Source organism: Coptis chinensis, chromosome 6 (assembly GCF_015680905.1).
Source record: "Coptis chinensis isolate HL-2020 chromosome 6, ASM1568090v1, whole genome shotgun sequence".
NCBI classification, from domain to species: domain Eukaryota; kingdom Viridiplantae; phylum Streptophyta; class Magnoliopsida; order Ranunculales; family Ranunculaceae; genus Coptis; species Coptis chinensis.
The window spans coordinates 80,543,887-80,615,975 of record NC_141461.1 but is presented as its reverse complement, the minus strand read 5'-3'; the positions used below and the strand labels follow the sequence as shown (position 1 = coordinate 80,615,975).

At 36.9% G+C, this 72,089-nt stretch overlaps 4 protein-coding genes across 12 annotated transcripts; 2 read left to right on the top strand and 2 right to left on the bottom strand.

Moving 5' to 3' along the window:
* Window positions 1–16,634: 16,634 nt before the first annotated feature.
* LOC147494741 (YCF49-like protein) lies at window positions 16,635–23,200 on the bottom strand. Of its 6 annotated transcripts, none has more exons than XM_086569237.1 (5): window positions 22,811–23,200; window positions 22,637–22,715; window positions 19,255–19,323; window positions 17,330–17,447; window positions 16,635–17,219 (listed from the first exon to the last, which is right to left on the bottom strand). In XM_086569237.1, exons 1-4 carry the CDS (start codon window positions 23,113–23,115, stop codon window positions 17,340–17,342), a joined length of 561 nt encoding a protein of 186 aa, XP_086425363.1. In that variant the 5' UTR covers window positions 23,116–23,200; the 3' UTR covers window positions 16,635–17,219; window positions 17,330–17,339. The 6 variants fall into 6 exon arrangements, with proteins under 6 accessions (XP_086425363.1, XP_086425364.1, XP_086425365.1 ...); XM_086569238.1 differs by having other exon boundaries at window positions 17,325–17,447; window positions 22,811–23,174; XM_086569239.1 differs by having other exon boundaries at window positions 16,635–17,222; window positions 22,811–23,174.
* A 131-nt stretch (window positions 23,201–23,331) lies between these two features.
* On the bottom strand, window positions 23,332–27,503 carry LOC147494740 (methylsterol monooxygenase 1-2-like). Of its 4 annotated transcripts, none has more exons than XR_015200180.1 (7): window positions 27,133–27,503; window positions 26,378–26,700; window positions 26,140–26,287; window positions 26,023–26,055; window positions 25,174–25,858; window positions 24,925–25,057; window positions 23,332–24,760 (listed from the first exon to the last, which is right to left on the bottom strand). XR_015200180.1 is itself a non-coding variant. In XM_086569236.1 (5 exons), the coding sequence occupies exons 1-5, from the start codon at window positions 27,454–27,456 to the stop codon at window positions 25,796–25,798; spliced, it is 891 nt and encodes a 296-aa protein (XP_086425362.1). In that variant the 5' UTR covers window positions 27,457–27,503; the 3' UTR covers window positions 23,332–25,795. The 4 variants fall into 4 exon arrangements, 1 of the variants encoding a protein (XP_086425362.1); XR_015200181.1 differs by having other exon boundaries at window positions 25,011–25,057; XR_015200179.1 differs by having other exon boundaries at window positions 23,332–25,057.
* A 9,102-nt stretch (window positions 27,504–36,605) lies between these two features.
* LOC147494739 (protein FAR1-RELATED SEQUENCE 5-like) lies at window positions 36,606–37,496 on the top strand. Its single transcript, XM_086568231.1, has one exon. It carries the CDS (start codon window positions 36,606–36,608, stop codon window positions 37,494–37,496), a length of 891 nt encoding a protein of 296 aa, XP_086424357.1.
* A 7,263-nt stretch (window positions 37,497–44,759) lies between these two features.
* Window positions 44,760–45,848, top strand: LOC147494738 (protein SPIRAL1-like 1). The gene is made up of 2 exons (XM_086566260.1): window positions 44,760–45,050; window positions 45,554–45,848. Exons 1-2 carry the CDS (start codon window positions 44,790–44,792, stop codon window positions 45,635–45,637), a joined length of 345 nt encoding a protein of 114 aa, XP_086422386.1. The 5' UTR covers window positions 44,760–44,789; the 3' UTR covers window positions 45,638–45,848.
* The last annotated feature ends 26,241 nt before the right edge of the window (window positions 45,849–72,089 follow it).

Here is a 72,089-nt window from a genome sequence, read left to right as displayed (position 1 = left end):
TCACAACCCACACTACACCTAACTTCCATCTCTCACCTTTCACTCCCACGTTTCCCGTTGTTCTTCACCATTTTCACAAATCAAGACCTCGGGCGCACGGCTGCTTCGCGAGGGAGCGCACTTCATGCTTAAGCCAAGGCGACTTCGGGCTCAAACTCTGGAATTCAAAATCAACAGGCGCGACTTCGGCGGTGAGGTGGCGCACCGCTTCAAACACTCTGTAACTCCAAAACCTCGAGCGACCAGCGCCTGCCTTCGCGGAACACGGAAAATTCTAGTTTTTCATGAAGTTGTTCCCGGTGATTTGCAGCTGTTCTAGAGCATAGTTTTGAGATGACATCTCCTACAATAATACCGAAACAGTCTTTGAAGATTTGTTTCAAAGCACTACTTATGGTGCTTGGTTTCACGAGGTGATCACACACGAGGCCGGGAACCGCTTATGGTTCTTGCTAGCATTTGTTCTTGGACTTGCCATGCCCGCTGAAATACAAGACCCATGATGCTATTGGGTAGATAATATGCATGTCTACACTTATGACTTTTGCATGAGGCTTATGGGGCAGGCATTTTTCGTATCGAGGACCAAGGCTTAATATAACGTCGCCTTTGGTAGTATCCATGAACATAAGGCTGTTATGTTTTGGATCATGCTAAACATTTTAGGGGAATGGCGATTTTTTTCTTCGTGAATGATGCCACTTGCGTCTTCCTTGCTTTTGCCACGGGACGTATGTGCCATGACCTTCCCAGAACCTTGATGTCTAGTTTGGCACGAGCCCATAGCATGAGGCATAAGTATCTTCTTATGCCTGTTTTTAGTTTGCCGTGATTATGCTATGTTTCTTCCCTATTTTTGTGCCCGTTTCACGGATTGGGTTGGGGGTCGAAATTGTGAGACCCACCAATTGTATTATCCGATCTTTTCCGTGCAATGACTTGGCAAGGGTGGAGGATACAACCTCATCAAGGTTGCACCTTACACCCCATCCGACCAAGTGGCGCTTAACGTGTTAGCATCCGTAGATGATAAATGGCGGCAAGCTTGGCAAATTATAATGGCATGGCGGGATGCTAAGGAACCTCACTTATTTATAGAAGAGGAGGATGACGAAAACGCTGGAGTGGAGGTAAGTTTTAGTTTTTAGGTTAAGTAATGCGCTTATGTCCCAAGCAATTTAATTCGTTAACCCCATAATGGGTGGAACTCTTATAGAGTTGCGTCGCTTTTTTTATTTCCTATATTAGTATGTTCTAACCTTGTTTTGCAGATGTTCCAGAATTTCACTCGTTTTCATGGTATTTTTCTACCCTCTTTATTTAAATGCTTTGAGGACAAAGTATGCTTCTTTGTTTTGGGGGCATAGAAACACGTGTAATTAAGGCATCTGTTATGATATAGATATGTATAATATGCATATTGTTTTCAAGTTAAAATTTTCAAAAATATAAATAAATAAGTTTATGCTATACACTTAGGAATATTGGTATTGTTTTCTTTCTATGCTCTTAACAATCTAGAAGTCTCCGCGTAGCTTTTTTGCATCGGAATAATTGTTAGAAACTTAGGTTAATATGTAGGTAATAATCTTTGCATCTATCTATAAATATATTACATGAGTATCTATGATTGTTAGCGATAAGTTTAGAAATCTAGGCTAGAGTACTTATTCTACAAAATCTGTGAGAATATAGCCTAAAAAGCCTTATATGAGCTTTTGAAATATTTGAGAAATGACACAAGGGAGAAGTAAAATCCGGATAGAGAAATCACACGTCCACTTGCTTGATCACTATGCCATATCTAAGCGAGAATTTTAGGCCCCTCTTTGGATCGATATAGCCATAAATTCAAACCTATGAATTATTTTCTACTACTATTAAGCCCCTCGAGCCTTTCTTTTAGCCTTCCATAAACCACAATTCCTTTACCACATTCGCTACAAAAACAAAACAAAATAAAAATTCAACTTACCCAATCTAGAATAAGTCTCGAGAATAGAATGAGTGAAGAAAAGAAGAAGAGAAAACCCGTGTAAACAAAAACAAAAGTTAGTTAGTTGCTTAAAAAAAAAAAGAAGTTTCCATCCAAGGAAAAGAAAAAAAATATATATAGAAATAAATAAAAACTCCAAAAAATAGAATAAAAGGGAGTCAAAAAAAGCCAAAGAAAAGAAAAAGAAAAATATGGCTAAGGATGGAAACAAAGTATAGAAGCAAAAAAAAATAATAAGGTTTTTCTAAGTTACATAATATGAAGACTTCTATTATCTAGGACTTGTCCTTTTGAATATCCATTTCCTTCCTTCTTAAACCATCTCTAATCCCATGACACCTAATAAAGACCTCAGCTCAATTAGGAATAGGTTAGTGTGATAGTAAGTGGCAGATGTGTTTGATCGACTCCGCTTCCTTGTTTGTCATTACAATCTCAATGTTGTAATTGAGCTAGAGGTCTTTATTAGGTCTTTATTAGGTGTTGCCGGAGTCGATCAAACACATATGCCACTTACTATCACACTAACCTATTCCTAATTGAGCTAGAGGTCTTTATTAGGTGTTGCGGGTATTAGGAGATGGTTTAAGAAGGAAGGAAATGGATATTCAAAAGGACAAGTCTGAGACAATAGAGTCTTCATATTATGTAACTTAGAGAAAACCTTGTTATTTTATTTTGCTGCTATACTTTGTTTCCATCCTTAGCCATATTTTTCTTTTTCTTTTCTTTGGATTTTGACTCCCTTTTATTCTATTTTTGGAGTTTTTATTTATTTTTATATTTTTTTTTTCTTTTCTGAAGCAACTAACTAATTTTTGTTTACACAGGTTTTTCTCTTCTTCTTTCTTCACTCATTCTATTCTCAGACTTATTCTAAATTGGGTAGGTTGATTTATTTTTTATTTTCTATTTTGTTTTTTGTTTTTGTAACAGGGTAAAGGAATTGTGGTTTATGGAAGGCTAAAGAAAGGCTCGAGGGGCTTATTAGCGGAAAATAATTCATAGGTTTGAATTTCGGCTATATCGATCCAAAGAGGGCCTAAATTCTCGCTTAGGATATGGCATAGTGATCAAGCAAGTGGACGATATGATATCTCGTCCGGATTTTACTTCTTCCTTGTGTCATTTCTCAAATGTTTCGCTCATATAAGGCTTTTAGGCTATATTCTCACAGGATTTGTAGAATAAGTACTCTAGCCTAGATTTTAGAAACTTACTGCTAACAATCATAGATACTCATGTAATATATTTATAAATAGATGCAAAGATTATTACCTATATATTAACCTAAGTTTCTAACAATTATTCTGATGCAAAAGCTACGTGAGACTTCTAGATTGTTAAGAGCATGGAGAAAGAAAACAATACCAATATTCCTAAGTGTATAGCATAACTTATTTATTTATATTTTTGAAATTTTTTTTTAAAAATATTTTAACTAGAAAACAAATGCATATTATACATATCTATATCCTAACAGATGCCTCAATTACACGTGTTTCTATGCCCCCCCCCCCCAAACAAGAATCATGCTTTGTCCTCAAAGTATTGTAAATAAAGAGGGTAGGAAAAATACCATTGAAGCGTGTGAAATTCAGGAAAATCTGCAAACAAAATTAGAACGTTACTACTATAGGAAATAAACCGACGAACTCTATACGAAGTTCCACCCATTATGGGGTTAACAAAAATGAAATTGCTTGGGACATAAGTAGACACCAAAAAAAAAAAACTAAAACTTACCTTATCTCCCTCTTAAGCATCCTCCTCCTCATTAAAGATATGAGGTTCATTAAGATCCCGGTCCATTATAACTTGCCAAGCTTGCCGCCATTTATCATCTACTAATGCTAACTTTGTTAAGTGTTATTATGTCCGATGGGATGTGCGGGCGACCAAATGAGGCTGTGACCGCCATCCCAGCCAAGTCATTATTCGCGAATGAGCTTAACCACCCTATTGGTGGGTCTCATGACTTCAACCCTTTTCCAATCTGTGAATTGTGCACGAATACGTAAACAACTATGCATGATCGCGCTTTACCAACACGGGCATAAGAAGATACTTTACGCCTCATGGTTTGGGCTCTCTTAAGACTAGTGACCAAAACTTCGGGGAATGTCATAGTGGCGACGCCCCCGCCTAAAGCGAGGAAAATGTCACCAAAGAAGATCGCTTTGCGTAGTGAACCGCCATTCCCCAAAATATTCATCGGGATAAATAACATGGTGGTGCCTACGTTTAAGGAAAGGCTACCAAGGGCAATGCTATATCGCCCTCGGTCCATTACTTTCAAATACCCTCCCCATAATAATCATGGAAATATGTATAATCATAAAGATATGCATTATCAGTCATATATGCCCATGTGTGAACAGGATCGTATTGGTATTCCTAAAACTAAAGGCGACCAAATTTTTATTGAATCCATGTGTCGCGGTCATCGACATCACGACGGAGAATTCTTGATCTCCATCCCGATTACAATAGAATTTAACGTGGTCATAGAAATAAGCGGTAAGTTGTGGTGAATATGACTCGTCATCACTTACCGATAGATGATGCCATCCTAATCGCAGGATCCCGTGGCCGGAACCGGTGTCCATAGGTCTCGGTGCCCAACACATCTTCGAAAGACGTTCAGGTATGACTATAGGAGATGTCATCACAATAACTCTTTGAACAGTTCCACAAAATCCTGGAATGACCATCTGAAAATTGGAAATTTCTGCGTTCACGAAACTGGCCAGACTGCGTGTAAGGCGCGGTAAGGCGCTCTTTGTGTAAATGCGACATACGGTGTTATGCGGGTCGCTTTGGTATGAGGGCTGGTCGCTCTAGGTCCAAGAGCTGAGGGCGGTCGCTTCGGTATGAGGGCGGTCGTGCTCTGAAAAAAAATTTCAAAAAGTAAAAAGCAGCGCTTCGACGCTCGCGCAAAGCCAGAAGTTACTAAACCGGAGTTTAGATGAAAAAGAAAGTAAAACTTGGAGTGGATGGTGCGGGATGATGGTGGAATGTATTGTGGTTTGTTAGTGTAGAAAGAAGGGAGTTTAAATAGGTTATGAGCTTCCAAAACGAATCGGGAAGTTCCCTATTTGTTTGAAGGCAATTTTCGGAAATAGGAAAATTCCCAAAACCGAAAACGGAAACAAGCCATTTTCATGATTTCCTAAAAATTCTGGTATCTTTCATACTGGATTTAGAATAGTAACTTCTAAACTCTCCTAGATTTCATGCTACCACCACACAAGTCATTGATATGCCGATATCGACCAAATTATCAACCTTTCCTCCAAGACAACTTAACATATATATGATCATATAACGACTTATGCTCGGTCTAAATATTTCCACCCCCAAACAAGTCGGGATGGTGGGATAAATGATAAAACAAGCAGTACTCGAAAATAACCAATTATATTAAAAATAAAATAAAATATAAATCCAAACAACATTAAATAAACACATTACTATTTAAATTTAATCCATTGAATTAAAATCCTTCTAATAAAACGAAATTATGAAATAACAAATAACTCTAACCGGGGTGAACACCTAGTTTTGTGATGATGATGGACCCCGAGATGGAGATTGGCTTGAACCCTCGTCTTTTGGCGACGACGCCATGCTGTCGGACTTCGGCTGAAACAGAGTCCTCCACGGGTGGCATGCGTCAGAAGCATCTCTATTCGAACAAGCGTTGGGCTTCCATCTCACCCATCGAAAATCGTGATAATCGGGTTTGTTGTTCCTGGTGGATAGTCTCTATGTTATACAAGATATCGTCCAGAACCCCTCCGAGCATTTCAAATTTCCTCTGAAGGTTCCCTTGCTTCTTTTGAACTACTATCTGTCTATTTTGGATATCTCCACAAATACCATAAACGCACCGCAAGGCAGTTTTGCAACACTTGCATCGTTCTACATTAGAATTACACTTCTCTAATGCATCTTCATCCATCCATGTCATATCTTCCCTTTCATCCTCCGACTCATCCATTTTTCTTCGCACAACGGCCAAGTCTCTTGGATGCAATCCAGATAGATACTTGCATTAGAATGCAATTTGATCTTAATAGGAGCAGATCTTGCGACAGCTCTAAAGGAGAGCATGATCTTAGTGATCAATACGGGAAGAGGCGTTAAACTCTTCCCCACTCCTCGAATCACATTAAACATTAAATCAAGGATGCAGAAATTATACTTTTTTGTTTGCAAAATCTAGAGAACGTCGCGCACATTGCGGGACGATATCATCGACTTTGTCTTTCCCGAGGGCGTTCCTACCAATCCACCGAGCTACAGCTGACGGTTGGTTGGTTCGTGGTGATGGGCGGACGAATGGGATGTCGGATTGTATTCACCCTCCACGACAATAATATTCATCAAAGCAGGGAACTCCAAGATAACTTGGGGTTCCCGAATTGTCGTTACTAGGTTGCTTTCAAAGCGTAATTCCTAACAGTTCAGACTAACAACTGTAACGCCGCGTTACTTCTCTCCGCGTTCCTCCTAACTTTATGAAAATCCTATCCCCTTCCAATTCTCGGTTTTTATAAAACTGTTCTACCAAATCATAGTGATAGAATTCCTTAGTTGAGTACCACAGTCCGTTCCAATGTCTCTTGAACATCTCCGCGTCATAAAATGGCGCGAAACTGTCGGAAGCAAACTACTAAAACGGCGTTGGTGGTGGTGGTGGAAACTATAATTGGTGGGTGTTTTTCGAAGTTGGGTTGGTGGTGATGATTGTTTAGAGAAGATTTAAGGTGGATTTGATTTCCTTGTTGTAGGTGTAGTTAGGTTTTCTTCCCTCTCTCTATATTTATTTATTTATTTATTTATTTATTTTGGTTTCCAAACTTGTAACCGGCGGTTTGGGATTGAAGTGGAAACACTGTGCGTGTGGGTTGGGAAGGAAGGAGACGCGCAACGTGCATGCGGTTTGGGCCCAAGCCCAGTTTGAATTGCGAAATTTTCCGATTTTTGGCGCAATTTCAAACTCAATTTGCCGCTTCGTTACTGGCCCGATTTTGGCGAATGAGTTATGGAAATGATCAGTAGAGAATTTTCAATCCAATGATCCATAAAACACTCAATTCCAACCATGGGTGACGTATAATAGGGTGGAAGAACGCCTCGAAGTGCGTGTGTGACGTAAGTTATGCTTAACGAAGGAAATCTAAGTTTAGATTACGCCAACCCAATTGAACTAATGGGCCTAAACAAAACCAATGGAAAGTTCGAGCAATCGATGGAAAGATCGATCGCCCCTCCCAAACAAATTTTAAACACAAAATTTGTTTACAACGGGTCGCGTTTTAAAGTCGATTCCCAAGACTTGTTGGATTGCTATTTCTATGATTTTAAGAATTTTAATTTTATTTTTATTTATTTATTATAAGAAACACGAAAAACAATAAATACATAATTCACTCCATAGAGGAACATGACTCAAAACCGAGAAAACATGCAAAAGTGGAAAACGTGAATTATGTGAACTGTGGACTTAGGATCCGTACTTTACAGCCACACACTCCATAGGGAGGGCCGGTTACTGAATGGTGTACTTATCAAGATATGGAAATGAAAGTAAGTACACCAAATGACAAGGGGGTCCTCAGATGTGGTCCTGTAAAAGACTTCCTCTACATCGGGGGAAGTTTCGTGAAAATGTTTTAACCGTTGACCATTAACTTGAAAGGTCTTGTTGTCATTTGGATTTACCAAGGTGATTGCCCCGTAAAGGGTGACTTCAAGAATAACTAGAAAAGGGCCGCAATTCAACGGGTTTTAGTTTGCCCGGGAAAACATGTAGGCGGAGTTGTAAAGCAAAACCTTTTGACCGACCACAAACTCTTTGCGCAAGATATGCTTATCATGAACACGTTTCATGTTAGCTTTATAATCCTTCGCGAGATCGTACGATTCGCTACGGATTTCTTCAAGCTCATTCAATTGTAACTTGCATTTGACACCTGCCTCATCAATATTGAAATTAAGGCTTTTTATAGCCCACAGAGCACGGTGCTCTAATTCAACGGGCAAATGACATGGTTTCCCAAATACAAGTCTAAAGGGAGACATACCTATAGGAGTTTTGAAAGCAGTTCTATACGCCCATAAAGCATCCGATAGACGCTTTGCCCAGTCTTTCCTATCAGGGTTTACAGTTGTTTCTAAAATCTTTTTGATTTCTCTATTAGAAACTTTTACTTGTCCGCTAGTTTGTGGATGATAAGGAGTTGCTACTTTGTGTGTAACTCCATACTTTTTCACTAGGGATGCAACAACTCTGTTGCAAAAATGTGTTCCACCATCACTAATGATGGCTTTCGGAATGCCAAACCGACAGAAAATATATTCTTTAATAAAAAATACAATGGTGTTATGGTCATTGCTACGGCAAGCTAGGGCCTCTATCCATTTTGACACGTAGTCCACGGCAACTAGAATATAAATGAAACCGTGGGAAACCGGGAAAGACCCATGAAATCAATGCCCCAAACGTCGAAAATTTCAACTATCAAGATTGGATTTAATGGCATCATATTACGCTTCGTGATTCGCCCAAGTTGTTGGCAACGAATACACGTCTTGCAATGCACTTGGGCATCCTTAAAAAGGGTAGGCCAATAAAATCCACATTGCAGAACTTTAGCGGCTGTTTTCATCCCACTAAAATGTCCACCACACTCTTTGTCATGGCAGAACGATAGAACTTCATTATATTCCCACTGGGGAATACAACGACGAATAATCGATCCGACAATACTTAAAAGGTAGGGCTCATCCCAAAGAGTATAACTTAACTCGGCCAAAACTTTTACGTTCATTCCTTGACCAATTATAAGGCATAACATCAGCCGCTAGATAATTTACAATGTCAAAGATACCATGGTCTTCAAAAAAAATGGCATACGATGCTCATCGGGAAAAGAGTCCGGTATGGACTCGAATCGATCGATCGTCGTTTTGTGAGTCTAGATAAGTGGTCGGCAACGTTTTCGACCCCTCTTTTTGTCCTTTATTTCTAATGTGAACTCTTGCGGAGAAGGATCCATCGGATTAATCTCGCTTAGCATCCTTCTTTGCAAGAAGGTACTTAAGGGCTGCATGGTCCGTGTAAACTAAAGTTTTAGAACCAACCAAATAAGGGCCTAAACTTATCTAAAGCATAAATGACGGCTAAGAATTCTTTTTTCTGTAGTTGAATAATTTCGTTGAGCATCGTTTAATGTTTTACTAGCATAATAAATGACAGTGGACTTATTATCTAGTTTTTGTCCCAAGATCGCACCAACTGCATACTCACTAGCATCACACATGAGTTGAAAGGTTTAGACCAATCGGAGGTCAGATAATTGGTGCGAGAGGTTAGGAAGCAGCTTTTAAAGTTTCAAAAGCACGCTTACAGTTAAAATTAAAATCAAAGATTGCATCTTTCAAAAGCAAATTAGTTAAAGGCCTAGCTATTTTTCGAGAAGTCTTTAATAAATCGCCTATAAAACTGCATGGCCTAGAAAGGCTCTAATATCATGGGACGGTCCGTGGTTTAGGTAGAGTCGCTATCTTATCTAGTTTGGCCTTATCTACTTCGATGCCATCACTAGATACAATGTGACCTAGTACTATGCCCTTTTTCACCATGAAATGACACTTTTCCCAGTTTTAAGCTCAACATAGTTTTTCAAACTAGATAGTTAGACCTAATATCAAACTGGTAAAATTACACAAATCAAGCCATTTGATAAACGCTAAAATTGATAGTCTCTCTACGAAATGAACGATGAACTCTAAACGCAGGTAAAACTATACTTGATCTTTTGGGTCTATGTTATCAAAGATTCTACTCTCAAGTCTATGAGATATAGTGGAGTAGAGTGATTCGCTCCACTCCTAGTCCTTCCAAGATGCTATGTTCTCAAGTGTAAGTACTCTAAACTTAAAGTCTAATGAGAGATTTACGAAAAGGCAACTAGACTACGATGCAACTACCCACCTAAAATGCAACTAGTCGTGACAAATGGGAATAACTAAGGGAATGCTACGTTGATTCTATGATAAGGAGTTAGAGGGGATTGATTCCACCTTAACTTCGACTCAATCCTATTAATCCATTTAATCATCGTAATCCGAATTGAACTGCTTCGCAAGAGAACAATTGGTTCTTCCTAATCCCTAATTACACATGGCATTCCTACCAATTCATAACTAGCATGTGAACGATTAAACCCATTCTCATGGTGAACTAATCGTTTCTAGAGTGGAAAGGAAATTACGACGATTCTACGATATTCGGAATCAAGCTTTCATCAAGGCTTCTCAACCCCCTCTAATGGAGGTTTAGCCGATAATCATTACGCAATCATTTCCGATTACATTTAAACTAAACATGATATAAAGAATTGAAATTTACTTAATTAAACAATAATGAAATCTAATTTAATGACTCAAATGAAATAAGGACAGGAATTGAAATTAGATCTAGAAATGGGAATGACAAAATCGAAATTGATAAAAATACTACTTTATTGATCTAATCAAAATGAAGAACAAGATTCAAAGGTTTAATGTAATACAATAATTGAAATGGAACTAAACTTAATTAATCTATATGAAAAACTAGATCTAGAATTCATTAATGGAGGCTAACTAATCTAAATCTAATCTAGGTCTAACTATCTACCATTAACAAAGGGCTAAGCTTTTGTTTTTATACATTCAGATCCAAAAATCGTGCATGGGCTTGGAGCCATGTTTTGGGCCAGAGAATCAGGCCCAAACCCAATTCTTTCAGTCCAAAAAGGCCTCTTCAGCTGCAGTTGGCTTCAACAGACTTTTCGTCCACTTCTGTTCCTCTGATTGGATCAAGGCTTAGACCATTGGAAAGCTCTTTCCGAGCCGGTCGTTTTGACATAAGGTAGGCCCCATTCTGAGATCTGAGTCCAAAGATATGGCCTTCGGAAGTTCAAGCGACTTTGTGTCTTTATTTTACGCGTCGACTTTTCGACTTTTGACGGGCTTTTGGAAAGGCTTTGTCTTCTAGAAACTTGGCCTTTAATCACGGAACTCCTTAGTAACCGACCTCGCTTCTTTATCTCGCTAAAGTGGTACATTTCGCACATAATGGACTTTGAAGCCCGAAATGCATAAAACACGAATCGGTGTTAACTCTTAATTATTACTCACATAATTGGTCTAAAGGTATATGCATTCTGGGGGTTAAAACTGCAGTTTTGGGCTCTTATCAAACCACCCCAAACAGCATTTTGCTTGTCCTCAAGCAAATATGAGAAATTAGCATAAGTGACCAAAAATGGAGTCCTAACTACTCGTTTATTTGAGTGCGATTGCATTGACCATATGCAACAAGGCCTTAAACCACTAGGAATTCCCTAGTGGGGCCGAGTTATAGCCTCGTGAGCGGAGAGTTTTCCGTGAAGGTACTCACAAACTTCATCTATACTACAACGACTAAGAAATAAAACTATTGTTTCCTTATTCATGCTCCAAACTATCTATACATCTCACTAGCTATGAACATGAATAACCAAGTCAAAAACCTAAACTAATATATGCATAATAATCAATCATCTATAATAAACATATATACAATGAGTAATACTATGAAATGTCTAGCAGGTCCGTTTGAAACTTCGGACGAAAGTCTGAGAGGTGGTAAGGTGGAGAATAAAGGGCTTCTTACGTGGGTGGATCTATAAGTATGATTGATACCCTACACTACCAAACTTGGTGCTCTTCTTGATATAAAAATGAGTAATTATATCGCAGAGTTGGATTTTAGGGGATTGAGTTTCATTATAATGGTTTGCGGCATACATGACACGCCAAAAATTGCTTATGCCTTGGCAGGGTGGAATATTGAAATGGTTGCACACCTCGACATCTAGAAGGGTTAAAGGAAAGCGCAAGCCTGCCGCTATCTGACCTACAGTAGCGATGAGACAACCAGGCCGAGGTTTTACCAGATGTGGAAAATGGGTGACGCCGGGCACATGCTCTAGGACCAAGTCACGGGGATGCCATAAGCGCCTTGATGGCATCGAGGTTAGGTCTGATGGTATGATGGTGGGGGTGGAAGAGTAGTCTTCCTTCCGAGGTAGAGGTTCCGGCGTAATTAGAAGAATTAGGGTTCGAGGATTCAGATTGGTTCGCGGTATGTCCGCTAGATCACGGACACCGAACCGTCGGATCAGTGGGCGAGGTATCCGCCGATTCAGATGCCGACATGTCGGACTAAAATAAAGAAGGAAGGGGAAGCAACAATGGTGGGAACGAAAGTGATAAAGGGTAGAGTGAGAACGGTGAGGCAAGTGAATGCGACAAAATTAACAAGAGAATGGAATGGAAAAGGAGGAGACAAACCCGAATTGGTAGGTAAGAACCAACGGAGCGACTCTAAAGAAATCCGATCGAGACTTGGAGATCTCACGAAAAGTGAGAAAAACAACAAGAAGAAGTTGGAGAGGGCTGGAAGGAAGACGCAAGGTTGAAGTGATGGATTTGGGGGTAGAGAGGGGTTTAAGCGGAGTCTAAGCGGTGGGGTAAAAAGAGGTAATATCGGCCAAGGGACCATGGGAAGGAAGACACGTGGAGCCTCGAAATGGTAAAGGTCGAGCAAATCTTGGCGCGCACGGGACAAATTTGGATGCAATGATGGACCCCGGCCAATAAGGAATGGGAAGGTGGCGAAACCAACACAAGCGCGTAATACCGCCGAAGTGAAGAGGATTGAGGGGAGGTTCTCGGTCCCATTGGCTGTCCGCTGATCACCACAGGGTTCACACGACGGCAAAGGAACCGAGAGGGGCATCTGTAGAGGCCATATTCCAGATATAGAAGGTTATAGGTGGCAAGTGGATCGAAAGTAAGTTAGGATGGAGGAGACCTGATGCTGTTGATCAGGTCTGCGGAATGCCAACCGCTGGGAACTGCTAGAAACTGCCGCGACAGGTGGGAGGACAGATGACGCAGGATCAAGGAGGGATCAACGAAGGATAAGAGGCAGTTGAGAAGAGACATAATTCCAACTGCTCGAAACTGCCCCGACAGGTGGAGGGACCGAGGACACTGGATGGAGGAGAGATGAACGATGGACATGAGGCAGTTGGGAGAGGGGGGGAGTGAAGGATAAAAAGGAAGAGAAGAGGAAAGGAAAGGGAGGGATTTGATTAGAGAGAGAAGACATTAGAGAGAGAGAACACATTAGATTAGAGAGAACACATTGAATTAGAGAGAACACATTTTATTTGATAACACAATCTGTTTGGAGGGCTGGGTGGTTTTAATTAGTTTTTGTTGGTTTTGTTGGTTTGTCGACATATTCAGTTTTATGGTTTCTGCATATTTTACACCGCTATACTTTTAAGATATTGATGTTTGTATATGTTCAAACTCAAACTTGATGATGTTGAATATTCAATACAAACGCTGTTTTGGTTAAATGCCTAGGTAATGTGTTGATGATTTGCAATCTAATTCATGTTCTGTTGGGTTGGCTAGCTAATTCTTTTGTTTTACTTGGATTTAGAATCCTTATGTTGGTTCCCAGGATTTAAACTGGTTAACTTAAAAGAACACTTGTATGTATGATCCTCAAATGATTGACATATTTTAGGACTTGAATTGAGGTGTGATCAGGTGAAACTGATGTGCAATTTATTCCTTGGAGCAAACGCTCAAGAGGTTGGTATTGATGCTCAAATTGACGTCAGCTGTGTGATTGGCAATGTGGTTTCTATTCATGTAAGTTGTTAAATTCTGTGTTAGTGGTAATGCTAGGAGAGTTGTGATATTGATATATTAAAGACACCAAGAAGAAGACCAAAGAAGACTAGAGATTTATTAGGGTTAAAGAGGTTGAGAGAGTCTGAGAGAGATTGTTCTCTACCCAGAGTTACATACTTATACTAACCTAAAACATAATAATAGAAACTACTAGATATGGATGTCCACACTTATAGAAACATGGGACTTTCCATATTGGACATATTATAATCTTGACATATTCTAATACCGATATATTCTAACACTCCCCTCAAGTCGTAATTACTTGAAACTATGCAAATTACAACTTGGATTACAAAAACAAAAGATAAGAATCTTGCTCCCCTTTCGGATAGAATTGTCTTGGTTGAAGAACTCGAACAACCGCTGAGACGCTCGAGGCTGTTGTCGGTGTAGGCAATGACTTAACCCGAATCTTGAAGGTGTACCTCGGTCCAAACTGAAATCATAACACCGGTGTAGTGGCGTCTTTGCTGGCTACTACTCACTTCATTCGTTGTTATGGTTTGTCATAATATAAATTGAAAACAATAACTTGGTGACTTGATGTGCGCTTCTTGGCGCTACTATCAATATCACCATTAATGTCAACAAAATACTATTATGGATACTCACGAAACACACAGTTGAAGCTTGATCGCTACGAAACATACTTGCGGTTGAGGCTTGATCGCTACGAAACATACGTCGCGGTTGAGGCTTGATCGCTACCAAAACATACGTGATTGAGGCTTGATTTGCTACACGAAACATACTTGGTTGAGGCTTGATCGCTACACGAAACTTGTTTGCGGTTTAGGTTTGATCGCTACGAATAATCAAAGAGCTGCAGAGTGGGGATGTCATAATCAAGCCCGAATAGTGGATTGCCTTGTCATGAAGAGTTTGAGGCTTGTTGGAATATGGAGACATGAGTACTCTTCCTCATACGTCTCCATATTCTCCTTCCTTCATATACTACTAAATGTCTTCATATCTCCCTATTCCCCCTCTCAAGTTGGAATATACAAGTCTGTTGAAAGATACAAAGGCTTGTCTATTCCGACTTGAACTTGAAACTGAGAAAACTAAATACCAACTTATACAACCAACCAATGCCCACTTCAAAAAACAATACTTCTAATAGAACATGCATCAAACACAACTCACGATAGAGGGTGGAGGGTGGGTCGCGCCTTTTTATGACTGTGAACTTTTTAACATGACGATGAACAGTACAGTGAATAGTAACTATGAGTGACCGTGAAGCGATCTTTGAACGAAGAAACCGCCGAGAAAAAAATTGAAACTTGAATTGAGATATAAGAACTTCTTTTGAGAAATCCTTCTTCTTGAAACTTGACTTGAATACTATGAAAATTAAAACAAACCGATTTTGATTTTTTTCTATGAGGTTTTCTCTCCTAGCATACCAATGAACCTCGCTCCGATACCATGTTAAATTTGTTAGTGGTAATGCTAGGAGAGTTGTGATATTGATATATTCAGAAGAAGACCAAAGAAGACTAGAGATTTATTAGGGTTAAAGAGGTTGAGAGAGTCCGAGAGAGATTGTTCTCAAGAGTTACATACTTATACTAACCTAAAACATAATAATAGAAACTACTAGATATGGATGTCCACACTTATAGAAACATGGGACTTTCCATATTGGACATATTATAATACTGACATATTCTAATACTGATATATTCTAACATAAGTCTTTGGTGCTTGACTTTCAGCCTCAATTCTATTCTGTGTCCATTTGATTACTATTAGGGATCCCTTACTATTATGTCCAAGTATTTGTTTATGAAATCCATCAAATGGAACTTTCAATGGATTGAAAGTGAACTACAGGAAGTAGATCAGAAGACTTTTAATGGATTCTGATGAGAGCTGGGATATACACTATGCTGACGAAGTAATATTGTAAACTTCGTCTTCCTGTTACTATTATTTGTTGTAAATATTGTCGGTCATGGTATTTGTTCTTGTCGGGACAAAGAAAGAATTAGAGAAGATAATCAGACCTTCATCTGGTTAGCATCCTGCTGTCCATTTTGAGTTGCAACGTCCTTTATTAATCCCCGTTAAACATATCGATTTCAACAAAACCAGGTGAGAGGAAAGATATTTGGCATCAATCGAAGTGAAACAAATAGAAACCTGTACTCATTAGACCCCCTGGTTTCATTGAGATTGTGTTTTGTAGCAACCGAATCAACTGATTGAAGAAGATGAAGAAGAGGAGAACCAATTATTTGACTAATATGAAACGCACAACTCTCATTCCCAATCCACAACATACCATTATCATATAAATCGAGTAGTGAAATTGCAACTAAACCTTCACAAATTAAAAATGGCATAGAAGAAGACCAAAAAGGGGAAGTGTTGTGTTCTCAAGTATCTTGAGACGGTTTACTTCGGTTTCAGGGCAAATATTGAGCCTCGGCAACTTTACATCCCCAACTCCCTCACTGCGCGCTTAAGTTTGAGGCTCTTCCTCCAACTTTTGGTCTTCTGTGTCGTGGTTGTGCATTGGCCTGTGATACACCATGTCAGGATATACATGGTGTTTGGAATAAGTATCTGATCCGATGCATCAACTCTTACTCAGGGTGGCGGCGGCGGTGGTGGTGCAAAAACAACTACTCACTGGGGATCCTGTTATCCTCCTGATGAGCCAGCCATTGAATGTAGTATCACAAATAGTCCTGGTTCAAAACGAGCTTATGTTTGGCAACAACAGACGATGATGCGGGTCAAGTGCTATTGCGTTGAATCTCTTCAGGCACAAAACTCTAAAATGAAGTTACTGATGAAGTTTTCAAGGGTGTTGCTGCTGAACTCTTAAAATATTTCAAATTATAAATCTAAATGTAATTACAAGTTACAACAACGAAAGTTGGAAATCCATAGTTAACACGAGGGATTAAGAGAAGGCAGTAGGGTGGGAAATAATTACACTTATAAATTCCTGTATACCCACAGATTCTGTTCAAACCAAGTGCTGACCGACAAAAGATGACAGCAACCAGCAGAAGTGCAATAAACGTAGCAAGGCTCTAACGTAGCAGGAGAGCACCTTCACACACTCAATGGCTGCCTACTTTCTCTTTGCACTGCTAGGTTGGATAATCTTTAGCCAAGCTACTCGTGAAGATGTTGTAGCGGCAGGAGAGCACCTTCACACACTCAATGGTTGCCGACATTCTCTTTTCACTGCTAACTTGGATGGTTCTTTCGCCAGGCTATGAGGGAATTAAGGTTATAAGGTACCATATACATACAATACATCATTTAGGAAGACTGGGAAAAAGAGACATTTGATGGGTTCTAGATACTGGTAGCTGAGAACTCGAGCCTCAACCTCCATATTGCCAGGTAACATTGTTGTCAGATGAACCCTTAGCCATCAATTCTGCTTAAGAAAGAAGCTAGAGAATTAGACGGTAGGGAAAGGTGTAACTTGCAAACAGACTCAGGATGCACTTCTATTTGACATTGGTGAAGGAACAGATGGAACCTTACAGAAATTATTTTACAGGTTTTCTGAGCCTCCCTGAGAAGATTTGTATATGCGAAATGCAGCAATGCACATAGTGAAGTTACCAATAACTGTTAATGCCGCCTGGAGAGCCACCAGCACCTATAGCTTACCAAAGCTCCACCAAGTTAATATATACTTCACAAGCTAAAAAAGCTAGGGATTGGAAACTTCAGAGTAGAAACAAATAGCCAAAATCTTCGATTATGTAGTAGATGCAATCATGCAGAGCAGATGAACTATGAGAAACTCAAAGAAGCATGCACCCACAAGGATCTAAAACTTTTTATAGGATGTTCAGAGCAAGGATACCTTCTACATTTGTCTAGTTAGTCTGACAACAATTAACATACATTTAGCTGATGTGAACTATAGAAAAGTTTAATGTAGAATAATATCAAAATGTGTTATGCACTCCAGCATTTGTCTTCCTTTGGTATTAACTCTCAGTTGCATGGGCTAAAGTATGCGTGTTGGCGTCTATTTCAATAAGAATAGGATTAATGGACTTGAAATTCTCTTCTAATAATATGCAAGAAAATAGTTATCTTAGACCACAACAAATGGATGAAATACAGTGTGAGCATATTTATTGATAACAGTAATATAAAACACAATTTAAATTTTCAAGTGCGAGGGTGAGATAGCATACTAAGATACATGCTAATTAATAACTTAAAGGGCCAAAAAAAAAAAAAATGACAAGTTGACCACACACACACAACTTAAACATCTTACGAGATTGCAGCAGTCAAACAGGGCTCTGCTATAAACTCCCCTCTTTAGTTAATAAGCTAATTCCTTCCTGAATTTAATGTTCATTACAATACATACTCATGACAGAGTTGTATTTGTAAAAAATTCATCCCATCTCGGGTCTGATGTGGCATTTTTTAATCTCACTTGTAACACACAGGATCAACGGATTGGCATGTTGAGCGGACTGGCCATAAAGCATAAGGGATGAGTTACCTGGGTCCATTTGCACAAACCACAACAGACAAAATCACCTTACTCTCATGTTTGCGCCCATTTTTCAGCATGATTTTAAACTTTCTTGCGCGACTTCTGCAATTGCATACAGGGCATGTTTCCTAATTCCTACTATGGGCTGTTCCCCTGCAGTTGCATATGCTGTGAATTCATAGAATACGTCAATACGCCTATTGCATGCTAACAAAAGGTGACTTCGTTTACCTATCTCCTTTTTTATCTTCTTCACTCTGAAACTTGCGACCACCCTTGGTCCTCAATCAGCAAGTTTGCGACTACGTTGCTCCTCGACCAATATGGAACTGCATGAATATCATCATTGTTGACGTCTTGAATATTATTTCTGCTATTGCATTGTTATTCCCAAGGAAGCAAATATTTTGTACACAGCTACCAGGTCTGTGTACAAAATATTTTGGTTTCATTCAACCTTCAAATTCCGAGTTCAATTGTCAAAGCTTATTCTGTTGTGCTACCATGGGGATTTTATTTATTTATTTATCTCTTTATTATTATTTTTTATTTTTTATTATTTTTATTATTTTATTTATTTTATTTATTTTTATTTTTGTTGTGGGGGGGGGATTTTTAGCACATAATCACTATTATTAACTTCCGTCTACCACCACTTTACAACGACTGTAGGGGGTCAGTCCTTTTCATCTAAGAGTGTAAGTAAGGAAATTTTGTCCCTTGAACTTCTAGATGTGCTTCTTGGTGTGGACAAAACAAAGGATATATGCTTCTGGAAAAAGTGAAAAGAAACAAAAAAAATCTCGAAATAATGTATATAATTAATTACTTAATTAGAAATTTAGGTATATATCGATGGGGACAATAACATATAAAAGTCAATGTACTAATTCATGTAGAATCGATAATACAAAACTTAACCAACTATCACGTGTCAGCTTACACTGAGAGACTCGGCGTTGTAAAAGAAATGCCACGTGCATGCACAAAATGCTCCACCTAGCAGGGGCACCTAGTATAATTGACAAACAAAATCAGTAATATATTAGGATGCTTTACTATCTTATTTACTTTGAGATGCTAGAAAGTAGCAAAAATTACAAACCAAAAAAGAGATGCATGACAAATTCTTGCAACAGGAAAATGCCAGGAACATCACACAGAAGATAAGGAAAAATATACAACAAAATGGTTAAAAAAAGGAAGGTATGTTTGTAGCAGTATTAAGGGGCATATGGTGGGTGATGACTGCTGGCGCTAATGATCGAGTATGTTTTTAGGAGGGCAGGATTTGCTATTCAAAAAGAACACATAGCACAATTTTTAGTGCGCTTTTCTTCTCCCATTGTATAATTTACCATATTTCAAATAAAATATTAGTTTCCAGACAAAAAAAAAAAAACCTGAATCAGAAGACTTTTAAAACCATAGACGACGGACTAAAATAAAAATGACCTATGAGATACAACTCTAGTGTTTGTCATACTAAACATCCTCTAGCTATGTCACCCACTTTTCAGATTCTCCATGTTCCTAGGTAAACGGGCATCTAGCTAAGTCTTGTATCCAGAAGTGGATATCTATACTTCCTCTTTCGACGAGTCTCTGGACTGTTTTTGGAGGTCAGAATGAGATGACTCTGGTAGACTGTATACCAAGGGTTTTTTCTATTTATACTTTTGTTCTATTACTGTGAATGTTAGTGAAACTTTAGAAGGTGAAATATACACAATATATACTATATACGCACACGTTATTTGTTAGTATGCTCTGGAAATATTAAACCTAACATAAACTTCATCACAAGTGTTTGGAAATGATAACATGCATATGCTCACTTTTGAAATAAAAAATTTCATCGTAAGTGCTTGGAAATGATAACATGCATATGCACACTTTGAAATATAAAACTCTAGGACCAAGTCCAACCATCCCCAGTGGCGGAGCCAGGGGGGGCCAGGGTACACCCTGGCGTACCCTCAACTTCACCCAAACAAAAAAAAAAGCTATTAGTTATGGCGCAAGTGCTAAGTGGTAACTGGTAAGAGACAAAAAAGAAAAAGAAAAGGGCGGCATGTGCTCATGAGAAACGAAACAAAAGGGATTGCTGATGTCATGTGATGTGTGATGTACTTGATGTACAAATTTGACTCGTTTAATGCAACAGTACCAAAAAAGTAAATAAGCAAATAGAAAACCCAATAGTACTTGTGCTCCTCTTTATCTCGTATTTATCCACCCATATATAAACCCAAACAGAAACCATCTTGTATCTATAAAAAAAAAAATAGAAAGAAAAATACGAGATAAATGACCGGTTTAATTAAGCAACTTCAAGAGTTAAACGATCGGTTTAATGAAGCAAACACAGAATTACTTCTTTGCATGGCATGTCTTGATCCTTGTGAGTCGTTTGTTGCTTTCGATAAGCAAAAGTTAAAAGTTGATCCATTTTGCTCGACTTTATCCCGATGATTTTTCAGAGATAGATCAGATGAAATTAGCGGATCAGCTTGAAAATTATATCATTGATGTGCGTTTCGATACTAAATTTTGGTAGAGTAAACGGAATTAGCGGCCTAGCCAAAATAATGGTTGAGATGAAGAAAGACATTGTGTACCCATTTGTGAATTTGTTGATTAAGTTGGTGTTGATTTTATCTGTTGCTACTGCTACTGTGGAGAGGGCATTTTCTGCCATTAATATCATAAAGAATCGTCTGCGCAATCGGATGGCGGATGAATGGTTGAATGATTGTTTAATAACATACATTGAAAAAGAAGTTTTTGATAGCATTGATATCGAGTTGATCTTGCAACGCTTCCAAAAGATGAAGAAAGATGACAAAAAAGAAAGGTGCCGAGGACAACTATGAATAAGTATTTGTTTAGATTGAATTATTTTTTCTTTTCTTATTTTTTTTATATTACATTTATTGCAATTATTTTATATGATTTTTTTATGTTCGAAATATACTTGTTTTGTGATCGGGTTTGAATTTTTAGTTAAAAAAAAATTAGTGTTTTTTTTATTTTTTATGCTTGGTTTATGGGTGGCTCACTCTCACTTACATTCCTAGCTCCGCCACTGACCATCCCCTATCCTCATTTGTCTATCTACATCTCACACTTCCTGCATACTTTCCCTCATAAATGCATCCATTTATGCAGTAGCATTCAGAGGCCACTTGAACTGGCATCCAGGACCAGGCGCCACTTCCATTGGCGTCAGACGCCATCTCCACTGGATCCCAGCTATGGAAACCCCACATCATTAAAACAAGTGTTCAAATTCCTCTTCAGACGCCAGTTGCACTGGTGTCCAACCCTAGACGCCACTCTCACTGGCGCCTAATGCTTGTGAACTGTTGGAGGTCTCCTACGTCCCCTTGTCTCTATCGACTGAGGCTATAAGAATGCAGTAAACTAACCATTGGAGTAGATCTTACTATAGCATTCTATGTGGAAAATATTTACAGTAGATAATAAAATTTTACAAACCAACATATAGTAGTTGAATCAGAGTAGTGTCAATTACAACAATGTTATGCATAAAAACATTTTTCCTTTAATCTTTGCTTTTGCAATCTTGAGCTTTCCATAACATTTGATTTCTTTCTCTTTTCTCTTTTTTCCTCAAGTTGCAACTACATTACATGTGAAATGATGGAAATCCTCTAGTGGATATAAATATGGTGTGGACATAGCAAGCCTGCCAAATGGAAGCACATGACATTCTTACTTATGACAGTCCTTATGTTACGTGCTAATTGAATAAGTCTTGGTTTAGTTGCTAATAAGTAGGAAAGAACTAGTCTTCTCCTGGATAGTAGGAGATAGTAGCAAGTTTAGGTTGAGTAAGTACTTGTAACTCTTTCCTATTTTCTTGGTAGAGTGCGTTGTAATCAAACACCTATATAAGGTGTAGTGAATATGGAATAAAGATGACTTATCACTTATCTTAATTGTTCAACTCTTGAGTTGTACCGAGGTCAAAGGTTCCTCTATAAGCCTTCTATCATTTTCTACCATCCTACCTCTTAATTCATCATAGGTTCTAGCAAACAAAAGAGGAACACTCCTCAGTATATACCACCTTAAGTTATAAGAGCATTCATATTATACATAGTAAATTTACTCTAATAATAAGAATATATCTTAAAACCTCATTTTCTGTGATGCCCAACATGTAACAAGCCATTGTCTAAAAACTTATTGCAAAGGAATTTTAAAAGGACACCGAACATTCAACAAGATAATTGAGATAATGTATACATAAGACATTAAACTTAAAAAAGAATTAAGACAATAATAGCATCTCTTACCATACCCCAAGAGAGCCCCTTCCATGATTCATAACCAGATGTCTCACCATATCTCCAAACTAACCCCATTGCTGCAATCCTATACCATAACAAATAACACAAAAGGAAAACAATAGAAGTAAGAAAGTGGCTCTCTCAAACCAAATAAAGAGAAAACCCAGTTCACAGTCTTACCATTCAACAACACTGGAAACATGAATAGCCCAAGTTGGTAATGAAAGAGCATTTTCAGGTTCACTAAGCTGCAAGGGGAACTCAGCAGCAATGGCATCTCCACCATTAGCTACTAAGCTTAAAACTAGCCCCGCACTCACAAGAGATGAAACACTTGTGTTGTTTTTCTGAAGAAATGAATTAATGGAGCTGTCTGTTTTTCTTTGAAGGGTGTTGTTGTGGTGCAATGGTGGTTGAATTGGATTGCGAGAAGAAAAGGGTATTTGTGTAATTGAACATGAAGGTGCCAGTAGTAGAATAGCCATGGCTAAAATTTGAGGTGGCGTTTGCTTAGAATTCTGAATGCTGACCCAAACTCAAATTTTACATTTCAACGGACCACACGCCCCCAAAAGGCCCAAAAGGCCCCATGGCACAAATTAGTGTAAGAATGTATAACTAAGTCTAAAACGAGTGAGATGATCAATGTTCCATTTAATTGTTTCTTGCAAAAATGTTTGCTCCACTTGCATTATACAATATATTGGTAATTTGTGTGAAATTAATATAGATTTTGACATCAAATGAACTCATTCTCTCCTTACAGGAATTGTTACATTTTTAGGAACATAAATATGTCCATTTGTAACAAGTAACATTAATTTTGCATGCGTGTTCCAAGATGCGCTAGTTAGATTTGTAATGTTAGGCTGACTTCCTCGGTTCTTCTCCACCTTGATCGTCTTCTTTTCTCCATTTCTCCATTTTTGCAAGGCACGTCTGGCTTCCTGAGTTGAGGGACTGATCAGTATACTTGAAGTACTCGTGGGCAAACTTCACAAACGAATCATATTCTTTCTTCTGAATTTGCTTTATGACAAATATGTCATCCAGTGTCTTCACAAAGAGAGATCCACTCTTCCCACCTTTAGCATCCAAGTTCTTGCAACGACTTAGAGAAGATATATAATCGAGTTCACATGGACAACAACGTCTTCGAAGATCATGGAACTGCTTCTTATACAAGCACATTACTGAATATTTTCCTTTCTGCCTAGGTGAATCTCCGGATGAGGATCTTTCAGATGTACAACACTGGAAAAGGATGTGTAAAACTCTTTGGATGAAACACTTTCTCTGAATTAATTCCTTCCGAATCCAAAGAACCATTTGACGACCAATATGATGATGCCAATATCACAATCTAGAGAAGATACATTCTCCATTCCTCTTTTGAAGTTTCTTTTCTCTTTCCTTGCATCCTTCTCAAGTAAATCTTTAGTTGAAGTATCTTTCTCATGCAACCAAACTAAAAGCACATGCAATTATGCTTGTGATTTCACCCTCATAGGCTAACATGCATTTCTTTTTTCGGGACCAAGTGGGATGTGCAATCTAGGACCTTCCTCGCTCAGTTGATAAGCTAGAAGGCGGGAATCCAGTGTATAACTACTTGTGAATTCAAACTTCAGAGGTAACCTCTCTGGAGATCTATACTATAAACGATTCGGGACTTTGAATCAAACATGCTTTGATACAACTGAAAAGCAATAGCATCACAAACCTCACCTGGGAGTCCTAGAAATTAAGTAAATAAATGGGTGTGATGAAACCAATTATTATTTTCATCATACCAATATACAATCTAGCGGCATAAATTAAGACTAATTACAGCTAAATTACAATCACAGACTTAAAAGATGTGTCAATTTATTAACACTTCACAATAAAAAACTGTTGGAAGTTTGATAATTTTGTAACCATTTGTCACCACAACTCTACGCATCACCCATGCAACACCTTAACAAACATTAGATTGTGCTCATGAGTGCAGGCAAAACCAATAAACAAAAATCAATAAGTGTGCGACACAAACAAATGGGTAGTGAGGGATTTTTCAAATAATGAAGAAGACACTAACCTTTTCAAGTGCAAATCAGGGGGATTTTAGTCTTATTCCTATGTCTTTCCCTGAAATGGATTCAAATAGATTCAAACACAGTTGTAACAAAGAAAAATTAAACCCAAGCTTCAATTGTAGTTGCAAATTTGTAGTACGTTGTTGTTTTATCGTAAACCCACTACCACTGAAGATGCACACTAATTAGATTCTTTAATTAAATCATCACCCATACCAAATATTGAAGGGATGACACTGTTGAATATGGAATTTGACTTTACCAACCAACTCTATGCAAGTGAGCAGAGGTTTGTTTGATACCTGCAGCTTCTGATGTCAATGCTCTTTAATTTGCTCATTGTTAACACCTGAAAAATGATTAGAGACAATGAGAGATACCACACCACAATGACAACGAAGCAAGTTCAAAACCTTTGTTCCTATTTATTGAAAAAAACAAAAGAAAAAAGCAAAAGATTCATACCTGCTTTGAATAGGCCAGGTTTGAAGAAGGAAAAAGAAGGAAAAACAAAGGGGGAGATGGAGAATGAAGAGTTTTGTTGTTGAAATTGGTGGAAATTGGGAATTAGGGGAGATTTGGGAGAGAGAAATGGGCGCATAAGAATAAGAGAGAGACGGCTGGTTTCCTGCATTTAATTTTGGCATAAATGGTAATAATTTGGCAATTAATATGAAGGCTAAGTCGCGAACAATTGAATAGTAGCGTGTAGTTGATTTCCAACTTGAATTTACACATACGTCCTTAAGGAACTATGTAATATTAAGGGTATAAATGGTAGTCAATTTTAAAATGACGAAATAGTCCTTCTTAAAGGTCTTGAATAATTTGTTTGAATATTTTATTAAGGATATTTAGTGGTAAAAAAAAGGCTAGTCTAATTTAAATGTCCATGTTAATTATGGTGTACTCTACTAATTGAGATATTGGTAATTTGTGTGAAATTAATATAGATTTTGACATCAAATGAACTCATTCTCTCCTTACAGGAATTGTTACATTTTTAGGAACATAAATATGTCCATTTGTAACAAGTAACATTAATTTTGCATGCGTGTTCCAAGATGCGCTAGTTAGATTTGTAATGTTAGGCTGACTTCCTCGGTTCTTCTCCACCTTGATCGTCTTCTTTTCTCCATTTCTCCCGTAACTAATCCAAAAGAGTGTAAGAGAATAATTAGAACAAGAATTAGAGTATGCATACAAGATACAACCTTGGTTCTTACGTACAAAAGAATATTACACTAGAAAGTTGTGTAATTCTCGTTATTAGGGACAATGTCAGTAGAAGTAAAAACTGATTCGTTTATTTACCTTGTGTAGATGGTGCTTCTGATACGAATATCCCTGTAATTCAGAATAACATAAAATCAGTTTCGCCTAAAAGTTTTGAAATCTTTTGGTTAACAAGAAGTTATAACTATTTAAAACCTTGTTAGTTCCATAGATGTAGTCACAGTAAGTGAAGACCGAAGCAAAATTGCTCTGGCTATGTCTTCCAATATAATGATGGTAATCATGATACTCTGGACCTCCATAAAATGGGATATACTTCGTGAGTCTCCAAGGAAATTCATATCTGCATCACATTGAACACTAGCTTCTTAGTTCATGCAATTAAGTGACATTCATTCTAGATGCTTAGCGGTATGTATCAATGTATGCATACCCGCTATGTGTCTCGATTGCTTCAACCTGCCGAAGGATCATCCACAACCAAAATGTAGTCATGTGGCAAGGAACCATTGCAGGCCCAAGAAAAGAAGGAAAACCCAAAATTAAAACCTCAGCCCAATGGGCATATGGTGCTGCAAAACCAACTGGAGCTGTAAATTCATGGTGCACCCAATGGATATTCTCGTATCCCCATTTACAATGCATGAAACGATGGATCCAGTAATTCACATAATCCTCTACCAAAAAATACACCAACAATTGCAAAACCAATTCCCACACTGATGGTAATGACAAATCTGTCCGAATTCCTACCAACTACATAAACCATCACAATAAAAGAATTAATTAACCAGTAAACTTTAATCTATACCAAAAAACCTTTGTTAAAATTTAATAAGAATGTATTATAGTGATACACTGATACCACTGTGTTTTCGTGTATTTTTGCGGTGTTTAAAAAGAACAACTCCTATGGTAACCAATTGCTAATGTGTGGCGCAGCTTATGATCTAATATCATACATGGGCACATGGCTTTGAAATTTGAATACCAGAAAAGGTACTTCACATCTTCTCTAAGCCTATGCATTATAACGCTTGTATCTAACATTCTAGCTTGTCATGCTTCTAACCATCATAAAATTTGTAGCAGGGGAAATATTGCATTGACATCTTATAACATAAGATTTTCTCATTTCTCGTGTATACAATGGTCATACATGAACATAATTATAATTTTTCAACTGACCTTAATAACAGGGTAGGAGACAAGAGAAAGAGGACCAACTGCAAGAACAAACACACGAATAGTTTCCTTATAACATCTGAGCATTTCGTTATAAGTGATCTCCACTTTTGGTTGAATTTTGTACTTGTTTTTCGACCTGGTGAGCTCGAACAACGCTAACGGCAACGGGATTAAAGTGTAAAACACGATTAGGAACACAACATTGTGTGCATAGAGAAAATAATTGGACTTCCTTGCAGAGTAAAAGAACCATAATTTCTCTAAGTTGGTTAATTCTCTTTGAAAGAGCAGCTCTGCCTCTTGTATGGTTGTGTAAGGTAACATTATTGATTTGAAGTTTCAAGACATGCAAGAAGAAGAGTTGTTGAAATGGTTTGTTTATAACCAAACATTTGTATATATAGCAAATGTCTCACTGTTCAGAAACGTCATTTATGTGGAAATAGAAACTGCGTCAATTTGAGATGTGCCGGCTCGCCCATGACCTAGTCCAACTCTGCATAATCCGTATCTGTATTTATTTTCCTTTTGTTCTGTTGCAGTTGTTTTTTGTTGTTTCTTGTTTTCATAATTCATATATGTGTTTTCCTTACTGATCGAGTGATCATTGACTGCGAGTATTTTCTTTGACATTTGAACAGTCACATTGCCTTGGAAAAAATATATGTATGTATGTTTTAATTTAAGAGGAATGCTCGCATGGTGAAACCTCGCTAGTGGACGAACAAAAAGACTTAATGACCGGTGTGCTATTGGTAAGGGAAAAAATAGCAGTCCTTTCGATTTTTCTCTCTTCTACGTTTCTGCTCCCAACTCTTGCCTTTCTCTTCTAGTCCTTCTACAGTTCACTCTTTCTCTTCTACGTTGGATTTAAGTCTGGTAAAATCTTCAATTGCTACAATCTCGTTCCATTTGCAGAAATTAACCGTGTATATTCAATACCCAAAGTAAATCTAACATTAAAATCTCAAAAACCAGTATGGGTTTGTCACGTTTAGTAGCCGAAAGTTTAAATTTAATACCCGAAAGTTTAGTTTAAATTTAATACCCGAAAGTTCGTAATTAAAAGAAGACTAGTTTGGTGAATTGAATGAATGTATTTGTCCAAAGATCTAATTGGAAGGGGTAGCACAACTGGTCTGGCCTTGGGTTTGCTCCCCATTGGTTACTAGTTTGATTCCCCTTAATGCCACTGGCGAGGCAGTACCCGGTCGAATTTCCAACCAAGGCCCCGACTACCTAATTCGAGGTGCGCCTAAGCTGCCCGGACACCCCGGTTAGCGCAAAAAAATTGTCTAAAGATATAATTGATTTTGAGTCAAGGGTACCCTTTAGTCAATTGAATTGAATGCCTTCTTTTTTTCTTATTAGAATTGGCAGGAAACAAAATGGATTTTGACGTTAGTGCTTTTTTAGATAAGATTTTTTTAGTAGTAAGGCAGAACACTAAATATCATGGAAATTGTGATCCGTGCGTCAAAACGCTAACCCGCCAATGCTATTGGTATAAGTTTAACTATCTATACCACCAGTTTTAACGAAATAGTGTATGGTTTGCATACAGTTAGAGTGGTGGCTAAAAGAAATCTAAGCTACACACCTCACTGTGTGGCGGTTAGAATTTTGATTCAACATTTCCACCTACCACACAGTAGAGCTAGAAGAATGTGTCCTTACCAAATTTATTTTAAGTTATTTTGAAGATATTAGTTTGTACAATTACTTTTCTATCCTACTCTTTTATATTTTGTACATGGTTCTATTTTAGTTGTATTTCGATTAATTTTATTTTAAGGTTTATTTGTCTTAATTTCTATTTTAAGATTAAATTCATTCCATTTTACAACAACTTAATTATTGAAATAAAACGTTTATTGAAAATAAGAAAACAACTTATACATACACATAAAAAGAAAGAGGGAAAAATTAAAGTATAATGCACGCAACAAGTTAAAAGGAAATATATTAAAATGTATAAGCCTATGTAAAAGAAGATGCATGTGGACTTGTCTATGTAGGAATTTCTTGATTTTAATATAGGTGAGGGTTTGTCTAACCCTAGCTTATTTGTTGAAAAAAAAACAAGTTAAAAGGAAATATATTAAAAATACATCAAATATGTACGAAACATTTAAAATACTTAATAAAATTAATCAATCGCTTTAATTTTTTGGTCGTACTCTTCAAAGTGCAAATTTCTTGAAGCAGTTTGTGCATTGTGAAGAGCTTGATGTTTCAAGATTTGTTTCTTTATGTTTTTGTACCATTCTTTTCCTTGAGGTGTCATAGTCGAGGTATTTGTGCTCATGATCTCCTTTTCCCATAGCAATGTCTCGTGCAATTCCTTTTTTCTCTGCAAGTTTAACCCTTGAAGGATTAGGCGTTTCACTTTCATAGAATTTTTTCCCACAGTCAGTCGCTGCCTCAATGGCCTCCATCGCATATTGAGATTGTCGCGTCAATTCTTTGAGAGAAGATTTGTTTTGACTTTCAACTATTTTCTTTTGTTTTGATTTGTCTCTTCCACAATTCGGCCTTTTCGATGATCCGGGTCCTTGTATTTCAGAATCAGGTGTCCCCTAATGCCATCTTGTACGTTTAATGGAGCTGGAGACCTGTTGTGAAAATTAGTTTGTGAGAAACTAGGTGTAGTGGGAACTAAATAATGAGCCCATTTTTCGTAGTCTTTCAAAATAAACCATGCATGATCAAATTTGAAGGATTTATTATCTGGAGATCTAGTGACATACAACTTCCTTGATTGCTCCATTTGTAAAAGGAAAATAAAATAAAATTTGAGTTTAATCAATTCTAGCTATATATATATGGCCCGGCTCCTAAAAGGACTTTAAATAAGGACCAAATCTAAAACAACCACAACTTTATTTACAAAATGATTTAAAACTTAATCTTTTGTGTATAATTTACTAACCATAAAGAACATCTCTACAAAAATTCAACTCGTTTGATATTATCTAACTTAGATAAAAATTGTTGTCCACTTTTGAAAAAATATCTAACGATCAAAAAATGTCTAGTTTTTGCAATAATCTTTAGGGGAGGGATAGAGCCACTCCCATTATAGCCACTCCCAAAACATACAAAGTCATATCTCATCCTACCAATTGAATTAAATGTTGATATTTTGTAGATATGATCTCCCCACCATGAATAACATGTTGACAAAATTTTGGCTCATTCAAATATGTTTAACCTAATCAAATATTATTATAAAATCAGAAAATTCTAGACCATTAAATAAATGTTCAAAATTGAACACTAGTTTTCGCAAGGTTAGACATATCCAAGTATGATGAAATTTTGTAGGCATGCTATCTATTGTAAGAACATCATATCCACAAAAAATTCAAGTCTTAATTCAATTTGTAAGTTGATGGAGTGGCTATAACAGGAGTGACTCTATCCCTCCCGTTATTATATATATGCCCGACTCCTAAAAGGACTTTAAAATAAGTACCAAACTAAGTACCAAATCTAAAACAACCCACAATTTCACCTACAAAATGAATTAAAACTTGATTTTTTGTGGATATGATCTACTAATTATAAAGATCATCTCTACAAAAATTTGAGTTCATTTGATATCCTCTAACCTAGGTAAAAATTGTTGTCCACTTTTGAAAAAATATATAATGGTCCAGAAATGTCGAGTTTTTGCAATCATCTTCGCCCAATGTTAAAAATTGTCAAACGAGTTGAATTTTTGTAAAGATAATCTTTATGGTTAATAGATCATATCCACAAAAAATCAGGTTTTAATTCATTTTGTAAGTGAGGTTGTAGGTTGTTTTAGATTTGGTACAATTATATATATATATATATATATATATATATATATATATATATATATATATATATATAGGGGAGGGATCTGTTAACTATGGTTTTTTATACCATGGTTTATACCACTCCCCTTTACAAGATGAGTTAAAAGCTAATATTTTGTGGATATGATCTTCTAACTATGGATAGATTTTCCACAAAAATTCGACTCATTTGGAAATCTCTAACCTATTTAAAAATTGTTTACAACTTTAAATTTTTTTTAACGGCCCAAATTTTTCAATTTTGCAATCATCTTTTGACATTGTTAAACATTATTAAATGAGCTGAAATTTTGTGGAGATGATCTTCATGGTTTTTTGGACATATCCACAAAAAATTAGGTTATAGTTCGTCTTGTGGGTGAAGTTGTGGACCATGGTATAAACCATGGTATGAAAACCATGGTATATTGATCCCTCCCCATTATATATATATAATACAAAAATTGAGTTCATTTGATATCCTCTAACCTAGATAAAAATTATTGTCAACTTTTGAAAAAATATATAATGGTCCAGAAATGTCGAGTTTTTGCAATCATCTTCGCCCAATGTTAAAAATTGTCAAACGAGTTGAATTTTTGTATAGATGATCTTTATGGTTAATAGATCATATCCACAAAAAATCAGGTTTTAATTCATTTTGTAAATGAGGTTGTAGGTTGTTTTAGATTTGGTATGATATATATATATATACAGTCCCGCTCCCAAACAGATGTACGTATACGGACTTGGCAAAAAACTAAAGGATATCACGTGAGAAAGAAAGAAAAAACCCCACAGCACTACAACTTAAAACCCCAAAAATAAAAAAAAAAAAAAAGGAAATAACTAAAAAGATAATAATATATCTTATATTTCCTCAACTCCTACGTGACTCTCTTTCCCACTCTTTTCTCTCCCTCCAATATTCTCTCTTTTCCCTCACGTCCTCTCCTGGTTCTCTCACGTCCATTTTATTTATTTATTTTCTTCACAGCCTTAAAAAAAAAAAAAAAAAAAAAAAAAAAAAAAAAACTTATGTTGCTCTACTAACCACCTCCATCTTTCTTCCCGACCTTGCAGCACCGCTTGTGCTACTCCACCAACCACCGCCTCCACCATCACACCCCCTAAAAACCCAACACTTCTTCTCCCTTGCACCTGCGCCACTTGCATCGAATTGGAAAACCCATAACCAGATCTGACTTTGCAGCACCACTCGCGCTGCACCACCACCGCCCACCACCTGGAGTCACCACCATCTTCAAACACAATCCCCACCCATGACCAACACCTACGTGCTTACCACTACCACCGCCTCCACCATCTTCACCAATTCTCACCACCAATAACACTATCTCCACCAATCCTAACTGCTACTGCCACACACCATTCCCCACGCACCATCTCCATCAATCCTTACCGCCAGTAGCATCTCTATCAATCCTCACTCGCCCTTCACTAATCTTCACTGCCACTACTACCATCTTCACCCTCACTCGTGTTTCACCAATCAGCTCTGCAACTGCTACTTCCACCATTTTCACCCATCCTCACCATCTGGGTTATTCCACTACAACCTCCAATATCAAATAGACCATTCCCCAAGCCCAGGCCACCAACCACTGCCCAATCCCTTCCCCCTCTATATATTAGCCAAAAAAAAAGTCAGGATGGTTTGTTTTTATTTCCTTGCTGTTTTTGTAGCCTTTGTTTGGTTAATTGATTAGCTAGGTATGGTTGTTTGTTGGTTTTGATGGAGTTGGGTTTGCTTTGAGGCTAGGTTTGTTGTTTGTTGGTTTTGATAGAGTTAGGTTTGCTTCGATGCTAGGTTTGTTATTTGGGTTCGTTTTATGGCAGTGCTCCTGTTTGTTGTGGGTTAGTTGTGGTTTCGTCTGTTTTTGGGTTTATTAGAACATAGGGTGTCATCATCATGCTCTCTCAGAAAAAGCATGTGTATTGCCCCTTTCGTGAGTTTGACAAGTGCAAAGATGGGGCCAGTGGTGGTGGTGGTGATGGCGATTTTGCAGTTTCGTATATTGAGACTCACATTAAGAAGCAACACTTGAGTGCCCAGGGAGATACAAATAGACTGTGGGATAAAATTAAGGAGGACATAAGTTTATATTTATCCCTTCTTAACTTTTTGAAAACGGTGAACAAATGGATATGTGGCCACTGTCTCAGCATGCATGCCTTAACCATACCATGTCGTCATTTAGGAGGCATCACAAAACCACCAGAAATGACTGATAATGGGGAGTTGGGATGTCTTATTGTCGGTATACCAGAACCACCGCCCATCCCTATGACTATGCAACCTGCACTCTCATCACAAGGAGACGCTAGTGTTATCTTGAGGCCTCTGGGTGTTGTTCCCTCTCTTGATGAGACATTATTTGATAGTGCATTCTGTATACCCTTTCGCACTGTGAATAGTATACCACGTGCTTGTCGTTTGGCCTTTTCTGGTGCATTGAAGTCTGCTCTCTAGGATATTACGGCTGATTCTAGTTAAGTCATGCCATGGGTTCGTCTTCTCCTTCTTTCGTGCTGCACTCTACAGGTTTTTCAGCCACATAATCGTCAGGAATGTCGGTCTGGTAATAGGAAAAACCTTCAGCAGAAACAGATTCTCCATGCTTTGTTGATATGGAATGAGCCTGGTGGATTGTTTCACCTCTTAGAGTCTGTAGTAGAGCCTCCTTCAATCCAGCCACCCCAGAGATATGTTTCCACTAAGATTGTGCATCGATGCTTACAGAAAGTTGCTGATGGACATTTTACTGCAGCGGTAAAAGTGTTGTCATCATCAGGGGTTGCCTCTAACTCGGCAGAGACTATTCAAGCATTAGAGGAGAAACACCCAATGCGACAACCACCTGTGAGACCAACTGTTCCTTTTGCTGATCCCCCTTTATTGGTAGAGCGAGACACTCTATTGTCATGCATTAAGTCGTTTCCGAAAGGTACTTCTTGTGGTCATGATGTTCTCCGAGCTCAGCACTTGTTGGATGCCATGAGTGGTGTTGTAGTAGCTATATCATCTGATTTGCTTGATGTATTGACCCCTGTGGTGAATCTTTGGTTACAAGGACGATGTCCACAGTCATTAGCGGAATTCATAGCAAGTGCTCCGCTTACTCTACTTCTTAAGCCGGATAATAGTATTCGTCCTATAGTTGTGGGTATGGTTTGGCACCATTTGGTCTCCAAGATTGCAATGAAAGGAGTTTCCAAGGATGTGGTAGGGTACTTACAAGATTTTCAGTATGGGGTTGGTGTTTCTGGTGGAGCAGAAGCGATTCTACATGATGTCAATCGTATAGTGTATGCTAATAGGGACAGTACCTCTCTTTCGATGCTGCTTGTAGATTTTCCGAATGCTTTTAACATGGTTGATTGAACTACCATGTTGAGAGAGGTTCGTATCCATTGCCCAACTATTGCCCCTTGGGTCGAGTACTTGTATTGTCAACCTGCGAGGTTATATTTGGGTGATGGCTACATATGGTCTGCTACTGGGGTACAGCAAGGCGACCCCTTGGGTCCCCTTCTCTTTGCACTGGTGTTGCATCCCCTGATTCTACAGATCTAGTCCAGTTGTCAGTTATTGCTACAGGCTTGGTACCTAGATGATATGACTCTGATCGGAGATACAGAACAGGTGGCAAAAGTTTTGGGTATGATTCAAGAAGAACGACCTTCTTACGGGCTGGTTCTTAATGTGGCTAAAACTGAGATATTTTGGCCATCACTGGATCCACGTCGCTCCACTCCCGGTCTTTTTCCTTCAGCTTTGTCACATCCTCAGCAAGGGGTCAGGTTGCTTGGAGGTGCGGTCAGCACTGATTCATTTTTTGTCATGGGCCTTGCTCGCAAGTGTGTTGAAAAGGTTATGACTTTGATGGACCATTTAGCTACATTGGATGATCCACAGTGTGAGTTAACGCTCTTATGTGCTTGTGCAGGGCTCTCTAAGTTGGTCTTTACGATTCGTACTTGTCCACCATCCTTGTTTAGAGAGGCAGCTAAGACTTTTGATCGGCATCTCCACAGTGTTCTCCAGGGTATTGTGGTTTCTGATGGTCCTGACTTTAGTGATTTGCAGTGGCGTTTATCGACACTCCCATTACGTCTTGGTGGGTTAGGTGTTTATTATGCCACTGATGTCTCTACTTTTGCTTTTGTGGCCTCCCACTGTCAGACTTCTGAGCTTCAGAACCACATTCTTAGGAGTTGTGGCCTAGTACCTTTGGATGAGATTCTTGATGTTGCTAGCAGTGCATTGGGTCTCTGTTTACCCGATTTTGACCTCAGTTCTATGGCTGTGAATGCTACCGTCCCCTCAAAACCACAAAAAGTTTTGGCGAAAGCATTCTATGGTAAGATTGTTGCTGGTCTTGAGAGGGAGTTTATGTTATCTGCTCGTCAGAAAGCAGTCATTGGATGCTTGCAGTCAGAACATGCAAAGGATTTCCTACTTGCTATTCCGATAGAAGGACTTGGACATCGTATGTCGCCGGTAGAGTATCGTTCTATTCTCCGGTACCGTCTCATGATTCCTTTGTACTCTGATGGTGGTCTATGCCTTGTTTGCAAAAATAGTCGACTAGATGCTTTTGGGGATCATGCATCACATTGTAGATATTTCCCAGGTTTCAAATACCAACATGATCATGTCAGAGATATTTTATGTGATGCATTTTGGAGGGCTGGGGTACAAGTGAAGAAGGAGGCTCCTGTGAATTTTCTCACTGATTTGAATGAGGGGAGATCGACACTTCAGCCTGTGGATGTATTTATTTACAGTTGGTCTGAGGGGAGGTATGCGTGTGTTGATGTAACTGGAGCCTCTCCATTGGTAGGGCTTGGGAATGGAGTCTTTGAGGTGGGAGAAGCGACTAATAGAAGCGTGGCGAGAAAAATTGAGAAACACGAGGAGGCTTGTAGAGCTAACCAGCATTGTTTCATTCCTTTCAGTTTTGACACTTTTGGTTTCTTGGCACAACAGTCTGTTGAGCTCCTTAAGAGATTGCAGAAAGTTATGGACTGCAACGTAATGACAGTTGGTTCTAACGAGTTTGTTTTTAGGAGGATAGGATTTGCCATTCAAAAAGGACTTGCGGTGCAACTTGTTGCACGTTTGTCCTAATTATTTGTAAAACTCGTTATCATTATTAATAAAATTTACACTTCAAAAAAAAAAAAAAAAAAAAAAAACTTGACTGTTACTTGCCGAGTTGCCGAAGAACTTGGCGTGTTACTACCGCTTTACAGCCTTAACTAAATTAGTTTTAAGGACTTATTTCAATTGTAAGTATCTATAAACTTTCTAGTTATTTTCTTTTGTGTTCTCTTTACATGTAATATTTGGCGCTACATTGTGCCAAGTTCAAATAACATAATCATTAACCGTTAATTTTCTTTTGACCCGTGAACACCGTGACATACAACTGATTTAACAAAACTAATATCACGGTCATATCATATTCAATAATTTGAATAGATGATGATCATATCATATTCCGCCATATAAATTTCACGTAAAAACGGACTATGTGTAGTTCTATTTTGTGCTTTAATTGTTTGTAAGCTTCTGATGTTGATGTTGATGTTGGTAGGATTTTGTCAGACGATATTGAAATGGAGAATGAAGATTTTGATATAGAGACTATTAGTGCGCCTGCGGAATGTGTTGAGATTTACTGTCCTGAAGTCCTACATGATCTCAAGCCTAAAAAGGGTCAAGAGTTTGAATCACTTGATGCTTTTAAGAATTTTTACAATGCATATGCAAAAGTAGCTGGGTTTAGTATTCGAAGTTGGTCTCAGAGAAAAACGAATGATGAAATCGTAAGGAAGGAGTACGTCTGTTTTAAAGAAGGAAAAAGTACAGTGATAGCAGACATTGCGGCAAAAATGTGTCGGGGCATTATAAAAGAAGACTGTAAAGCAAGAATTGTAGTGGTGAAGTTAAATTCCGGTCTATTTGCAATTAGTGTATTCTTTGAGGGGCATACTCACTCGTTGTCAACCCCTAGTAGAGTACAATTTCTAAGATCTCATTGTGGTGTTTCTGATGCCCAAAAGTGCTTAACACAACAATTTGACATGGTATATATACCACAACATCAACAATTTAGCCTTCTTGGAGTGCAATCTGGAGGGATAGAACATATCGGTTTCACACAAAAAGATTTAAACAATAAGAAAAGGGATAGGCACAAAAAGAAGAAGGGCCATGATGGAGATATGTTTCATGAGTATATGAAATTGGAGCATGAAAAGAATCCTTCTTTCACTTATAAAATTGAGGCAGATGATGAACAGAGAATTACTCATTGTTTTTGGGCAGATGTGACTTCTAGACGAGCATACCAGTTTTATGGTGATGTTGTCATCTTTGATACTACGTACAATACCAATCGGTATGGGTTGATACTTGCACCATTATTCGGGGTTAATAATCACGGTCAGACCGTTCTTTTTGCTTGCTCTTTTCTCTGTGATGAGACTACAGAATCTTTTGTTTGATTATTCAACAAATTTTTAGAAGTTATGCCCGGTGAGGCCCCGAAGATGATTATAACAGATCAGGATCCAGCAATGACAAAAGCAATTTCTCAGACGCTTCAAACTACTTATCACAGGTATTATAAAGTTATGTTGTTAGCAAGTTTAAATTAGTATTTTGAATGATGTGAAGTCATTGGATTCATGTTATAGGGTTTTGATTTTCAGAATTTCATAATTGTACTACCATTAATGCAAATTTTATAGGATTAATTGTACTACCATTAATGCAAATTTTCAAAATCTCCAATTGTTATAGGATTTAATCTCAATTGATCATTAGTGCAAATAGGTGAAGCAATAGATAGTGATGACAACATATACCAGAAACAAGTGTGTGACTAATCTGGGTTTATTTGGCCTACAATATCATTGTAGAAAACCTTTCTCTTTTTTTTTTTTTTTTTCTTTTTTGCCTGGTGGAAACTAATTACTAAGATACAAAATGCACCCCTGAAATCTGAAGGCAGATTCTTGCATCAAGACATTGGAAAGCGGGATGGCTAGGCCAGCCTAGCTATTACAGTTCTAATAAATTCCAAGAACTATGCTACTGATCAGACCAATAAATGAATTTTGCTTTATAACAAATTGATTCCAACAATCTATATACCATGCAGAGTTATTGAAATAAGCTTTCTGCGGTAACTTTTTATATTCGTGCATCAATGAAATAAAACAATTTGATGATGTAAACTTCCTAGTCCTTGCACTTCGTTATTTAAGTTTGTTTTGATTTCTATATTCTCCTTATTTCTACTTCAGTACTGCTTGGGCACAATGTTTGATTTGGGGATGTATAATGCTTTGACATTTCTACATTGATCTTTAGTTAGAAGTCATTTAAATTGCCCTTTAAAGTTCAAACACTGATCTTGATTGGAAGTTTTGGAGACCTTTCTTCAGATATAGTGGGGATTGGTCAAGGATTGGAGCAATTTCAAAAGAGTTCGAAGAGTCACTTAGGCTTGCATCTTATTTGGTGACACCGCTGTGTATGTTTCTCATATTTTCTTTCACCAAGGAACAAGAGGGTGCCTGAGTATTTTATATCAACTTAAGCAATTGTACATATTAATCGATTTTGTTTCTTGATTGGAATTATATGGTGGTTTTAGCCTATAAAGCAATCAATTTTATAAATTTTAAATGAACATATATGGTGTGCTATATGGTTTTGGCCATTGACAATGGACTTACAAATTTTTCACAAAGATGGCTAGCAATAAGGAGGGCGTAAACACTTGCAAAAGCTTTAGTTCAAGACGAAGAACTATGCATGCATTTTGTATTTTGCATTAGTTTGAACCATTTTGTAAAAATTGTCGATATTGTGATATTTGAATCTTGTGGAGAGTATATATAGACTATACATGCATTTTGTTTAAATATCTGAATGCTTTGAAACTTCATTATTATCGAAAGCCTTTGTATATTCTATCACGGTATTGTAGTTGGCACATACTAATGAAGTTTTCAGAGAAATTAGATACAGCTAAATACAGTGAGTACTATGGGGAGTTCTCAAACTGCATATGGGGATCCGAGACGAAGGAAGTGCTTGATTTGAAGTGGACGGATCTGGTTAAGAGGAAGGCTTACATGAAAATAAGTGGCTACTTTCAATGTATGATATCCGATCCAAATGGGTGCCTGCATATGTGAATCATATTATTTATGCTGGCATGTCCAGTAGCCAACGAGTAGAAAGTGCCCATTCTTTCTTCAAAAGGTATGTTTCAAAAGAAAATTCATTGGTAGATTTTATGATTTAGTTTGGTAGGGGACGCCACGAAGAGCTAATGGCGGATAATAAAGATATGGTTGAAAAACCAAAAATGAAAATGCTCCACAATTTTTTGGTACACATGGTTGAAGTTTATACACATAAGATGTTTTTTAAATTTCAAGACGAGTTGTGGCAGAGTTTGAGTTATAGATTTGAGCTTCTTAGTGAGAATGAAAGTTGTCGAGTTTATAAAGTTCAAAGAAAAATGGCAGAAAAGTCTAGGGTGTGGGAAATTATGTATAAAAAAGATTTGGATTTTGCTTCATGTACTTGCTAAAAATTTGAGAGCTCAGGGATCCCTTGCAGGCACATTTTGTCATATTTGAACAGGATACATGATTTTGATAAGTTGCCGAACCATTACATTTTAACGCGTTAGTGTAAAACAGCAAAGACAGGGATAGTCATTGATGATGGTGGAACTGAGATAACAGACGATAAATCGTATCTTATGAAGCGGAGTGAATTAATTGACATATCTACACTTGTAGTTGATAAAGCCCTTAGAAGTAAGGAAGAAACTAAAGTATTTAAGTAGTGCACTTAAAAATATTAACAGCTTGGTTTGTTGTGGTGCAAGTGCAACAGCACCGCTGGATAAAGGTAGTCCAAATTTTGGTTATGGTACATGTTTAGGAGTACCTGAAAAAATAATTACTGTGAACCAAGTCAAGCGAGGGCAAAAGGGTGCGGAAAAAGGCTTGAGAGGGGAAAAGAGAAAGCACTCAGGAAGGGGAAACAAAATAAAGCTAGACGATGCAATGGTTGTAACCAGGTTGGAGTGACTCATGATAAAAGAAATTGTCCAGAGTTCATAAATCGGTAAGAAACTCGCATTATTTATTTGTTTTTTTTAGTAAAGCAAGCAAATACTTATAATTATAGTGGTAATTAACTTGCAGTGCACAGTCTTCCTTATGCGACGAAGATGCAAGGAATTGTCCAGAGCTCATAAATCAGTAAGAAATGAAATTTGCATTATTAGATGGTTGTTGTTGCTATTGTTTTGTAAAGCAACCACATACTTATTATAGTGTTAATTGACTACCAATGAACAATCTTCCTTATACAACGATTATGCAATAGAGGAGGATGCAACAGATGATGATTCTTTGGGTGAATACTCAGTGGATGAGTTTTGAAGTTTACATGTTAAAAGATACTGGGAGGGGTGTATTTTGAAGAGTGCATGGATCTTCTTTTAAGTATTTTGTTTCTTTTTTATTGTGCTTGTTGCTTGGACATCGCAAGCTGGAATAACCATGTTAAGGAAGAAATGTTGACTTGTTACAAGGGTTTCAAGGAGGGTCATAAACGAATGCTCGTTACAGATTTGGTTGGAAGAGGAATAGACATTGAATGCATTAACATTGTGCTCAATTATGACATGCTTGATTCAGCTGATACGTATTTGCACAGCTGATACAGATTAGTAAAAGGTTGGGGAGTCCCTTTATGCCCTCAACTCTTTAAGACTTGAAGCCTTGTAAATGGACCAGTCTCTACAAGAAGATGGAGCAGGTGTGAGATGATCTACCAAGTCACAACTCACAAGAGCCCTAGCGCGTGGAAAGAGAGGAACAATATAAGAATGAGGAACTGGAATAGTGCTAGGTACTATACTAATCTCGCCAACACCATAACTGACAAGAAGAAGAATAAATATTGGTCTTGCTAGGTTGTTTTGTTTTGTTTTTTTGATAATATCTTGCTAGGTAGTTGCGTTCAGTTATTATGTATTATTCGGCCAATAAATGAATGTGATTTGCGTAGGTGGTCTAGAATGAAATCTCTAGAGAGAAGTCCTAAAAAAAGGACAGATAGAAAAATAACAAATAACTCCCATTGTTACAGTCATAAAGATCAATATATTCAAGCGAATGAAGCATAATCAATGGAAAATAATATATAAGAACAACTCAATTGTTTGGCAATAAGATATCAATGAACAAACTTACATACAAAAACAATATAGAAAACTATGAACCTGCACAAGTTTATGGAAAACTCCATGGCGTCACCTGTTGTTTTTGGATAAGCAACCCAAAATTGGTGCATGGCATTTGTCAAGCTACTAAGATTTTAGTGCTCTTTCGCATTCTTTATGGCCAAGCTCTCAATAACACTAGTGGACTTGGAATCCTAATAGTCAGAGTACTCAATTCCATGGCCATTGAGCATCTCTCCACACACACCAACGACCAACCATATCTCCATCTGCCAACCCATTTGAATGGCTCCTGTCAACCTTAAGATGACTGTTCTCATTCTTTTCAGTTGTCTGACAACATTGTAGTATCCTATTACGCAATCTAGCCTCCTCTCTATATTTAAGACAGAAATACCTAGGATGTTGCATAAATTGAACATTATTCCACCAGAGCTTGAGAGCCTAAAGAAACATAATAACAAAAAATGGACATTTAATTCCAATCTCAAACTACTCATAGGCTAAACACTCAATTATGATATGCCTGATTTGGTTAGAAGAGGAATAGACATTGTGCTCAAATGAATGCAACTCATCACCAGTCAATGCATCCCATATTTTTGCAGTAAAATCAGCTGATCCAGAAGCAGCACGTAAAACATTAGTATCGAAACAGCAAGTCTAATCCAATCTCCCTTCTCTCCATTCCTCAGCATTGGACTTGAATCTTTGCTGGAACTGGTGAGAAAGAATCCATCAGGAGTAACAGGACTATAAAACAAATCAACGACTAGTCTCAAATTGTTCATTTGTTTTTTAAACTAAAGAGAGAGAGAGACGAGAGAGAAAATAGTGTGGAAGAAAAAATAACGGAAGAGAGAGAGTGGGAGAGAGAGTCACGAAGGAGAGAGAATATTAAGTGGGCTATTTCCTTATTTCATTTTTTTTCTCTTTTCATTTATGGGGTTTTAAGTTGTAGTGCGATGGGGATTTTTTTTTCCTTTCTCACCTGATATTCTTTTTTTAAAATTAAGTCCATATACGTACATCCGTTTGGGAGTGGGACTATATAGCCCGGCTCCATTTTAAATCATTTTGTAGGTGAAATTGTGGTTGTTTTAGGAGCCGGGCTATATATATATATATATATATATATATATATATATATAACGAGTTGAATTTTTGTAGAGATGTTCTTTATGGTTAGTAGATCATATGTACAAAAGATTAAGTTTTAAATCATTTTGTAGGTGAAGTTGTAGTTGTTTTAGATTTGGTCCTTATTTAAGGTAAAACAACTACAACTTCACCTACAAAATGATTTAAAACTTAATCTTTTGTACATATGATCTACTAACCATAAAGAACATCTCTACAAAAATTCAACTCGTTATATATATATATATATATAAAACAAAATGGGTAGATAAAGAGTGGTCAGGATCGCATGGGGATCTGAGTTGGATAAAAGACACGTGTATGGCTTAGATTGTTTTGAAACCTAATTCTCAATGATATTTAACATGTTCTTTAATAAGTTAAATATTTTGTAAATGAATTATTACGCTTCATAAATGAATGTGCCAGCTAAAAGGCGTTAACGACATTTGAAAGGCTTACTTCAAGAAATAAAATGTTATCTCCAACGGCAATAGACTTCCAGACTTCCAGTGCATTTAAATTCTCTCTAAATCCCTATTGACCCACAAAATTTAGTTGGCCTAATTCGTATTTAATTTCCACGCTATAAACGGTTTACTAATACGTGCGTTAAATATGCTTTATTCAGTCATTTCTTTGAACATTTGAGCCCCAAAATTTCACAAGAAATTTTAAAAAAAAAAAAAAAAAAAAAAAAAAAAAAAAACGAACGAACGAATGAAAACACTTGAGGAAAAGGAACGGTCTCCCCCGCTAATTAAACTCTCTTTATACGCCATTAAGACCCCTCCCTCTCTTGGTTAAAGACCCTTCTCAAGCAAATTGATGATCCTGTTTTCTCTTTGGCCTTTCAGTCTCAATACATAAAGTTCCTGCTGGTAAGCAACGACTCAATAAGATCAATTTTTTATAGCTCCTCTTTATATCTTCTCCTCTTTATACCTCTAAAATTCTGTTTGATTGTTCTAAAGAAATCCTTGATTCTTCTGACTTAATAAGGATTGTTGATGCAGTTATTATTCTTCCCTGATTGGGAGAAACTAACCCCTTGAATAAGACATTTTTAAATAAGGTACTGAATCCCAAACTCTTATCCTATTTTGAAATCATCTATAGATTATCTATTTACATTCTTCCATCAGAAATGTTACTCACTTGCATCATATATTTGTGAATTAGCAAGGAATTTGAGTGGGTACTGGGGTGGATTGAATCATTGCCGGTTGTTTCCATTTTTAATTTCTCTTTTCTTTCCCACGAGTTGATTGTGTATTATTCTTTTTGCTTGAATTTTGAAGGCTTTGGAAATTTATTATGCTTACTAGAACATGTTATGTTAATTTTATTAAATTGAAATTAATTGTGACTTGAGAGTGTTGAATGTGGACAACATGTTTAAATTTGTTACTTTGTTTGTTACTTTAGTGGGTTCAACTATAGCTATTGTGTTTCATGTGATCTACCACCGGTATGCTTTTTCATTTTGTTGTATTAATTATAATATTAGTGATAGGCACGAGACTGATAAATCAAGCAATATGTGCTTCCAGCAAGTATTCTACTATTCAGGTTGCCTTCGATTAAACCCAAACTTATATGATTGCGGAAAGGTCAGCCTTAGCCTTCTGAACACATGGCAAGGAAAGAAGTAAGAGCACTGGATTCTAGGGACATGCACTATGTTACAAGTTCTGCTATCTATCCAAGCTTTGGTGCTAAATGAGAAACCTTACTTCAATGAACTTGGATATTAAATGACAACGGCGGGTAAGAGAGAGGGTGAAATGCACTCCCAGGATTACGATGAGAACATTTTTATCCTTTCCTACAAGATAATGTTGTACACGCATAGGAGGCCACCCAAGGTAAAACTGCATCACATTTTTCGAATAATTGCTTTTGTGTTTCTTAGTGATTTGGCACGTTTAGCTATTACGATATCTTTTCTCTATCTACCTAAAGTTATTAACAATATTTTTTCAAAACCATCGAACTGTAAATTACCATTGGGTTGCAGATCCTCTACGGGACAGTGTTCCCCCCCCCCCCCCCCTATTTTCCTTTTATTCATTTGTGCATTTTCTTTTTTCGTTGTTTCCTAACCAGGATCCTAATTCTCCAGGGGGGAATTATACCTGGTCACTATTTCTTTCTCAGTTTTTTTCCAGAGGGATTCCCTTTTCTTCTCTCATTTTAGATCCAACACGAATCAAGGTACACAAACATTGGATCTTTGTTTTTAGCATTTCCTTTGATTAGATCTGCGTTACAATGTTTGAGTTAATTTAATTTAATTTTTGTTAGATATGTTAATATTGATTTTTGGATCTGTTAATATAGGGAAGAAAGTTTGTAGATTTATTGTTAGAGGAAAATGGGTCGTGGAGTGAGCATCGGAGGGGGACAAAGTTCTTTGGGTTATTTGTTTGGGAGTGGTGAGGCTCCGCCTCCAAAACCCTCAATTCCACTTCCTCAGAGTGAGGCACCAGTACCTATACCTTCAGAACCTATTGTTCCCAAGAAGTCTGCTTCGCCTCCTGTGGATAATGCTAAGCAGATTCCAGCAAGCATTCAAGGGAGCCAAGCAAATAATTATTTCCGAGCTGATGGCCAGAACAATGGCAATTTTATCACGGTATGCTCTTCATCTCATGCTTTCAGTATCATTTATATTATATCCATGTCTGGTGGACAATGCATTTATTGTATCTATAATTTAGTATGTTCATTAGTCTGTCTCTTTGGTTTCTTAAAGGAAGAACTCATTGTTTTATTTAGATAGAATGGATTGAGTTATTAGTGAGTGGATGGTGTGCAACAAGATCCATTCTTCCAGAAAATCAATTGCAAGGTAGCATGTGGACTTGAGATAGTTAAGTATGGGACAAAAATGTACTGTATCATTAAACAAACATGCATTACCCGCCTATTTGAAGATAACTAATAGAAAATGTACTCAATAAAGATAACTTATCCAATAAGAAAAGAAAAAGAAAAATGTCTTGATAACGCACAAAATGTGTTATACTCTTAAAATCGCTCTTGCTTATCTTAAATTTGATGTGTTTGAGTTGATTGTGTATTCGCATATTTACTTATTTGGTTGCACAACTTAGTGATGTTTTTTTCGTAATGCAGGACCGACCTTCAACAAAGGTACATGCTGCTCCTGGTGGGGGATCTTCCCTTGGTTACCTCTTTGGAGATGGTGGTAGTAAATGAGCCAAATAAGTCTGTTGGTGTTGAACCTGTTTATTATCAGGATTTCATAGATAAAAGTGTTTCATATTATAATGTAATATATGATCCTATTGCTGTAAAACTGGTGTGTCATGATTTGCTCGATTGAAGAGACTTCTGCAATTAGGTGCAAGAATATTGTTTGCAAGATGCAATGATTATGAGTGGATCAAGTCCTATTTTCCTTACTGTTGTCCTTTATGTTTCTTGCCAGTCTAATATGAGAAGTTGCATACGCCGTGCAACACATTATAGTAACACTAGAAATCAAAAGTCCCCTCCGCTGGGTTTCATGGACCTATAAGCAATCAATGGTACTCCTAAATACAACGTGCAAGACTAGCAGCAAACGTGACATTCAATTAGATTGCCTCATATTAATGTGATTCACTTTGAAAGGAAGTCTATGCAGTTCACTGTTTTTATACTTTTAAGCTCTGTGACTTATTTGTGGTTAAAAAAATACCATTTCCATGTATAATATTTTACCGCTTTCAAGAAGTCAGTTGCTTTGGTCTTCAAGTGCATGCCCTACTATAACAGAGCAGTTTGGTATCCAACTGCCCCATGAAGACGCCCTGTGAGAAGGGGTTACCTAGACACAACCTATAGTGAACCAACTTCAGTGTATATTTACAAATAGGCAAATTCCAATTTGAAATGAGTCCATCTGCGTCATATAATAAAAAAATGGGGAAAAAAATTAACTCACAAAAATAATAGCCTCTGCTTCGTGTACAAGTAGTCCATTCTATATTTGAGCATAACAACTTACCATTAACATTTTATGGAGATACACCCTTCAATTCACTCCCATAAGGAAATAATATAAATTACAGAGTGAACATTTATAAAGCAAAAATAGTAACCCATAAATTCTTCAAGTCTAGGTAACTTACTATATAGATTACTTTTCTTTACACACATAATCCTTCTACCAACCAAATTTAGGGGAAATACACCCTTCAATCCCATTGACACAACTGTAATTGATACAAATGGGGTGAGCAAATATTTTAATTATGAATACATGGAAACTAAAACGGTAACAAATTATTTAGCATTAAACGATTACAGTAACAAGCATCCAATAATCCAATAGAAAACCAAACATTTCACTCACATTACAATCAAGTTTATTACATTCCATTTCTACTCCTATATAATGACTAAGTTATCATCTTTACAATGTTATTCACAACCAACTCCTTCCACTCAAAGGTTTGTTATTTCTTTACACCAAATATCTTTAGTTAAATAATGCACTCTCTCCTCTAATTGGCACATAATGCTCTGTTTTCAGAATGGATGATCTTTGCAAAGTACTCGGTGAATCAAACAAAAAAGTTCTTGCTAAGCACGAAGCAACTCCTGCCATGGGTTCCTCGGGTAATCATGCAGCCTTAACATTGTACGACTACAATAACGAAGCACATCTATAGCTTACTGTCAATATTGGAAATAACAATGGAACAAATGTCTCGACAGAACTAGAATGTTTGTGTGGTTTTCCTAACAATTCACACTGCATGGAGAGCATCGATTAACTAACTTTTTAAATTTCTAATATTACTAAGAGATTAATAAAGGTTAAAACAAAAAATATATTATCCCCATTATATATGTTAATGTATGTTGATTGCCATTTTTATGTATTGACTAAAGTTAGTTAAATCTCAATCTCAATATGTTTAATAAAGGTATAACCCGTAATCACAAGTGCTATCCATTATTGAGAATATATATAATCAGCATCAACAAACGTGCCAGAGCACTGGAAATATAAAATGTGTACACATGCTCGCAAGACATCCCTTAATGTTTTAACCCAGCCAAATGACTTCAAGGACAACGTGATCAAGCAACTGGTCTCATCACAACTTCCACCTCTGTTAAGCATCACAGATGACTATTTTAAAGGGTTCATCTCTCTGTGGTGGTAGGCGGAGCCATCACTGTCAGCAATTCCAAATCTATGTAGTAAGCATTTCCACACTTAAAATTTTCTGTTAAGACTGTATCATAGTTTTTCCTTTTATAACTACATGGAATTCAAAAGAATGCCTAAAAAATATAGCGGTTCCAAACCAAATTCATATTCTTAGGATATACAAGAATAGCCGCACCATATTTGTAAGATACCTAAAAGGCCACAAGTTTTTAACTGTCTGAAACATCTATATATTGCCTTACAATTGTAGGGCAATATTAAAGTGCCTTTTCGTAGGGATCTACGTTAGAGGGGGAATAGATGTACGCTCTGGATTGTTTTGAAACATCTTTGAGTAATTTGAGTAATTTTTAACGTGCGAATTAATGTCCAGGGGCGGGTGTGATCCCCCTTCATTTAATATCTAAATTTCCATTATCAAAAAAAAATCTAAATTTCTCCTAATGGGCTTCGACGTGGGCTTAATGCATAGCCCTTTCTTCTTCTCCCTTAAACACCCTTTCCGAACTGTTACTCAATAACCATCGCCATCAACATAATAGTTAGCAATGGCTTTGTATATTAACACCATTCTCTACAATAAATTAATTTCATTCTCTAAAAAATAATAATAATAACTCCATTTTTCAAGCCTTCGTCTTTGTCCGAATTTTCAGCCCAATAAATTCATAAAAAAACAGCAACAACAACAACAACAACCAGAGTTTTTTGGTCGCAGTGGTGTGTTTTACAATTATTACTCTCTCCCGCTCTCTCAAAATGGCAAGTCAGGTATGGGACTTAATTTTAGGCTTGTGAATTCGTGGCTATTGCTTTGTAAATCTATTTTTTGGCATGGAATAGTATCTACTGGATTTCTGTCTTCATTTCTATGCTGACATTTCTTCCCAATCCCCTCTGATTGTTTTTTTTTGGGTATTCAATTTTCATACTATTTCATTTCTAAATCCCACATAAACTTTGCTGTATTTTTGTACTTTAGAAATCCTTACAAACATCTTATTTTTGTAGTGTCTATTCACTTTATCCGACAAACTTAGTTTAAACCAATTCTTTGATTTGGTTCATCACTCTCATTTGTATATGCTTTAGTTTAATTGCCAAGAAATTGCTTATGCTTGAGGTATTTGAACCTATCTATGCGCCTGTAACTTTCTTTTTGCGTACTATTTTTGTTTTGCTCTATTCTTTCTTTTTTGTTCTTTTTTCATTTCTCTACATCATACTATCTTCAATGCATTTAATTGACTTTCTAATTATATGTTAAATTACAAGCATCAGTTTATGCTCATAAATTGAACTTTCACTACACAAAAGTGCATCAATATTTTGTCTTCGCCTAATATTTTGTCTTACCATACAGTAGGCAAACCAATAATGGTATTGCAATATAAAATTCATATTATAACCATACAATAGACAAGATGTACTGCATGCCTGATGTAATTGTACTAGGTTATCTATGCTCAAAGGGGTGCAAAGTAAGTCACTGTTCCACACCCAGGTATAGATTGTACCATGTTTGTTATGGGCATCAATGAGAAGGATTCAATTCTTTTCCAAGGCAAATTGCACCACAGACTGTTTTGCATTCCATGCAAGGTTTTGGCGGCGGTCAAATGGTACGAAAATAAATTGATGTGCTCTATGCTTTAGTTTATACCACGATACTTCTTCAAAACAGTGTGAACCTGAACCTTTTCCTTTGTCTTCTTCAATTATATGCTAACAACTTTAATTCATTCTACTTTTAGTTATGAATATTCATATTGTTTATCTTGCGTTGTTGCCCATTGGTATAGTATTTTTCAATTCTACAGCACAACTAACAAATTTGACTAATATGCAGGTCATGGAATTGGTTTTGTCAGTTTACACCATTTCTTTCAAAACCTTACTCCACCACATGCTCACGCATTTCAACATGCGCAACAGTTCCTATGGATACACCCTACACGACAATCTATATGAGGCATGGGTAGAACTTGAAATCTCCATAATAAAAAAGAAGATATTCATAGGAATACGTTCATAAGACAAAAAAGCGTCGGAACAGAATGCTGCAAAGAAAGCAATTACTTTTTTACAAGAAGACTACGGCTGCGAAATAGAAAACTTTAACTACAAGGACAAAGAAAAGTAATCTGTGCGCTACCGACGCATAGAATTCGCTTTTGATAAACTACTTGAAGAATATGAAGCTATGCAGGCAAGCTATCAGCAACTCATTGAAGAAAATAAAGTTCTGAAAGAGCGTCTTACAACTAAAAAGATCGAGAATGTTGAAAGGGATGAGGAATATGATAGTCAATATGACCCATCGGAAGATGAGGATGTCAACCACAGTTCTTGACATTTTTTAACCTCTTTGGAGAACTAAGTAGTATAATTTATCCATTTGTTGTAATTTCAATTACAAATTTTTAATAAAGATGAAGACAATCGCCAAAATAACGAAGAAAGCTAAGGTAACACATTATGAATTTTGATTTGCTTCAGTATTAAAAACTTACACAAATTTGAAATGCGGAATATAAACCAGTTTGGCACAACGAATAAATGTTAGGCTATGATCATCACGAACGTTGGCCGTTCCAACTTCAAAAACACAGATCTATCACCTTACATATTTCTTCTAAAACAAATTAAATTGGTCGTTACTCCAATATAGAAGAAGGCGTGTTGTACGTGTGGATTTATACTTGACAAAGTTGTGTGGTAACATCTTTGGAGAACTAAGTACTTAAGTCATATATTTTATCAATTTGTTGTAATTACAATTACTAACTTTTAATAAAGCTTATGACAATTGGGTTGATGGCCAAAAAGGGTTACGCATTATGAATAACGATTTGCTTCAGTATGAAAAACTCAGACATATTTGGAATAAGAAATATAAATCAGTTTGGTGCGACAAATAAATGTTGTACTCCTATATAGTAGAAGACCTGTTGTGTGGCTTTGTACTTGACTAAGTAGTGTCATAATAGGGTAATGACTTAAACACATATCCATAGAGCCAACGTTAGCAAAAACTAAGGCATTCCAACTAAATGCACATACCTCTTTGTGGAAAGACTTGAATAAAGATTTGTGGAGTCACCTAACAGTACCAAAGTCTAAGGCATTACAATTAATTAATACAGCTACATATACTCCCAAGACTCGCCATCAGTTTAAGAAACAAATAAGTACGTTGGGCATTTTTTTAGTAAAAAGAAAACTAAAATGGGAATATTGAAGACCCTTAATTTCTTTCCCCGGTTCAAAGAGTCTGGGTCACAATTAAAGCCCATTATGAATGTTCACAATTGTAACAAAAAACCTACACTTTGAAAAAGTTTAATGTACAGGACCTTCATCTTCTAAACTTTTTATTCCCATCTTTCAAAAAGTTAACCGGTCGGGAATGATTTGAGGACTGTTATGAAGAAAACCGTTTCAGATTCTCTCATTTTCTCCAAAAAACAAATTCTTTGGACTATTACGAAGAAAACCGTTACAAACCCTTATTTTTCCTCTAAATACTCACAAATCAAATTCGCATACCACTTTTGAACTTCAACTTGCGTTACAATTATCTTATGCTATAAATATTCGTTATTGCACTGCCATTATCTTCTCCATCATCAGTATAGGTTAGTTTGATCTCTTCCAACTTACCACTACCATCCTCAATTGTAAGTTACTTATCTCTTTTAAGCTAATTTTTTTTTTAACCAATATACAATTTGCTTTTATCTTTGCCATTGTATTTCCTGAATTTATTTATCTTAAGATTGTTTAAAAACAATAACCATGGAAAAAACATTCTTTACCGAAACACAATTTGATCCAGATAAACCATTAGTAGTAAATGTAACCCGGAAATAGGCCTGGGTTTTTTTTTTTGGGTTTCCTCTTTTTTTGCTAAACATGTAGCTTATGTTTCAATTCTACTAGATCTAGGATCTAATTTTCCTACTCTGTTGCACTTTCACTTCATTTTTCTCAATAATTTCGGTAAAAATATTGTTTTGCAAATAATTGTTAATCCCAACTATAACCATATATTCAATTAATGTTTCAAATTTCAAGTACAATATAATATTTTAATTACACTATCAACATTCGCAGGAAAATATAGCCGAAGGCACGAGCTGAAGGAAAACTGGGAATTGGTCAAAATCCAAAAGGAAAGCATTGATATACTAGAAAAAAAACATTCAACTCCACAAACAACAAACGAAGGCAATAATTAATAATGTTTTTTCTTCAAAAATTTTTTTTATCAACTCGAATTTCATTTGATTTGTAATAACAAAAAAATTCTTTTAGGATTGCAAGGCTTTTAATGAAAGTGGGAACAAATACATGAAAGAAAGTTGCAATCACAGAGGGAAGCCAACAATTGAACTAGAGATACATATTCGTAGCTCTAAGAAGGAGGTAATAGTTTGACCTTTATAACATTACTTATTATTATTTTAAAATTATTGCAGCTGATTGACAATTTTATTTTTTTAATTTTAGGTCAACAACGTCGACGAATATGAGAACCAGGCCAGAAAAAGTAGTTAATCTTTTATAGAGAGGACAATAAAGGAAATCATGGAAAACAATGAAGACGTGAGTTACATATTAGCAGATATAGAAGAAAGGTAAGACTTTTAATTTTGAATTATTATTTTTTCAAACAATTTTTTGGTTTAATTGACATCAGTTAACTTATGACTTTTTGCAGTCATTTGTATATGATGATATAATACCAGTTCCATTCAAAGAGATGCTACAATACTTCATCAAGAAGTTCAAAATTGAAGACCCTGCAATATATACCAGTATACTGGAAGATGGGAAATACACAACAACTATTACTCTAAACCTTCTGATAATAGAAGTGAAACATTTGGAATACAAACCACCGATATACAAATTTGAAGGGACACACACCATTGACAATACAAGAAACATCAGAACATTCAGCTGTCGGAGGAGCAATTGACTTCTTGTGTCATGTGTATACGTTTGAAGTAGAAGATTACAACTATGAAGAACTGGTAGAAAAATGACAAAAGATTATAATTGCAAAACGAAAAAGCAGTCTAATGAATCTATGTTTCAAAATTGTCCGGAAAGAAGTCATCAGTTTGCAGAAGTAGATTGAAAATTTAAACTCGGGCATAAAAAAATTATTTCTTACGCAAATGTTCAAAGAAATATAGGTTATATTATTCGTAGTAGAATATTACATTATGTTAGGTTCAATTTTTTTTTTTTTTTTTGGGAATAACTTCTTTCCATTGAGAGCTTTTAGTAAGTCAATTCTGGTTGTCAGTTCTTATTCCAGTATGTCAAGTTAAAGGACACTTTTTCACATGGGATCACAAGGTGTACACGTCTTTAAAACATAATAAGCAACTCCATTCAATATAATTAGCGCCTAATAACCAACCGTGCCATAGGCATGGGTTACACCTAGTATAATAACTTACAAATGTCCATTTCGTTAGTTCTTGATTTGTTAATATCTTCGGCTTGATTCAACATCCATGAAATAAAGTAACAACTTTATTTATCATTTGCCAACGACTTGTAACACTTCTCATAGATCGTGCCTTTGTAAAACCCCGCATTATCATCTGATTCTCAAATTGTTATTTAATTTTATCCCACAACATGTTGCCTGATTGATTTGTTCCAGTGATTGGATCAATTGAATTATCCAACCATGTCTGACATAATATTGTGTCTTCATCAACGCTAAAGGATGCTCCCCTACTTGACATTGCTACTAAAAGACAATGGTAATGTATTGTGAGAAAAAAATATAAAGATATGCAAGAAAATGTATTATTGATATTTGCGGGAATGAGAGAGATGAAGACAGTCTTTTAATAACTGGAAAGTTGATAAGATTGAAATATCGAGACAACATTTATATAACAAGAAAGTAGACTATACACTATTTATTGGGGTCATACACAATATTGCGGGCAAGATTGGGGTCATACACAATATTGCCATACACTATTTATTGGGGTCATACACTATACACAATATTGTCGGCAAGATTGAAGTGAATAAGTAAATAGTGTTTATACACTATTTATTGGGGTCATATTTTTGTGGGCAAGATTGAAATGCATAATGTCTATACACTATTTATTGGAGTCAAATTCTTGTGGGCAAGATTGAAGTGACTGGTGTAGATCGAGTGATTCAATGAATTATTGAGGGCTAAGAAATTATGTCGTTTACTAATAAACACAAAAAGTGTAAACTAAATATCAATGATAAACACCAATACCTAATCTATCAAATCTTTTGTTTAGATTAATTTTATACTCTAAAATATAATTATGTAATATAGTAGAGTACGGATTTCGTTCCACACTTAAGCAATAAGATGAATACGAATTCAACAAGATTAAACTCAAATGAAACAATGCAATGGTGAGAGTAAAATTTTAATGAGAATTTAACTATTATGATGATACTACGAATTTTAAGTTATACTAAATTAACTTAAGCAATATAAATATGTGAATCAAATATGGAGAAAGATATAGAGAGAATAAAATTCACTTTTTCGATTCCTTAAGATGATAGAATAGATTGTTGAGAAGACCTAGTCTTTATATTCTCACAAAATGCTAAAATATAAATCCTAGACTTTTAAAATCCCTAATTAAATTATGGGTTTTTAAGATAAAACCCCCCAAAGTTTGGTACACTTTGTAAAGAACCCCCCATGATTTGAAAACTCACACTTAACCACCCACTCCATCCCGATTCTATTTCTCTCACATCCCTATTTTAGTTATTGACAACTCTATCCTTTGGGGGGTTTTATTTTGCCTCTTAAGTGAAACCCCCCATATTATCATGAATAGTAATATCTAACACAGATTCTTTATCGCCAAACCCTAAACCCTAAATTTCTATCAAACCCGATATTTCTTTGTTTTTATCTCATTTGTTTTGGTTTTGCTTTGGTTAGCTTTTCTTATTTCTTCGTCTGGTGGTCATATTATTTCAGATCGCGAGAAAGGTAAGTTTTTTCATCAAGCTGTGATTTTTTTCATCCAGTTAGTGTTAATTGTTCTAGGGTTTTTGTGGATGTTAGTTGCTTATATACATGCATGGTTTTTAAATGCAGTAAAATGGGTGATTTTGGTCCAAGAAATCTTAGGTGTCACCATGGTGGGAATTTGGGTGAAACTATTAGGAACAATCGTAGACGTTACAGTTACATTGGTGGGGAGTATGAAGATACAGGTATAATAGAATGGAATAGGGTAGATGTTCTTGCTTTGGTTCAATGGGTTACTTCCAAATTTGCTTCATGGCCAAACCCTGTTATTGAGATAACTTGGGCGCATGGTCAGGAAACAAAACAAATTGTATCAGATGATGAGTTGATGTACATGTGGAGGCATGCTAGGGAAGATAGGGATGGCCTTACCCAGCTCACTTGTTTATCCGCATCACTGAAGTACTCTCTAGTGGTAGTGAAGATGATAATGAACCATCCAACTGAAAAGGAACCTGTTGCATTTGATTTGGATGAATGGCCAACTGTGGAAGAGTATGATAGATAAGAAGAAGTTGTAAAGAAGTTGGCAAATAGTAGGTCCCAACTTCTTTTAGGATATGAACAAAATCAGACATGTAGGACAAATAAAATGCCTAGTGGGGGGCAAAATGTGTCTGCTTCACATCATGGGGGGCGGGGACCACAACCAAAATAAAAAAAGGATTAATGCTGAAAAAAGAAAAAAAAATCCAACTCTACATCTTTGGTATGTGTGGTTCTGTATGTGTCTAAACACTATGGTTTGATATTGGTTTTTGTTATTGTTTTGGATGTGTAGACAAGATCTTTGGTTGTTTAGTTGGATGTTATGTTGCTACATTTTAGTTGTTTTGTTTGAATGATTATTATGATGTTAAATGTTGCCATATTTTGTGGTTGTTGGCTTTGGTTTCAAACCATCCACAGTTATATATAGAGAGAAGATGTTATATAGTATGTATCATCTAGAAAATGGTATGCTATATAGTATATATCATCCTTACTTTGGTAGACTAAAACTTCCAGTAAAAATGGTGAGAACCAAGTGATAATGGGGCTCAACAGGATGCTATATAGTATGCATCATCCAGAAAATGGTATGCTACATAGTATGTATCATCCTTACTTTGGCAGACCAAAACTTCCAGTAAGAATGGTGAGAACTAAGTGATAATGGGGCCCAACAGGATGTTATATAGTATGTATCATCCATAAAATGGTATACTACATAGTATGTATCCTCCTTACTTTGGCAGACCAAAACTTCTAGTAAGAATGGTGAGAACCAAGTGATAATGGGGCTAAACAGGATGTTATATAGTATGTATCATTTAGAAAATGGTATGCTACATAGTATGTATCATCCTTACTTTGGCATACCAAAACTTCCAATAAGAATGGTGAGAACCAAGTGGTAATTGGGCTCAACAGGATGCTATATAGTATGCATCATCCAAAAAATGGTATGGCTACATAGTATGGTACCACCCATTTTGCTCATCTTATGCGTAAACCCTAAATTTCTCACTTGATTTGGAATTTGGAGTTGGGGAATTTAGGGTGGAATTTATAGAGGAGAGACAATTATGCGTAAACCCTAAATTTCTCACTTGATTTGGAATTTGGAGTTGGGGAATTTAGGGTGGAATTTATAGAGGAGAGAGAATTATGCGTAAACCTTAAATTTCTCACTTGATTTGGAATTTGGAGTTGGGGAATTTAGGGTGGAATTTATAGAGGAGAGATAAGAAAGAGTTTTTTAGATAAGAAAAGGTTTTTTAGGTAAAACCCCCCAAAGGGTAGAGTTGTCAATAACAAAAATAGGGATGTGAGAGAAACAGAATCAGGATGGAGTGGGTGGTTAAGTGTGAGTTTTCAAAACATAGGGGGTTATTTACAAAGTGTACCAAACTTTGGGGGGTTTTATCTAAAAAACCCTTAAATTATACTATCTCTAGCTAGTCATAAAATAATTAGCATGAGAGAAAGGTTTGTTTTCCATTCTCATGGCAAAACTCAAAATTCTTTAGTTTAAATAAAACTCTCCTCATTTCTAAGTCAAGAAAAATCTAAACTTTAAGTTCTAAACAATAATTCTATACTAACAAATCAAGTCCTCTTAAAGCTTCATTTAAACTCCCCATAATATGAGTTTAGCTTTGATTCATTAGACTACCATAAATAATATAATAAGAATAAGACATAATATAAAGAAAATGAATTAAATTGGTACTTGAAGGAATTTTAATGGAGTTTGGATGCTACAATATAAACACTAATTAATTAAACTAATGGGCAAGAAAATGATTAGGGTTTTGCCTTCATCCTCCTTATAAATTAGAGGTTTAGGTTACAATTTTTATACAGAGGCTTAGGAGCTGAGTATTTGGGCCACTAAATCAAGTCCAAAGTCCAAAGAATTAAATCCAAAAAGGTCAAAACTAATAGAATTTACTGCACTGCCATTTTTGTAATCATTATTTACTAGAAAAATGAATTATGATAGTGATAGTGATAGTGATAATTATTACAATTCTAATTCCTTGAGAAGACGACATATCGAAAGACACTTCATACATGAACAAGAAGTGTTCACAACAACTGCATTCTCAATTCAATTAAATCTTGCTATAGGGGCTCATATCATTCAAAACTCCAATCAACCAACTCTCCGAACTGGGTCTATCCCAAGACGAGCTTATAGGAACCATAATAGGGCAACGGGAAATTCTCTCTTAAAGGCCGATTATTTCGGTGTCAATCTCACATTTGATGAAGTTCTATTTCAAAAGCGCAATAGTCACATATTCTTGAGGATTAGGAGTGGTCTTAAAGAACATAATGATTTATGTTATGGAAGAAGAAATATAATGTAGCCAATAAACCCGGTTTGTGGTCATGTGATAAAATAATGTGTAGACACCCCATTCTTACACCCCAAGCATAATTCATTCACAATTCTTATTTGAATTAAATTTGATCATATAAGGTGATTTACATTTTAGAGTCTTCATTTCTATATCAAAATTCTTTCTTTTTATCTTCTATGAGCATATTTAGAGTCTCCTCATCATGTTTTGCTATGGCTGAAGTTTTGTTGCTTTCTGAATTTTGAGCTAAAAATGACCAAAATGCCCCTATAACCCTTTGGAGCTCAAATTTCAAATTTTCCACTCTTTCATTGGATGAAATTATTTTATATTTGAATTTCCCTCGAAAAATCCTTCAAAATGAGTACAAGCTTGCCTAGATTCCTTTTAGATTTCAGAAACCCTAATCTTGCCTCTATCCTGTTTTAGCCCGTTGTGCACGCTGTTTAGTGCAATTCATTTTTGGAGTAATATTTCGACCCAAGGATATTTTTAAGAGTTCATGGGCTTTCCTAATAGATTAAGGATAATTTTTTGTGAATAAGAGTTTGCCTAATTTTGACTCGGTCAAAGGAAATTTGTAGTGTTCATAAAATGGTCAAAACGGACATTTTTTGTGGATTTTGGACCCATGCTCGTGGGCTGTGGATCCAACTCGTGTTGAACCTTTTTATTAGGGTTTATAGACTATTCTAAAGCATCCAAAACCCTATATAACCTTTCTTAATTGTTTGATTTGATTTGATCCTTAAAATCAAGAATATTCTAGAGAATATACCATTTTGGAGCCATATTTGGAAACCCTAGATTGTGGGCATATTGAAGACGTCTAGGGTTTGATTTTTTGCCCTAATCTATCTAAAAAAATTATAAATCAAGGGCCAAGATCGCACCCCTTATCCCACCTCTTGAATCAAGGGCCAAATTTAGGAGGTGCATCTAGAAAGATATCAAGCCTTTGGAGTTTTCTTAATCAATACTCAGCCATTAGATCAAACTCATTACCATATTGAAATCCATGCCTAAACATTATAAATAGGGGTCTCATTCACCCACAAAAAAACATCTTCAACTAGTTATTCAGAGCTAATGATCTTCAGCTAGTTATTCAAAGCTAATAGCCTAGTAGTTTTCTTTTCTTGTATGTTCTTCATTTTTCTTTCTAGTTATTCATTTTAGCCATCTTTTCTCATAGTTTAATTATGAGTAGAAGCTCCATTTCACCAAAAGTTGTTTCTTCTCCCAAATCACCTGTTTCAATCCAAAAATCAAAATTGTCAATTCAAGATCAAGTTCATCATCATCATTCATCAACAATCAATCAATCAATTAATCTACAATCAAGTACGAGGCAACATTCCAAGCAAGGTGACATCTTTATTTTTTCTTCATTTAGCATTGCATATTAGGATTATTTATTAGTCTTATCATAGCATATAGTTATTAGCTTTTAAATAATTTAACGAATATCATCCAACTTGGTAGTTAAAGTTCAAGCTTTCTTCATTCACCTATCTTCACAACCGCACACCTCAATAGAAGTAAGGCTGGTTTTACCAGGCGAGTATGTGTACCTAACACCTTCCTGCATCGTACCTTGACTCCCGAACCCAATGATCATTTAGTTCGAGGGACTAACTAGTCATTGACATAGGTTTTACTTAACTTTTCCTTAATAAAATTAGTGGCGACTCTAAAATCAATTGCTTAGACCCAGGTACACATTTTTGTGCGTACATAATGTGTGTGTTACAATTGCTAGCAAACAGAAGCCCAGCTAATTCAACGGATCAGTATTTTCGTATTGTGCAATCAGCAACACTCTCCTTTGTTAAAATATTTTGCAAACATATAGTGGAGAGATTTGGTGCACAATATCTCAGATCTCCAATCGAACAAGACGTTGCCAGATTGCTCCGTGTTATTGAGTTAAGACGTTTTCCTGGCATGCTTGGCAGTCTATATTGTATGCAATGGACGTGGTAAGCATATCCAATGTAGTGGGCAGGACAGTATAATGGACGACATGGATCAGCAACTTTCGTACTTAAAGCATTTGCTTCTTTCAACATGTGGATATGTGATAAACATAAAAATGTTAAGATATAAATATCAATGATAAATCACTAACAATAATCCTAACAATCGATATATTTAGGTCAATACTCTATTCTCTTTCTATACTATCAAGTAATATAGATCTAGTAAAAAGTAATATAGATATAGTAAAGGTTTGTTCCACTCTTAAACTACCACGACTAAATAGAATTTAACTAATTAGATCAAGAGGAACAAAGTGAGAGTAATAATATATTGAGAGATTTCTATTATACGATTGTACTATGAATTCAAGCTTAAACTAAATTAACTAAAACAATAAAATATGATGTTTTAATGGATGAGAGGAAACTAGAGAGAATGATAATCCACATATGATTTATTTCATGCCAAATATCAAATTATTCATTGAAATTCCGCAATGTTCCAATCTAAAGCTTCAAACTTTATCATCCCTTGCAATAACCTACATCTCTATAGTCATTATTATTAGCAATAAGGAGAATTACAACTAAACATCTTTGTTCTAATCTTAATAATCTTTGGTTCAATTTAATATACAGTTTATCTCCAAACATATATATGAAGCTAAACATATTAAAATATACACAATGAATAATTCTATTTTAACAATTTATTCTTCATTAGATTTCATAATCATTGTCACTAAATTCGTTTTTTTTTCAAAAAAACGCGTTTAAAACCCGAGATATTGGCAAGGCGTCTTGTTCCAGTATAAAACCCAGGTTTTAAAAAAAAACACGTTTTAAACTTAAAAAACGTTTAAATCCTGAGATTTTGAAAATCTCCCGTTTAAAACTTTATTAAAACTTTTTTTTTAATTTTATTTATTTATTTATTTACTTTAATTATTTAAAAGAGAACGCGATAAGTGGTTTTGAAGTTTACCTTTTTGAAGAGTGGGCATTAGATTGACTTATTGAGACAGTTCTATTTTGTTTTGGACTATTAATAATTGGAAATTTTAAAGTTATTAACTTATTTGTAGTACTTGATTATGCCATTATGGTTGGTAATTAGTAATATCTTATTTAGAGTCGTGTTTTGGTACTCAATCTAAAACTTTAGTATTTAGATGAATAATGATAATTTGATACTTTCATGTATTTGAATTTTCTTTCATTTGTATTATTATTTTTTTTATTTTCTATGCCTATTCTTTTTTCCACTCTTATAACAATTAACAAATCAAATTCCTTATCTATCATATTCTTTATCATCGGTTTTTACCGTTTCTTTTACGTATTATACGTTTTAAACCCGTTTTACCGTTTTAAATTCGTTTTTTATGCTCTTTTTTCCGTTTTTTTTTCAAGACATTCCATTTAAAACATGAACTAAGTTTTTTTTTTCAAGTACACCATTTTAAACCCGTATAGTACTTGGTGACAATGTTCATAATCACCTCCTCTAATAGGAGGATTAGCCTAATATTATTGGAAGAATAACAATAATATGATTAAAGAAGACATTAGACTCTAACAGTTCGGTTAAGTCTAGTTCCAGGTCAAAATTCCATCCAAACCGAAACATTTGGTTTTCAAAAACTCAAATCGAAGCCGAACTGAAGTCTAACATAAACCGATTTGTAAAGATGTGAAAAAACAAGATTTTGCTGAATAGTATGATTTTTTTTAATTTATAACCAAAGATCATTTAAACCAAAATGAAATTTGAATAATTTGCATGAAAATTAATCTAATTAATTTGCATATTATCTAACCCAAGACCATCCATTAATTTGTTATTCTTTCATGCATATTGTAGATAATCCGATCCTTATAAAAAACAATCAATATAAAGAGAGTGGGAACAAAATCAAAATTTGAGAGAGAAAGGGAGTGGTATTTTTATTTTCTTTATAAAAGATGATGAGTGGTACTTGGTTGTTGGTTTTGAAATGAGAGAGCAAAACACATGCGGTTGGAAAAAGATATGGGAGATTAAGAGCTAGGGTTTGGTAGGTTAATGTTTTTATATCCAACTTAAAATCAATGGTCTGAAATTCAGTTTAAGATCCAAAGGTTTACAACAAAGTCAATAGGTCTTACTAACATATTTATGATGCACCGTATTTGGTTCGGTTCCGGTTAACCAAACACACAAACCGTGAAACGCACTGATCCAAGTTGGTTTGTAAAGTTTGGAACCAAAAACCGAACTGGGTAGATTAAAACCGGAAAAAAAAACAATCGGTTCGGATCAGTTCGGTTTGTTTTCTCGGTTTTTCAGTTTCTGTGAACATCCCTAGACTATATGGAAGAAGTAATGTGGAAGCTTTATTAATGGTGGCTACGAAACCTTAAAAATTAAACTAAAAAATGGAGAAGAAGAAAAAGGTAGGGCTTTGCCTTAATCCTCTCTATATACTAGAGGTTTAGGTTACAATTTTCGTGCATAGGCTTAGGAGCTAAGTTTTGGGCCACTAAATCAAGTCCAAAACCCAAAAAATTAAATCCAAAAGGGTCCAAACTACTGAATTTTACTACATTACTCTTTTCGTCTATTATTACTACTCTGATTGGGTCGAGGCTTGGACCATTAGAAATTATGCTCTCTCTGAGCCGGTTATTTTGATATAAAATAGGTCCAATTTCGAGGTCTAAGTTCAACGATACGACATGTTGAAGTTTTGTTGACATTTTGTCCTTTTTCTGCCTAAGTTGACTTTGACTTTCCAGCTTTAACTAGGCTTTTAAAGGCTTTTTCTCCTTGAAACTTGGGCGTTAACAATTAGAACTTCTTTAGCAATCATATTAACTCATTTTCTATGCGAAAGTGATAACTTAATGCACATATTCAGCTCCAAGACCTGTAATACACAAAAATATGTAAATTATGATAAATTTACATTATTAATAACATAATTGGCTTAATTGAAATACTATTAAGGGGTTTAAACTACAATTTTGGGTGTTTATCAATATGACATGTTTACTTCTGTTTACCTAGTACTAATAATGATGTTAATGTTTTGTGGCGCTCTAATCTTTTCCACAAACTAACATTAGGTTTGACCCATTCGGCAACCTTATTCTCTCATGGGTAAAGACTATATTGTAGGTTACTACTTGGCTGACAGTATATATTCTCAATTGTCTACACTAGTGAAAGTGAAAAGGAATCTCAAATCAAGAAGAGATAATTTTTTTACGATGATGCAAAATCTTACAGAAAAGACGTTGAATGAGTATTTGGGGTTATTCAATCTCATTTTGCAATTGTTAGAGGCAAAACTCACTTGTGGGACAAAGATGTGCTCCATGATGTTATGTCGGTGTGCATTATTTTGTACAACATGATTGTTGAGGAAGAACGACATAACTATTTAAACGCTTACGATTATGGAGACTTAGAGCCTATCATTAACCATGAATTGAATTTCTCATAGTCTTGCAACGCGTGGCATATATGCATAATAGGCACAAGAATGTGGAATTATTAGAGCAGCGTTTGATTATTTATTTATGGGAATGACGCGATCACAATTAAGATGTTTTTATGTTGTGTATTTCTTTTATGTTTCTAGCGTTTACATTTAAAGTTCTATGTTGTCTGATTGTGCTGTAATTTCAATCTTGTATTTTTCTTATTGTAAGTTCTACTATAATTTGTGCTTTAAGAATGTGAATTAAAAGAGCATCAAATCACCCAAAGATAAAGTTGCTACTGTGTGAATTACAAAAATGTGAAAAGATTATTAAAACAATCTTTGCATTTTTTTAAATGAGATGTTGGAAAACTAACATTTCTCAAAGGAATATGACCAACTCAACCACACCAAACCTCTAGTTGTAGAGAAGTAGATATGTACATTTGTTCAATATTTTGATTTGAATAAAATATATGTTCAATGTTTAAAGAGAGTAATTGGTTTACATTTCTCATATCATAAAATATATGTACATCTTTATCAAAAAATAAATAAACCAAGGGAAAACAAACACAAAAAAACACATTATGTGTTCAGAACAAACATGATTTATTACTTTTCTCCCATAGTCTCTTGAAGGGAACACTGCACAACTCTTACAAGCTTACTGGAAAAAATTCTACGCTAGTTCAGGTAAGGCACCTGGTAAGTGCAAATTTGAGTATATAATGCAATGATATGATTTACAACACAACACAATACAAACGTACACTTACGTCAACACTTTTTTTTTTAACACAAGTAGGGATATTGTATTAATATAATAAAAAATGTTACATTGCAAGTGGAGAGCTTACAACTTGATAATAAAACTAGATCTAGTTAAAACGGTAGTAAAGCATGTTCGGACTCTCAAAACACGTTGGAGTTGAAATTTGGGTAAAGAATCATTCCTATACCTAGACCTTGGGCACACGTTCAAGTTATTGGACTACAAACTAGAGAATCTTAGTGAGAGAGAATGATTTTGACAGTTGATTTGTAATAAAACTACTTAGCTTGATTTTAGATTACTTGAATTACAAGTTACGTAAACATACAAAAATTTATAATTTAAAAGAGAAATTGAGAGATAGAGAAGTGTGGAGAGTTAAATCCACTCATAGAAATGAAAACCTCACTAATGGAATCCAGTTCATTGCATTTCTAATCTTTCTTTCGGATTCATAGACAAACCCTAAGAAAGAATCGAGTTTTGATCCCCAACAGTATAATCTCATCTCTAAGATCATACCACTAGCATGAGAAGATTAAGTGATAACTTATCTCTGAGAAATCACTTCAACCCTGACTGGAATTTTCACCAACTACCATTTTGTGGTAGGATATAAAGTCTAGCCTATTTGTACTACACAATTAACTATAACACCATTAACAGAATTTGTTCCTCACATGAGCTTCATTAACCATCCAAATGGGAAAGTTTTAGCTCAAGATCATAGGATTTATAAATCACAAAACAAAGTATGTTAAAAAAAAGTAGAAGAAGAGAAGTGATAAGCACCCAAAAATGTATTATAAAACCCCATAGAGACATAACATTTTGGTTAATTATATACTTAATAATCATGAAATAATCGTATATTCGTGCTTTTGCAGGTTTGCGCAACCAACATAAAAATGAGGATAAAACTAGTATTTAAGCACAAAATAATGCGCCTACGTAAAACTTTCCAATTTAGCTCATGCAAAGCTCCACAAAATCCACCTAAAGCTCAGGAACTCCAACAGGATGATTTCAAGTCAGAAAGGGATTATGTGCACAGAAGCATCAAACTTCAAAAGCTCATATCTGTTGAACCTGGACTCCAATTTCGGCGAGTGAGCTACTCAGACGATCAATGCGACAAACTCTACGTAAAAGTGGGAAGTTGTAAAAATGCTAGAAGACCAGCCCACCACTGTACGCAGCACGTGGACCCACTCTGCAGGCCCACATGATTGGATGAGCCATCAAGCAAGTTAAGACAAAATGTGCAAATTATTGGGACAAATTGACACATTGCATGACATTAATTAAGTTGACTAGATTTAGGTGCTAATAGTGTCAAACTGGGCAAGGTGTCAATTTGTTTGGATTAGAAGATAAGATAGGAGTAAATGTGGGAGGTGGTTTCACGTGGGATGAATGAGAGAATGCTCTCATATGTATTGAATTGGGAGATGGAGCATTGATTCTCATTCATGCATGTGTTTTCATTTTTTAGAAAAAAAAAACTTTAAGTTTTCTTGTAATAGTGTTAACGGAGTAGCTCTTTTTCCTTTCAATAAAATCCTTTGTTCTTCAAGTAAAATCAAGTCTTTAATTTCTCTTCTTCTATTGTTTTCTTAACTTAGCATAGCTTCAATTTACACAATCATTTTAATCCCATGAACATGAGCTAAAACCCTCCCAAGGAGAGGGTTAATGATGCTCATGTGAGGATCAAGCTATGTATTTTTGGAGTCTAGAATAACTATCTAGGAACTTAGAAATCATTTGGCATCCTACCCCAAAATGGTAGAGTCCGGCCAAGTTCAAACCCTAAAATTTGACTGGTTGATGTAGAATGAAACCAGGAGTTGAAAGGATATTTCATAATTGAAATATTAGTTCAACTCCTTATGCTAGTAAGATGGACTCAGAGATGAGTACATCTTGCTAGGGATTTGAGATGGCAGTGATCTGTTTCTAAAAGACTTGTAGCTAGACTTTGCATGAATAGGATTAATCCTCTTCCTTTCTCTCTATCTAGTTTTCTTGTTTAAACAGTTAAAGTCCATTCTTTTTTACCTTGTCTTACATGTTAAGTTATCGTAGGAAGTAAAAAAAATAAAAGTTCAAAACAAAAATCCTTCTTGTTAGTTCCCTTGAAAATATTCTATTTGTAACAGCAGCCTAGTATTTAGGTTGGAACGAAACCCTTACTCTAACCATACAAACGAAAAAAAATCTGAGTAAGGAAATCTTGAAAATTGGAATGTAAATGGTTGTTATTGTTTCATACATTTAAAACCATCAAAGTGCTAACATCAAATGGCGCCGCTACCATCCTAAAGACGTAAGGACCATACGTTACAAGTTGGAATAGCTCCAAGGGGAATCCCCCTCTCCTACCCCTCCATTGTTTTTTTGTTTTTCTTGTTTTATTTGTTTTTGTTTTTATTTTCTTCGCATTTTTCTACTGATCACGTACTGTTATTTTGTTTCACATACATGTACCTTTGACTCGGACCTGCAACAACAACTACAAAACTATATAAGCTCATTGCAAAAATCAAAAAATCAAAAAATAATAAAAAATCAAAAAATCAAAGCTTTATAAGTGCGGATTTCAGTGAAAGAACAGCCTGTTCTTTGTCACTCCAGTATTGGGTTGAATTTAAGACATCTGTATTGGCTTCTTCCAGGACCATCAGGACGTCATAACGTTCGCGTCGAGTGAAACAAACATTTCCTTTCTTAGGCGGAGTTGTGGGACGCTCACAGGCTCTACGTTTTTTTTTTTTTTTGAAAAAAAATTGTAAGGCTATGCTATGATATGTATCATATATATGCATGTTATGTTTGTATCTATGTAATATATGTTTTGTTTAAACATATAGATATATTAGCATGTTAGAATATTGTTCCATGTTTAGCATATATATTACCTTATGAGTGGTTTAACATTGCTTAATATCATCTCTATATATGTGGAGGGATCCGTTTACCATAGTTTTTTATACCATGGTTTATACCACGCCCCTTTATAAGATGAGTTAAAAGCTAATATTTTGTGGATATGATCTCCTAACTATGGATAGATTTTTCACAAAAATTCAGCTTATTTGGAAATCTCTAACCTATTTAAAAATTGTTGACAATTTTTTTTTTTTTAACGGGCCAATTTTTTTTATTTTGCAATCATCTTTTGACATTATTAAACATCATCGAATGAGCTGAAATTTTGTGGAGGTGATCTTCATGGTTTGTTGGACATATCCACAAAAAATAGGTTCTAGTTCATCTTGTGGGTGAAGTTGTGAGCCATGGTATAAACCATGGTATATTGATCCCTCCATATATATATATATATATATATATATATATATATATATATATATATATATATATATATATGCCAGTGGAATATCTTTGCCGGTTAATTTATATATCTGTCTGCGTAGCGAATCTTTGCATGGTAGTCGATATATACACATTAATAGAATATCTTTCCATGGTAGATGTATGAACACAAATCACACCCTCTAAGATTCCATGTCCTAAACTCCTCCCCTTTTTTTTTTTTTTTTTCTTTCCTCTTTCTCTCTTTCTTTTCCCACTGTTCCTTTTTATATCCCCCTCCTTCCTCCCTATCCGTTGATCTCACCCCTATCTTCTGGTCCACCTTGGCACACCTGTCTCCTTAGGGTTCCGCGGCCTTGCTGCTGTACCCCCGTTTTTTTTCCATTAAGTTGCCTCTTCTTTGACTAAGACCACACTTTTTCTCACATGCCCTTCTACGGCCTGTCCCCTCTTAGGGTGCCGCAGACACGATCAGGTGCTTCGCGCCTCTACTCTCTTATCCTACTTCAGGCCGGCGGGCATGCCACCTCGGTTGTCATAAGATGGGCTAACACAGATGCCCCCTCTCGGCCCTCGGATCTGCTTGGGTCTGCGGGCCGAGACTTGCCAGCTATCCCCTTGACGTGCTGTCCCATCCTAGGGCCTGTCGCTCACTCCCGAAACATCATTTCATCTGACATCCTTGTTCTCACTCTCGTTTTGAACCTCGGGACATCTGACACGTGTCTCGTAGCATGTGCCTCTCCTCGCATACGTCATCGCCTTTGTTTCATCGAACCCCGTGCGGACACGCATCTTTTCCTGTGTGGCCCCTTTTCCATGCTTTTTACATTTCTGCCCCTGCCTCTTCAAATCCAGCCCAAAATAAACTCCCTTCGTTCCTCTTTGGTCTTCCTCACTTCCAACTCTCCTCTTCACTTAACAACTCCTCTCCAGTTCCTCCCAGCTGTTCTTCATTCTCTTTATCCCCCACGCTCTCCATTCCCTTCCCTCCTTTCCTTCCGGCGAGCCTTCCCTCTCTCTCTTGCCACCGTTGATCACCGTCAGGTTTAGCTTCTCCTTCAACAGGTTCATAATTTCCTCTTTTCTTTGTCTTTTCGTTTATAGGTGCCTTTGCTATCGTGTGTTCTTTGTGACCCCCAACCTAACTCTTCGTTACCCACCTGTTATCGCCATGTCGGACTCCCATTCTGGTGGCTCCTCTGCTACTAGATCTGTTGGATCTGGGGCTTCGACCTCCAGATCTACTGACTGCACCGCCCCAACTGAACCATCTGGATCCACCGCAGACCGGTCGGAGTCCCCTTCTTTGAGTCCTACTCGCTCCTCCGCTGCCCCCTCTACCTCAGGGAGACCCTCAACACTTCCTCCCCAGCCTTCACATTATCGGAGGCCTAACTTGGCCGCCATCCAAGCCGCATATGGCATCCCTGGGGACATGGTGTTAGAACATATACCAGGAGTTACCCATTTTCCTCACCTTGTTCCACCGCGGTCGGGCTGTTTAGTGGCCACGATGGGTCAAATCACTGCTGGACTCCGCTTTCCCCTATCCTTGCTTGACGTTGAAGTCTGTAACCACTTCAACATCCCGCTGTGTCAAGGCATTGGCAACTTCTGGTGCATTATGTGTGCCGCCAACTACTACAACAGAACGAACACCCCGCGGATTGGCTTGCACGATATCATGACTCACTATTTCATAAAGAAGACTACCAAACTGGGGAGTGTAGGCTATCAATCGTTCTACGTGCGCCCCTAGAAAAAGTCCTTTGCTATCCGTGTCACCACATCTGACAAGGTGTGGCACCACTACCCTCTATACGTGTTTGGGAATTTCCTCTCCGCGGATCTCCCTCCAGAGCTGTCTCTTAGACACTCCCATTTCATTGATCATGGTGAGTATAGTTAGCTACTGTGTTTGCCATTGAGGTGATGCCCTTCTTAACCAGTTTATTCTTATATGTTTCAGGTAGGGCCCCGGACTCACATTCCCAAGTATACACCCGCGTTTCCTTTGAAATTTTTGAAAGACTTCGCGGCCTAGGAGAGAGCCAGTGCAACATCCTCGGCATTGACCCAGATAAGGGCAGCCCGCTCCTCCTAGACCCTTCCCTCAAAGACATCGGGAAGTACTGCGGTCCTTTGTACCTTCTTCCGCCGGCCAAGGAGAGGAAACCCAAACCCTCTCCCCCAAAAACCCGGCAATGAAAGTGCCCGGTCCATCGGTCTTTTGGGTTTACCACCAAAATCTCCCATAGTCAAGCTCTTGCCCGTAAGGCCACGACCTCCCATACTCAGAAGGCCCCTGCTGGTTCTCCAACGCCCATTCCGGCCCCTGCTCCCAGATCCTATTCCTCCATAGCTGACTGGGAAGACGACTTTGCTCCTATTGCTGACATGGACGTATCCAAACTTAAGCTTTGGGAGAGTGATTTTGAGGGTGAGGCCCCCTCCAACACCGCGGCCAAGGGTCCTCCCGCCAAAAAGGCCAAAACCACCGCCTCCACCTCAAAGTCCTCTACCTCTCGGTCAACTTCATTGAGGCCAGTAGCCACTTTACGCCATCCCAGGAAAGAGGTCGTCCCCCTCGGTCCCCTGCCTGCTGGGCCAGTTGAACTCTGGCACCCTTAATTCAAGGCTAGGGACCGTGACATTACCACCAGGGACTCCGCGCTGGACAATCCTGCGGTAGCTGCCTCTCTATTCTTCAGCTCCTATCTCCCGCGGAACCAAGCTTATAGGGATTTCGGCTCCTTTGCCTCCCACAGGGCTGCCATCTACACTGATTGGGAGAGGGTATGTCCCCCCCTTTCCTTTTTTCTCATTTACTACTTAACTCTTCCTAATTTTGTTCCTTTTCCAGCCTCACGGGCTATTTTCCTTTTTTCTCATTTACTACTTAACTCTTCCTAATTTTGTTCCTTTTCCAGCTGAGCCTTGACGTGGGCTATGTTATTCGCTGCCTTACCAACACCTTGGATGCCCTCGAAATGGTGAAGGCCATCATCGAAGTATGCCAAGTTGACTAAGGAGATGTTGAGGGCGGTGAAGTGAGCCGGGCCCTTAGCGTCCGTGGAGATGTTGAGGGTAGGCATGAGCATGCCGGGCCACTTTCGCCTTGCCCCCAAGTTGATTTTACATTGAGTGAGCCCGGGCCACTTTCCATGCCCCCAAGTTGGCCGTGGAGATGTTGAGGGCAGTGAGTATGCCCGCCACTAACTTGCCCCCAAGTCGACTAAGGAGCCATCATTTTGTTGCTCTTAACCTAAACACACACATGAGCGATCGCGATATTTATCGGATGGGAAAAGTTTGTTCGATTAATTACACTTATAAATCTACCTATCTCATCATTTGAGGAATCACAACCTAGCTAGTTGAAACTTTGCTGAACTTCAAGAGCCAATTCCTCCACACTAAGGGCATTCCAATCAATGTGAAGAGATGCATAGGTGAAAAACTTATTAGGAGTTCCATTGCTCATAATCCAATTGCTATGAAATTTTTTTGGAGCATGGGAGAGGGTATGTTTTCCTTTTTCTCATTTACTACTTAACTCTTCCTAATTTTGTTCCTTTTCCAGCCTCCCACAGGGCTGCCATCTACACTGATTGGGAGAGGGTATGTCCGCCTCTATTTTCCTTTTTTCTCATTTACTACTTAACTCTTCCTAATTTTGTTCCTTTTCCAGCTGAGCCTTGACGTGGGCTATGTTATTCGCGGCCTTACCAACACCTTGGATGCCCTCGAAATGGTGAAGGCCATCATCGAAGTATGCCAAGTTGACTAAGGAGATGTTGAGGGCCGCTGAGTGAGCCCGGGCCACTTAGCGTGCCCCCAAGTTGGCCATGGAGATGTTGAGGGTAGCTGAGCATGCCCGGGCCACTCATCTTGCCCCCAAGTTGACTAAGGAGATGTTGAAGGCCGCTGAGTGAGCCCGGGCCACTCAGCGTGCCCCCAAGTTGGCCGTGGAGATGTTGAGGGCAGCTGAGTATGCCCGGGCCACTCAGCTTGCCCCCAAGTCGACTAAGGAGCCATCATCGAAGTAGAAACCATTACCCGCTGCTCTTAACCTAACACACACATGAGCGACCGCATATTTATCAGATGGGAAAAGTTTGTTATTGCTTTCATTAACATAGTAGCTAACTCAAAATAACATTACAAGGCTTGAATGAAGCAAATACAATTTTTTGTAATTAAAAGCACCCATAGCTAAAGTTACTCATGGAACTCTTTTAGCATTCGGATGTTCCACAGCCATTTGATGCGCTCTCCTTGGGGTGTCTGCAGCCTGTAGGTCCCGAACATCCCCGCTTCCACCACCGTGTAGGGCCCCTCCTAGTTGGGTCCCAATTTCCCGCTTGTCTCCTCCTTGGTGGCTGGGGTCACCCTCCGAAGCACCCGATCTCCAACATGAAATGTCCACGGCCTCACCCGTTTGTTATACTGTCTCTGCAATCCACGGTGATACTCTTCCAATCGGATGCGTGCAGTGTCTCTCCTCTCCTCTGTTAGGTTCAGCTCCTCGGCCAATATTTTCTTGTTCACCCTTGCCTCTACCGCCTTGGTTCTAGTCGTTAGAGCCATCATTTCCACCGGGATCACTGCCTCCACTCCGTAGGCCATTGCGAAAGGGGATTCTCCTGTAGATGTCCACGGCGTTGTGCGATACGCCCATAGTACATGATTTAACTCATCTGCCCAGCACCCCTTGCGCTCCTCCAGCTTTTTCTTTAAATTATCCAGGATAACCTTGTTGGAAGACTCTGCCTGACCATTCCCCTCGAGATTGTACGGGGCTGAAAACCCATGCTTCACTTTGTAGCCTTAGAGGAAGGCTTTAACTTTTCCCCCTGTGAACTGAGTACCGTTGTCCGTGATGATGGTGTGTAGCAGCCCAAACCGGCATATTATATTCTCCCACAAAAACTTTCTCACCTATTCCTCTTTCACCTGCTGTAGGGCCACACCTTCAACCCACTTCGTAAAG

Excerpts from the sequence above, each read along its gene's own strand:
- LOC147494741 (XM_086569237.1), bottom strand. The coding sequence starts at position 23,115 with ATGGCTATTCTACTACTGGCACCTTCATGTTCAATTACACAAATACCC. Across the intron at positions 22,716-22,810 it reads GTTTCCAGTGTTGTTGAATG|GATTGCAGCAATGGGGTTAG; the intron begins GTAAGACTGTGA and ends GTTATGGTATAG. Across the intron at positions 19,324-22,636 it reads AGGGGCTCTCTTGGGGTATG|GTGCCCCTGCTAGGTGGAGC; the intron begins GTAAGAGATGCT and ends CAATTATACTAG.
- LOC147494740 (XM_086569236.1), bottom strand. The coding sequence starts at position 27,456 with ATGTTACCTTACACAACCATACAAGAGGCAGAGCTGCTCTTTCAAAGA. Across the intron at positions 26,701-27,132 it reads TCTCCTACCCTGTTATTAAG|TTGGTAGGAATTCGGACAGA; the intron begins GTCAGTTGAAAA and ends TGGTTTATGTAG. Across the intron at positions 26,056-26,139 it reads ACATCTATGGAACTAACAAG|GGATATTCGTATCAGAAGCA; the intron begins GTTTTAAATAGT and ends TCTGAATTACAG.
- LOC147494739 (XM_086568231.1), top strand. The coding sequence starts at position 36,606 with ATGGAGAATGAAGATTTTGATATAGAGACTATTAGTGCGCCTGCGGAA.
- LOC147494738 (XM_086566260.1), top strand. The coding sequence starts at position 44,790 with ATGGGTCGTGGAGTGAGCATCGGAGGGGGACAAAGTTCTTTGGGTTAT. Across the intron at positions 45,051-45,553 it reads ACAATGGCAATTTTATCACG|GACCGACCTTCAACAAAGGT; the intron begins GTATGCTCTTCA and ends TTCGTAATGCAG.